Source organism: Sander lucioperca, chromosome 8, assembly GCF_008315115.2.
Source record: "Sander lucioperca isolate FBNREF2018 chromosome 8, SLUC_FBN_1.2, whole genome shotgun sequence".
NCBI classification, from domain to species: domain Eukaryota; kingdom Metazoa; phylum Chordata; class Actinopteri; order Perciformes; family Percidae; genus Sander; species Sander lucioperca.
In genome coordinates this window covers 31,666,985-31,737,834 of record NC_050180.1, presented here as the reverse complement: position 1 = coordinate 31,737,834, position 70,850 = coordinate 31,666,985, and the positions used below count along the sequence as shown (strand labels likewise).

At 40.3% G+C, this 70,850-nt stretch overlaps 7 protein-coding genes and 1 long non-coding RNA gene across 8 annotated transcripts; 5 read left to right on the top strand and 3 right to left on the bottom strand.

Moving 5' to 3' along the window:
• Window positions 1–15,870: 15,870 nt before the first annotated feature.
• Window positions 15,871–17,434, bottom strand: LOC118495615. The gene is made up of 2 exons (XR_004898102.1): window positions 16,376–17,434; window positions 15,871–16,263 (listed from the first exon to the last, which is right to left on the bottom strand). It is a non-coding gene; the product is annotated as an uncharacterized LOC118495615 (long non-coding RNA).
• A 1,327-nt stretch (window positions 17,435–18,761) lies between these two features.
• Window positions 18,762–22,881, bottom strand: LOC116054572 (DNA ligase 1-like). The gene is made up of 4 exons (XM_031306218.2): window positions 22,818–22,881; window positions 20,059–20,949; window positions 19,568–19,800; window positions 18,762–19,216 (listed from the first exon to the last, which is right to left on the bottom strand). The coding sequence occupies exons 2-4, from the start codon at window positions 20,907–20,909 to the stop codon at window positions 18,825–18,827; spliced, it is 1,476 nt and encodes a 491-aa protein (XP_031162078.1). The 5' UTR covers window positions 20,910–20,949; window positions 22,818–22,881; the 3' UTR covers window positions 18,762–18,824.
• Window positions 22,882–28,539: 5,658 nt separating this feature from the next.
• Window positions 28,540–29,632, bottom strand: LOC118495662. Its single transcript, XM_036004624.1, has 2 exons — window positions 29,526–29,632; window positions 28,540–29,414 (listed from the first exon to the last, which is right to left on the bottom strand). The coding sequence occupies exons 1-2, from the start codon at window positions 29,598–29,600 to the stop codon at window positions 28,656–28,658; spliced, it is 834 nt and encodes a 277-aa protein (XP_035860517.1). The 5' UTR covers window positions 29,601–29,632; the 3' UTR covers window positions 28,540–28,655.
• Window positions 29,633–39,046: 9,414 nt separating this feature from the next.
• LOC116050368 (trace amine-associated receptor 4-like) lies at window positions 39,047–40,142 on the top strand. The gene is made up of 2 exons (XM_031300374.1): window positions 39,047–39,219; window positions 39,332–40,142. Exons 1-2 carry the CDS (start codon window positions 39,047–39,049, stop codon window positions 40,140–40,142), a joined length of 984 nt encoding a protein of 327 aa, XP_031156234.1.
• Window positions 40,143–43,720: 3,578 nt separating this feature from the next.
• Window positions 43,721–44,844, top strand: LOC116050375 (trace amine-associated receptor 13c-like). The gene is made up of 2 exons (XM_031300389.2): window positions 43,721–43,910; window positions 44,031–44,844. The coding sequence occupies exons 1-2, from the start codon at window positions 43,735–43,737 to the stop codon at window positions 44,842–44,844; spliced, it is 990 nt and encodes a 329-aa protein (XP_031156249.2). The 5' UTR covers window positions 43,721–43,734.
• A 5,693-nt stretch (window positions 44,845–50,537) lies between these two features.
• LOC116050379 (trace amine-associated receptor 13c-like) lies at window positions 50,538–51,651 on the top strand. The gene is made up of 2 exons (XM_031300401.1): window positions 50,538–50,710; window positions 50,841–51,651. Exons 1-2 carry the CDS (start codon window positions 50,538–50,540, stop codon window positions 51,649–51,651), a joined length of 984 nt encoding a protein of 327 aa, XP_031156261.1.
• Window positions 51,652–59,195: 7,544 nt separating this feature from the next.
• On the top strand, window positions 59,196–60,455 carry LOC116050388 (trace amine-associated receptor 13c-like). The gene is made up of 2 exons (XM_031300412.2): window positions 59,196–59,368; window positions 59,489–60,455. Exons 1-2 carry the CDS (start codon window positions 59,196–59,198, stop codon window positions 60,300–60,302), a joined length of 987 nt encoding a protein of 328 aa, XP_031156272.1. The 3' UTR covers window positions 60,303–60,455.
• Window positions 60,456–66,235: 5,780 nt separating this feature from the next.
• LOC116050394 (trace amine-associated receptor 13c-like) lies at window positions 66,236–67,461 on the top strand. Its single transcript, XM_031300416.1, has 2 exons — window positions 66,236–66,408; window positions 66,542–67,461. The coding sequence occupies exons 1-2, from the start codon at window positions 66,236–66,238 to the stop codon at window positions 67,353–67,355; spliced, it is 987 nt and encodes a 328-aa protein (XP_031156276.1). The 3' UTR covers window positions 67,356–67,461.
• The last annotated feature ends 3,389 nt before the right edge of the window (window positions 67,462–70,850 follow it).

Here is a 70,850-nt window from a genome sequence, read left to right as displayed (position 1 = left end):
TAGCCCCTGTGTTTCCTTTGTCTCTTGTCAGATCGTTTTGTGTCTGTTTGTGTGCTTGTCCTGTCAGTTGTGTGTGTTTGTATCCTGTCAGTGTGTTTTAGCCTTGTGTTGCCTTTGTTTTGGATTCTTCCCTGCGTTATTTTGTAAGTTTTCCCTCTGAGTTTTTCCGTGTGTTTTTTCCAGTCTCTGTGCTGCTATTTTTTGTTATTAATAAATCCTCGAGCTCAAACCTTCTCCTCCACCTTTTTTTTTCTCCAGCTCAGGCAACTACATTACATTTTAGGATGCCATGTCAGTGAGTGGTAGGGCGAGAAAATTTACGAGAAATTTATAAATACTTTTTTCGCTGCTATTCCTAATCCCAATGATCATAATATCATTCTTGGTGGTGACTTCAATCAGGTTCACTGAACTTAACAAATCATCCACCACACGACTTGCTCTGTCAAAATCGGCTAATTCATTAAAGTGCCATGCGGCACAACTGGGCCTAGTAGATCCTTGGAGGACCAAATTCCCTAGCGGGAAATTGTTTTCGTTCTCACACGTCCATTACAATTCGCGAATAGACTATTTTTTACTTGACAAAAGGCTTCTGCACAACATCATTTCCTGCGATTACCACAGCATAGTGATATCTGACCACGCACCTACTTTCATAGAAATCCATTTTCCTCACAGCAGCCAGCCTTCTAAATTCTGGAGATTCAACCCTCATTTGCTATGCGATCCCAAATTCTCTGATTTTCTTTCTTCACAAATTCAGTTTTTCTTTGGTGTTGATGACACGCCAGACATCAGTAACAACACAATGTGGGAGACCTTTAAGGCTTATATACGGGGACAAATTATGTATTTTGTATCCTACTTTAATAAGTCCAAGCAAGCAACATTAAGAGAAATATAAGACAATATCCAAAGACTTGACATCCAATATTCTGCCAATCCCTCTGCTTTGGTTTATAAAAAGCGGCTCCAGCTTCAATCTGAATATAAATTATTATCAATGGGTAAGGTCGAGAGGCAACTTTTGCAGACGAAACAGCAATTTCTTTGAGCAGGGGGACAAGGCGGGAAACTGCTTGCACATCAGGCTTGAGCAGCTGGTGCTTCTAGACTAGTCCCTAGCATTAAATCTCCTTCAGGGGACATTTCAACAGATCCTACAGTAATTGGCAACGCGTTTTCTGATTATTTTGCCAACCTTTACTCTTCTGAGTCCTCCTCTCACAACTGGTAAGGTCCTAACCCCCTTGATCATCTAATATATATCCAGGTAAATGAAGAGCTTGCTGCTACTATTGGTGCACCCTTAACTGTTTCTGAAATAAAAGAAGCTATTAAGGTCCAGTGTGTAACGTTTTTAGTTATTAATTATCAAAATCTGTGTTGCCCGTTCACAAACTTGTCCTTTTTCATGAATATTTACCACCACCATCAATTCCAAGTATTCCTTTTGGCTTGAAATTTTACATTTGCATTCGCATGAACTGGGGTAGACGCTCCATATTCATGCTCCATCTTGAAATACGGCCATACAGGCCAGAGCTTTAAATAAAATCTTGAAATCTACATTCAATAGTGAAATAGGCCTGTAAGTGCTACAAAGAAGAGGGTCTTTGTCCTTTTTTAATAATAAAGTAATATAGGCCTCTGACAACGTGGGGGGTAGGTGACCCTTCAATACCGCTTCATTGAAAACTCTGACCAAGTACGGGGCAAGTACAGAAGAAAAAGCATTGTAAAATTCTGTAGTGTAGCCATCGGCCCGAGTGACTTGTTACTTTGTAAGGATTTAGGAATTTCTCCCATTTAGCGTTGAGATCATATATCGCAATCAACTCTCTCGCACCACGCAGTTCAAAGTACGTATTACAGCTACGGTAGCCTTCACGCTTCAAAAAGCCGGTCTCTTGCTCTTTTCAATATCCTTTTTCTGGGCCAAGAAGAAGACTCCATGTTTCCCTCTTCAAAGTTGCCGGGGCCGGGAAGCTACGATACCCATTAGCAGCATTAGCAGCACCTGTGAGTTTATCATGTGACAGCGAAAATGCAAAAGGCGGAGCAGTATGTCCTGTATGTCCCTTACCGGCTAGGTAAGGGACATACAGGACATACTGCGAAAACGCAAAAGGCGGAAACATGGAGTCTTCTTCTTGGCCCAGAAAAAGGATATTGAAAAGAGCAAGAGACCGGCTTTTTGAAGCGTGAAGGCTACCGTAGCTGTAATACGTACTTTGAACTGCGTGGTGCGAGAGAGTTGATTGCGATATATGATCTCAACGCTAAATGGGAGAAATTCCTAAATCCTTACAAAGTAACAAGTCACTCGGGCCGATGGCTACACTACAGAATTTTACAATGCTTTTTCTTCTGTACTTGCCCCGTACTTGGTCAGAGTTTTCAATGAAGCGGTATTGAAGGGTCACCTACCCACCACGTTGTCGGAGGCCTATATTACTTTATTATTAAAAAAGGACAAAGACCCTCTTCTTTGTAGCACTTACAGGCCTATTTCACTATTGAATGTAGATTTCAAGATTTTATTTAAAGCTCTGGCCTGTCGCCTTGAAAAAAATCATGCCAGCTCTGATAGACCCTGATCAGACCGGCTTTATTTCAGGAAGGCCTAAAGATCTAACTCTTCGTAGAGGCGGAGAAATGTGATTTTCACATCTTATATGTCTCTTTCCTGGGGTTCATTGTTAATGCTGTATACATCCAGATAGACCTTGTCAAGGCAGTTCAAGACTGGCCCCCTCTAGCACGTCATTAGGAACTACAGCTTCCCTCCCTTCTTGTATTATTTTATTTTATTTATTTTTTTGGATTTGTCTATTCTGTCTCTTCTGTCCTGGTGTGTGTGTGTGTGTTTGTGTGTGTGTGTGTGTGTGTGTGTGTGTGTGTGTGTGTGTGTGTGTGTGTGTGCGTGTGTGTGTGTGTGTGTGTGTGTGTGTGTGTGTGTGTGTGTGTGTGCGTTTGCGAGTATGAGTGCTGGGTTTTTGCTTTCCTTTTGTTATCACTTATCTGTACAACACTTTGTTTATGCAAATGTGACTAACTTGGAAAAAACAACAAAGAGAGTGAAGAAAAAAAAAAAAAAAGAAAAAAAAAATACTCCCAAGGAACACGCATTTCCTGGGTGAAACTCTTTACTTTCCCCCGGTAAGGCTGAATAGAAATATCTTCTATGCGTTAACAGATTTCATAATTGTGGTTTCCTAGTAGAATAAGCTATGGCTTATACAAGGAGTTTGCAGATTCTTCTAAGGCAAAGAGTAGCTTTCTGAAACACTGACAGTGCTGAAAAGACTCACCATGAAGCATGTGATACAAGTAAAATGGTGACATCTGTTGGCCATTCCTTGGTATTGCATTTGTATGGAAGGACTCAGAGTAAACTACAAGTCAAGTCACCACTGTCATCTTTTGATATATTGTTTTCATGATCAATAAGCGACAGTAGTGCTGTAAAGATTTTATGTAATAACTGACCTTGAACGCATGTTTTAAATGCATTCTATTTTTTACATAGCTTGTTAAATTAATGCATTTACAGAGTACTGTACAAAAACAAAGCATGTTTACATGTTTGTACTTGTGCACCTGGAAAGAGTGTTTGGAGGAAATGTTTGCGCAACCAATTAAGTGTGATTATTAGGCAAAAGTAGCACAGTACATGTATGTGGTTTTACATTTGTGAAACACTTTAGAAGACAGAGGGCAAAGGGGGAAATGTATAGGGTGATTTGTGTGTATGTGCGGGTGGTTTATACTTTTAAAAACAAGATAATTTTAACTGACGCACTATTGATGCTTTCTGCTCACTCCTCCATCTTTGATTTCACTGGGCCAGAAAGGTTGGCGTGCATCTTGATGTGATGATCTGGTCTGTTTGTGAAGATCCAGCACATTCTGCAAGGATCTTGGCAATGGAATACCAATAAATTAAGATGTTATAATAATAATATACAAATCCATGTAATGTTTTCTGGTTGTGGGGGTAGGTAAAATTGTTGGTGGTTTAGTTTAATAATTTGAGTGACGCATAACGACCTCGTGAAAGTTAAAGAGCATGCAAGAGTGACGAAGAGTCAGAAGTGGTTTACAGATTTGATAGTGAGTGACGATGGGTCAGTGACAGTGAGCAGTATGTTCAATGTGTCTGGTCTCATATGTTCATGAGACATTCTCAAAGTCAACTCTTTTACGGCTACATTCGTAGAGGTTGGTTCTTGTGGCATTGACCTTCAACTTCTGGGTAAAATTGTATTCAGTGGACACAAGAACATTAGTCTGGAAACTTGCACTGATGTCATTAAGAATCTCTATTTTGTTTTACAGTTTTTCTAAATTGTTTACACACAAATACTGGTACTTGAGACACAATGACCACAACATGTAACTCATGCACCAACCCCCTGAACTAATTCTGCTAAACTACAAGCACAATTCCTGCTTTACACTCAAATTGCAGTTCTAAAACACACTTTTTTCAAAACACTACACACACTTCTCTGCATTTGGCACAATTTTCATGAAGAAAATCTCTTGTTTTCACAAGGAACACACTGCCATTCAAATCTGCACACTGACTCATCACATGGGCAAACACCTGTCACACAGTTTTACAATTAGCAATCAGAGCTTTAGCATAAAGGGGCACCAGGTGAGCTCTTCTGTTTTGGAGAATTTGTTTCTGCCTGGAGATGGAAAGTGTATGACCGAAATCCTCAAACGCGTATACCCCTTCTCCAAGCTATGGAAGATGCATGTGGAGATATAGCAGTTGATTTTCATGGCTGGATTCGCATTGCTAGGCGATATTTCCCCCGCTGCTTGGCCAGGGAAAACATTGCTTGTGATGTGGATGAGGTGCTGTAGCCAGACCCAAACAGAAGAGAGGATGCAGCATAGTTTTTTTTAGTTTTTTTTTTTACTGTAACTGTATACAGTAAATTCTTCTGTTTTGTATGTAGACCACTGTATGTGCAACTTTGTGTTGGTTGGGATGTACATTGTGTACATTGTTTCTGTGGGAAAATAAAATATATTTATTACCGTGTATTTGTGTGTTCTGAGTATAAAAACAATATTCTCAAATATTTTACATGTACTGTCTGTAGTAGGTGTAACACTGAACACAAAAAAGGCCTAAGTCATTATGATGAATGGTGTTTTCCATTCATCATAGTGTTTTACATTGAGCACATCAGTGTTCAACTGGTTCTTCTAAATGTCTAATCATATGATGGTTTGTGTGTGTCATTTGAAAACAAAATACCATTTTGAGAAGAAATAACATTGTTTTGAATGTAAAGTTTCATTGTGCAGGAGAATTGAGAGGTTCTGCCCATTCAATTCAATTCAATTTTATTTATAGTATCAAATCATAACAAGAGTTATCTCGAGACACTTTACAGATAGAGTAGGTCTAGACCAAACTCTGTACTTTACGAAGCCCCAACTATTACAGTGGTTACCTCAAGAGCAAGCATTAGCAGTAGCTATTGCGACAGTGGCAAGGAAAAACTCCCTTTTTTGTTAGGAAGAAACCTCGGACAGACCCAGACTATTGGTAGGCGGTGTCTGACGGCACCAGTTGGGGGTGTGGTGAATGGTGGCAATAATAGTCATAATAAAGATAGTGAAACAGTGATCACAATGGTAGTCGTAGTAGTTCATGTCATAGTAGGGCACAGCAGGGCGTTACGGGGTGTAGTGTGGCACAGCAGCCTGGGTGGACGCGGTTGGACGCGGCAGGACGCAGTCGGACACTGCGGGGAATCGCAGAGCGTAGCAGGGTGTAGTAAGTCCATAGCGTCAGCTGCACCCAGGACCCCGGTGTGGGTGCCACCCAATTCCAAGGCGATGTTCTGGGTGAAGAAGAAGCAAAGGGACTCCGGGGAGAAAACTCCCCAGAGCTAGGTTAGTAACAAGCATTTCTGGGACTAAGATGCACACAAAAGGAGACAAGTGAAAAGAGAGAAGAGGGAGCAGCTCATTGTGTCCTTGGAAGGAAGGAACTTCCGACAGCAGTCTAGAGTTATAATAGCATAACTAAGAGAGGCAGGCTAAAGAGAGGGGCCCTGGACCGGGCTCGTACTCTCCCCTGCCGGAACGGGCTTGTACTTCCTGCCTCCCTCTACTCTACTCTACTATGCTGCAACTCCTCACTCCCTAACTATAAGCTTTATCAAAGATGATGGTTTTCAGTTTATTCTTCCATTGTGTGTATGTTTTTGATTTGTGTGTAGAGTTCTGAGAGTATGAGGATTGCTTTCAGAAAATGTGTGTAAACAATCGAGAAAAACTAACTTCCTCTGACAAGTATTTTCTTTTTCTTTTGTCCCTTCGTGTTGTGTGTGGTGTACACAGTGATGCAATGAAAGAACTCTTCTCTCTTTAAACAGGTTGACTGATTTTTAGATTGCACACACCTGCCACTCAATACAGGTGAGTTTAATTACAACATTAAAGGAACACGCCGACTTATTGGGACTTTAGCTTATTCAGCGTATCCCCCAGCGTTAGATAAGTCCATACATACCCTTCTCATCTCCGTGCGTGTGGTACCTCTGTCTGACACACCCACCGCTAGCCTCGCTTAGCACAGATCCTGGAGGTAACCGGCTCCATCTAGCCTACTGCTCCCAATAAGTGACAAAATAACGCCAACATTTTTCTATTTACATGTTGTGATTTGTATAGTCACAGCGTCTACAAATAACAAAGTCACATGAGATACAGCCATCTTCTAACTGTATACATACTGGGAACTATATTCTCAGAAAGGCGAAGCACTGCAACTCTCTGCTACTTGGGCGGAGTGATTTGCTTTCAGCACCTGAGAAGCGCCATGGTGAGGAGCAGAGAGTAGCAGTGCTTCGCCTTTCTGAGAATATAGTTCCCAGTATGTATACGATTAGAAGATGGCTGTGTCTCATGTGACTTTGTTATTTGTACACGCTGTGACTATACAAATCACAACATGTAAATAGGAAAATGTTGGCATTATTTTGTCACTCTCCGTAACATTGCCAAAATCAGGAACAAGTGCCAAAATCAGGAACATCCTCTCGCAAAACGATGCTGAAAAACTAGTCCATGCATTCGTAACTTCCCGGCTGGACTACTGTAATTCTTTACTATCAGGCTGCTCAAATAAGTCCCTCAAGACCCTCCAGCTGATCCAGAATGCTGCAGCACGTGTTCTGACAAGAACTAACAAAAGAGATCACATTTCTCCTGTATTAGCTTCTCTGCATTGGCTTCCTGTAAAATCCAGGATTGAATTTAAAATCCTTCTCCTGACCTACAAAGCACTAAATGGTCAAGCACCATCATACATAGAAGAGCTCTTAGTACCTTATTGTCCCACTAGAGCACTGCGCTCCCAGAACTCAGAGCTACTTGTGGTTCCTAGAGTCTCTAAAAGTAGAATGGGAGCCAGAGCCTTCAGCTACCAGGCTCCTCTCCTGTGGAACCAGCTCCCAACTTGGGTTCGGGGGGCTGACACCGTCGCCACATTTAAGAATAAACTGAAAACCATCATCTTTGATAAAGCTTATAATTAGGGAGTGAGGAGTTGCAGCGTAGTAGAGGGAGGCAGGAAGTACAAGCCTGTTCCGGCAGGGGAGAGTACGAGCCCGGTCCAGGGCCCCTCTCTTTAGCCTGCCTCTCTTAGTTATGCTATTATAACTCTAGACTGCTGTCGGAAGTTCCTTCCTTCCAAGGACACAATGAGCTGCTCCCTCTTCTCTCTTTTCACTTGTCTCCTTTTGTGTGCATCTTAGTCCCAGAAATGCTTGTTACTAACCTAGCTCTGGGGAGTTTTCTCCCCGGAGTCCCTTTGCTTCTTCTTCGCTATGGACTTACTACACCCTGCTACGCTCTGCGATTCCCCGCAGTGTCCGACTGCGTCCTGCTGCGTCCAACCGCGTCCACCCAGGCTGCTGTGCCACACCACACCCTGTAACGCCCTGCTGTGCCCTACTATGACATGAACTACTACGACTACCATTGTGGTCACTGTTTCACTATCTTTATTATGACTATTATTGCCACCATTCACCACACCCCCAACTGGTGCCGTCAGACACCGCCTACCAAGAGTCTGGGTCTGTCCGAGGTTTCTTCCTAACAAAAAAGAAAAGAGTTTTTCCTTGCCACTGTCGCAATAGCTACTGCTAATGCTTGCTCTTGAGGCAACCACTGTAATAGTTGGGGCTTCGTAAACTACAGAGTGTGGTCTAGACCTACTCTATCTGTAAAGTGTCTCGAGATAACTCTTGTTATGATTTGATACTATAAATAAAATTGAATTGAATTGAATTGAATTGAATTGAATTTAACTTATTGGGAGCAGTAGGCTAGTAGGAGCCGGTTACCTTCAGGATCTGTGCCAAGCGAGGCTAGCGGTGGGGGCGTCAGAGTTACAACGCACACGGAGATGAGAAGGGTATGTATGGACTTATCTAACTCTGGGGGTTACGGTGAATAAGCTAAAGTCCCATTAAGTCGGCGTGTTCCTTTAAGGGAAATCACCTGCTTGCAATCCCAATGTTTCTTAAAACCTCTAAAATGTGACAATAATGTTGTCCAGTACATTGTAAGACTTCTGTCTGCCTTGTATTTGTCTTTTATTGTGAAGGACTTTGTGACATCTGCTCTTGAAAGATGATATATAAATAAACATATTACTTTTGTATTGTTCCACTGCAAACCAAATAAATACATATGCTGATACCAAACTATGTCCTAATGTTCTGGAATCATTATTTAGTTTTGCCAACACTCTACACATTGAGCCAGAGGAGAGGATGAACCAAGTAGAAAATGTCAGATCCTTCTCCTCAGGCTGCTCCTACATTACAGACTAATCAGTCACAGTCACATACCTCCTCAGAACATGTGATGATACAGAAATCTGTGACAAAAATACACACTAGACATAGTATGTGTTTCATTTAAAATTACATTATTTTGTACAGTAATCAGGGACACATGAGCAGGAAGAAGATCGACTTATTGCTGTGGATTGAAACCAGCAACATTGTGTCACAGAATATGATCAATGTTACACCAGAGAAGGAGTTGGCAAGAGAGGTGCTATTTCTTGTCAGTCTATTAATATTGATCTTTTGAATTGTTAGAAAACAACTCTGGCATGAACAGCAGTTTCCGTAGTAGATTATTGTGAAATGACTGATTGTGCAGACACCAAATAAGGTGTTGAGAAGGATAAGCACTGCAAAATTCAATAATACTGCAATATTACACGAATGTTCATATGCATACAGCAACTTTCTTTTCTATTTGACTGGGTCTAATTACATATAATGTCTGTGGAAATAGACACTGGACAACTGGATATTCCTAGATATTCAACTGTAGCTTTAGAAAAAGTAGAAAAAGCCTTTTTGTTATAAATATAAAATAATTCTGTCTCTGTTAAGTTACTGAAAAGCTCACCTGCTCTCATTTTACATTATTACATGTCATTTAGCTGACGCTTTTATCCAAAGCGACTTATAATTGCTATATGTCAGAGGTCACACGCCTCTGGAGCAACCAGGGGTTAAGTGTCTTGCTCAGGGACACATTGGTTGATGTATCACAGTGGGAATCAAACCCGGGTCACCCACACCAAAGGCATGTGTCATATCCACTGCACCATCACCACCCCTCATTTCATACACCTCTAGTGTGATACTAATTACTGCCAGCAGATAGCAGTATCTACTGGGAAATATAATTCATGGGTACTGTAAGCAGCCAAATGCTGTTATTCATCTCTTAATATGAAATTCCAATTTTTTTTTTTTTTTAATATTTCCGGTGGGATATTAGTGTTGGAAACAAAGCAGCAAGTTAAGTTAACTTGCTCAGCTTTTTTTCTGGGTAAGTCTGCCATCCTGTTTTTGTTACCTATACACTGTAAGAAATGATTCTGTGGTCATGTAGATTTGAATTAATGTATTAGGTAAAATATATTCAATATGATTGTGTTGTTGATTTTGAGGCAAATATTTAATTAAATTTCAAATAAAAATGTTTGGAATAAAATCCAACCATTGTAGTTAAATAAAACATAAGCATTATATTTATCTAATCCCAAATAGAGAGAATATTGAGTTAATTCAAATCATTGGAATCAGGCTAATTTAAATTGAAAAGCACTTCCTGTCAACCTAGCTAGCTAGCAGCCATAATGTTACCCAGCATGCTGTTCGGCTCTGTAAATTTGTAGGCTAAATGTAAAATTATTAGTGTTAGAAATTTTTAAAGTCACAAATAGTTGTGTGCTATGGTGTTTTATCCTATTACAGAGTTGTTGTGGGTTATTAATTGTCATTGTAAATTTACAACCATGAGTGAGAAGGGTACAAAGTTAACACGGCTCCCGTTCTGAAGTCACTCGCAGATCAATTCGGCCGTAGCGTTCTCTGCGGCATTATGCCAGTATTACGGTATATGAAAAATTCATATCATATGGGAAATTAATACCCATATACCGGTATACTGCCCAGCACTACTACAATGAGTCGAAAGCACAAAAGTGAATTGCTAATAAAATTCTTATGAGTATTTGTTAAGTTCTGTACTTTCTGGGCCATTGACTAGTTATTCCTAAGAAAGACTATTTAGATTTAATTCATTGCATTGATTAAATTCAAATTGATGTGCAGATTAATGTAGATGATTATTACTCAATTATATATCATTGATATGTAGAATTAAATTATTTTTTATTAGTACTATTTACACATTAGGGAGTTTATCTTTTTCAAATCAACTCAATATTTTTGTTTAGGTTATAATTCTGTACTGTTTTCTGTTCGAATATACTCATTAAATGGATAACTATTAAGGGTCTCATTTAATTCATATTTACTCAATACCAAACCATGTGAAATTTAATTAATAATCTGTTGCCTCATTTTTATTGAGTAGATATGGTGTATCTTTTCTTACAGTGTAGATGGGATGCTGATCCTGCTGCCCTAACAGAGCATCTCGCATGTGATTGAGGAAAATGAGGAGCTGGTGAGTGTTGTAGGGCCCCAGGCTGGCATGATGGTGGACAACCCCATGATTGCTGATGGCAGCACATAATGTGACATTGCCACCACGCTGCCCAGGAACACCAACAATGGCCCGATGGTCAATCACATTACGGCCTCTCCTTCTCCTTTTGGTGAGATTAAACCCAACTTCATCCATGTAGATGTATTCATGGGGTCTTTCCATTGCATCCAGTTGAAAAACCCTCTGTAGAAATAGATATAGTTTTGTAAGTGACACAGAAAAAGCGATTTAGGCCACTACAGTAAATCACTACTTAGAGTAATCAACATTGAATGTGTCTGGATATATGCCAACCTGTACATACTGGAATCTTTGCTCTTTGACTCTGTCTGAGTTGCGATCAAAGGGCACTCTGTATAGCTGTTTCATGTGCAGTCTGTTGCACTTGAGGACATGATCAACAGTAGAGAGGCTACAGTATATAGTATGTCATACAGTAATTGCTGTTAACATTTACATACTGTACTATAATGTCAAAAAAAGGTAATTACCTGTTCTCTTCTCTAAATCTTCGGATTATGGTGGACACAGTGAATCTACTGATGTTTGGTTGTACCCTTTGTCCAGCCTCCCTCATGCTCATACCATGGACAAGAACATGGTCAATCACAGTAGCTCTGATTTCATCAGATATTACTGTTCTTTGTCTTTGCTGACCACCTCGACCACCTCAACCTCCTCTCACACTAACTCTTCCTCTCAGATTTCTATCCATTGTAGGGCCTCACAAACCAGTGCTCTCTGAACTGGCTTATATGTTCCCTCACATCATTAGCCACAAGTGTGATCAATTTTGAGTTGTTGTGTTCAAGTGGTGACACCTGTGCTTTAATTGTGTTTGACTTTTGTCACCTGTGCTCACCATTATGCAGCACGGGTGCATCACAATGAAAATGTGTTGGTAAGTTGTGTCTAAACAGGTGAAAAGTGCTTATGGTTTTGCCAAAAGAGTGATTGATTCAATCAGTGGGTTCAGGCAACTGAGCATTTGGTTCAGACAATAGGGTTTAGTGTTTTAGCAATTGAGAAAAACTGTAATAGAACCAAACACATCTTGGGGTGTGATGAACAGTGGCAATAACAGAAACTATAAAGGTAAAAGAACTATGACTAGTAGTAGTAGTTGTAGTAGTTCATTGCATAGCATGGCACTGCAGGGCATCGCAGAGCGTAGCAGGGTGTAGCAGGACCATGGCGACAGCTGCAACCATGATGTTGGTGCCACCCTAATCCAAGGAAACATGCTGGGCGAAAAAAAAAAAAACATAAGGACTCCGGGGAATAAGCTCCCCAGAGCTAGGTTAGTAACAAGCATTTCTGGGACATGGATGCATACAAATTGAAAGAGAGAGGAGAGAGGAGCTCAGTGTGTCAAAGTCCCCTGGCAGTCTAAAACTATAACAGCATAGCTAAGAGCTGCAGAGAAGCAGAGACAGGGAGGGGGCTCGCCGTGACTGTGGCTACACACCCTCCCCCGCCGGTCTAGGCGAACGCTGCAACTCCTCACTCCCTAACTATAAGCTTTATGAAAGAGGAGAGTTTTAAGATTACTCTTAAATGTGGAGACGGTGTCTGCCCCCCGAACCCAGATTGGGAGCTGGTTCCACAGGAGAGGAGCCTGATAGCTGAAGGCTCTGGTTCCCATTTTACTTTTAGAGACTCTAGGAACCACAAGTAACTCTGCATTCTGGGAGCGCAGTGCTCTAGTGCAGTGGTTCCCAACCTTTTTTCCTTGACGCCCCCCCTACTTATGTATAAGAAAAGCTGAGCCCCCCCTCCGAAACCGAAGTTGAGGTAACTGTCCCTTACTTTCTTTTTTGATACAGAGGAGTTATCAGCACTTTTACGTTTCTCCGCCATGTTTCATTCATAAAATAGTGATGCCGTGGCGGCAGGAAAAACAAGGATGATAGCAGCTAGCAGCTAGCAGCTGCCCTGATGACAGCAAGGGTCCCAGGTCAAGAGGTCCCAGAGGTTTGGCCTACTAAGTAGCCTGCCTACAAGTTTAAGTGAGAACAAAAATATATAGTTTTTATACAGACTTTTGTATACATTATATATTCTAGTGTATTATCATAATTTCTTTAACATGTGCAAATATTTTTTTTTTACCTCAACCTCAAACCAGATAAAGACTCGCGCCCCCCCCTGTGATCTTTGCCGCCCCCCTTAGGGGTCCCCGGACCCCAGGTTGGGAACCACTGCTCTAGTGGGACAATAAGGTACCATGAGCTCTTCAATATATGATGGAGCTTGACCATTTAGCGCTTTGTAGGTCAGGAGAAGGATTTTAAATTCAATCCTGGATTTTACAGGAAGCCAATGCAGAGAAGCTAATAAAGGAGAAATATGATCTCTTTTCTTAGTTCTTGTCAGAACATGCGCTGCAGCATTCTGGATCAGCTGGAGAGTCTTAAGGGACTTATTTGGGCAACCTGATAGTAAGGAATTACAATAGTCCAGCCGGGAAGTAACGAATGCATGGACTAGTTTTTCAGCATCGTTTTGAGACAGGATGTGCCTAATTTTGCCAATGTTACGAAGATGAGAAAAGGCTGTTCTTGAGATTTGTTTTAAGTGGGCGTTAAAGGATATATCCTGATCAAAAATAACTCCTAGAGTTACTCTACTAGTATGGTAGTGTTAATTTATGACCCTACACCTGCAATAACATAAAAGTTCTGCTTACAGGTCAATATATTAAAATGTATTGACTCTCAAAGGGACTATTGTATTGGGTATAATTTTGAATGCAGGGCTTGTACTTTTTTTTACTTTAAAGGGATAGTTCAGGTCTTTTGAAGATTGGTTGGATGAAGTACTTCTCCATAGTCAGTGTATTAGCTCCAGTAGATGGCAGACAGCACACCCCCAGTTTGGAGAAGCAGGCAGGAGTACCGACATGGAAGATAAGCAACGTACTGCTGTAGACGGGAGCAGCAGCTAAACATATTTTAGACACCTAAAAAAGGACCACCCCCCCCAAAAAAATCTGTTTATTTAGAATATTTTCAGCCCTTTATGACGGGGAACTGAAGCCATTTTCTATGCTTTCTTCAAAGCCACAAGACTCCTTTGACGAAAACAGTAATTTTACCTTGAAGAACATAGGAGTTGCTTGTTTATCGCTGCCTCGATCGGTTAATTAGTTTATGTTATTGTGTGATTTTGGTGTTTTAAAAGATTAGTTTAGATCCACCAAAGTCACATAAGACAAACTAACCGATCGAGACAGCGGTAGATCCGTGTGCTGTAAGGGACAATGAGAGACATATTCTACGTGGGGAGGACGTCACTTAAGATGTTTAGTTATTTAAAGACAAAATGAGAACATATTTTTGTGACTAAAAACACACAGCATTGCACAGAAGATGTAGTAGTCTTACTCACGGGTGTTGGACTGGGGGTGGAAATGTACTAGTAAGAACTGGGGCGTAGCACAAAATTCTGGTCCCACATCAACAGCTATTCATTCTAGCATCTTTTTGGTCCTCCTCACATGAGGGCCCTGGGTACTCAGTACTATTTCCACCACCAGTCCGACACCATTGAGTAAGAGTACTACATCTTCTGTGCAATGCTTTGTGTTTTTAGTAAAAAAAAAAAGATGTTCTCATATTATCTTTAAACAACTAAACATCTTATAGTGGCCATATTATGCTCATTTTCAGATTATATCCAGATTAATGTATTGTTTATAGATGTTTATATGAAATTTTGTGTGGGACTTTTGGGGTATTTAGCTTATGACATACAAATATTTTTGTGTTTACTTCTTTCATTCTCAATCTAAAGGGAACGTTGCAGTTAACCACCACTGTTGATTAATGGGTACATAAAGCACTCAACATATGTATATCATTGTTAAAAATGTCTCCAAATAGTGTTAAAGGCCAGTTTGTTGACAAGTGGACGCAGATATAGGAAACTCCGAAGGCAGTCGTATTATTTACCTGGAAGTCTAGGCTAATGCTGTTGCGCTAACGTTAGCAAACGTCGGCGTAGCTAGCTGTCTAAACTTGTGAAAAGCCGAACAGCATCCCCGTCCAAGCTGTGTTTCACTTTGCCTCCAATATTATTATACACATAATAAAGACACATGGACTCAGTCGAGACCAAAAGCCGTATTTTGCAACACCAGTGGCACAGACCGAGACCATAGACAGTGAACCGAGACCATAGACAGTGAACCGAGACGGGGGCTTTCGTTACCAACAAGCAAATTACGCAAATTCGTTAGAAAATAAACCCTGCAAGATGGGCCTTAACTTTTTCGGTCAGAATAAACTTGCTTTGGTTTGTCACTACTTGAAACGTAATGATTTATTGTTCGTTTATCATTTTTGAACATGTGTGTTTAAATTGTATAATTTACAATTACCCAGAACCCAAACTGACACTATGCAATGTCTTTTCTGTCAAACCACCCGTTTAAACCTCAAAATCATTCCAAATAGACGAAGATTATTAAAAATAGTCTAATTAAAAGCTGGAAAGCTGGAACCATGACATGTTGACATGGCATTTTTATGCCTAAAAAATGACTTCAACAACAATCAAAATAGTTGTTTTCAAAATTTATGACACTTTGTTCCTCCATTACATTGCATTTCAAAGTGACATATTGTCCTTTTTTTTTACTCAACTACAGCTTTAGTTATTAGTTACTCTCAGATTAATCATACAAAACAGGATAATTTTATAAAACATGATGCATTGTTGTAAATTAACACAATGAGCTGTCAGGAAGGAGGATCAGAACTCAGGCGCAGTCTGGAGTAGGTGGTAAAGAATCTTATTTTATTGAAGCTGTGAGTGTGGGCTGGCAGTGGGGGTGCTGGGTCCGAAGATGGCTGGACTGGCAGAGGGGGTGCTGGGTCCGAAGATGGCTTGACTGGCAGAGGGGGTGCTGGGTCCGAAGTTGGCCAGACTGGCAGAGGGGGTGCTGGGTCCGAAGATGGCCAGACTGGCAGAGGGGGTGCTGGGTCCGAAGATGGTTGGACTGGCAGAGAGGGTGCTGGGTCCGAAGATGGCTAGACTGGCAGAGAGGGTGCTGTGTCTGAAGATGGCTGGACTGTCAGAGAGGGTGCTGGGCTGTGTTCCTCAGTGGGGCTGCAGACTTGATGTTCCAGTGCGCTATTGGCAGCAGAGGATTCCAAAGGTGGGTTATTTCTGAGAACAGAGATCTTCCAGTTAGTAACATCAGGGAGCAGAGTAGACAGGTAGGTACAAAAACAAGAAACTAGACTAGATACAAATCTCAAAGGCTGGTGAAAAAGCATACTCAGTGGTAAGCAACAATCCGGCAGGGAGAGGAAAGTCCGACTGGCATTTGAAGGCAGATGATGGAGCAGGATGAGTAGCAGGTGCGCTGATTGGAGTTGGTACCAGGTGTGGGGAGAATCAACAGGGGGGGCGTGTCCTCACTCTGTGGAAAATGTAGGCGGGAACAGAAACACAGACAGACAGACAAAAAAAACACACACACACACACACACACACACACACACACACACACACACACACACACACACACACACACCAAACACACGGCAGGCATAACAAAATGACACACACACACTAGACTGTCACCGTGCAGAAGTCACGGCAGGCGGGGGTGTGACATGAGCTGCCTCTCGACTAGCTACAACAATACAATGCTGCTTACTCACCATCTGCAATAATAATTCACTTTCATAATGTATCATATATTGTCAACTTTTTATGAGTACTTTTACTTTTAATGGAGTATTTTTACACTGTGGTATTGCTACTTTAAAGGCATACTATGTAACTTTTCCCTCTTCGGTCCTCCTACAGGTTGTCTCATTAGAACTACAGCTCACTCGGCTGTAGTTCTAATGAGACAACCTGTAGGAGGACTGAAGAGGGAGAAGTTACATAGTATGCCTTTAACTTAAAAGATAAGTATAAAAAGGTCCTTATGATAAAAAAACAACAACTTCTAAACAAAAGATACAATCTACATCTGAATCAATGCAATGAAACAATGAAATGGGTTAGGCTGTTTACCTGTTATCATCATCATCATGAAGCATGAACCAAAAAAAGGAACATTCAGCAGCAGCAGGTGGGCTGGAACAGAGGCTCCTGTAGCGCCTCTTGGAGGGCACTCACCTTAGCAGATGCTGAAAAACTGGTCCATGCCTTTGTCTCCTCCAGACTGGATTACTGTAACGCACTTCTCATCGGGATCCCTAACAAAAGCCTGCAGAGACTGCACTATGTTCAGAATAGTGCTGCAAGGATCTAGCCTGGTCCTACCAGACTCTCTCAAGTGTTAACTTCCTTGAAGGCAGGTACTCTGTTGAAGTTTAAAACTATTGGATCTGCCCAGAGCCACTCTGGTAGCCTGGCCCCGCCCTCCTACGTACTGTCTGGGACCAGGCTAACAAGAGGGGAGACGACAACAACAATCGGCTTAGCATCGCTAGCGTTAGCCTTAGCCAACTCCTTCACCACTAACAGAGCGAGCTGGAAAATCAAACATTTCCCGAAACCCCGTGCAGAGGAGGGCCACAACGTCATGGCCACCAACAAAACTCAGCAAAGATTATTCTTGCTCGGGCTTTAACTTCTGGATATTCGGCAGCATTGCCACAACAAACTCGCCAAAGGTTACTGAACCTCAACGTCATCGTTCTCAGCCACTCCCTCTGTTCGCTGATTGGACCTGTTAAAATTTGATCGGAGAAAACCCAAAAATATACTGCAAACCCAGACGTAGTACTGAAGGAAAATGAAAATTGAGCGGAAGTCGTAGGAGGGCGGAGCCAGGCTAGCAAGGATCCTGGTGAGAGTGTGAAAATAAGACCACATCACACCCATTCTCCAGTCACTTCACTGGCTTCCTGGTTCTGCCAGGATTGAATATAATCCTTACCCTCCAGTGCATCTATGGAAATGCCCCCCCCCCATCTGAAAGAACTACTCACCCCTCTAAATACAACTCGATCCCTCCGTTCAACAAACTCAAACCGCCTCCTTCTCCCCAAGACTGAGCTCAGCACCGTGGGTGATCGGGCTTTCTGTTCTGCCGCTCCTCGGATTTGGAACGCCCTCCCCGACCATCTGAGAGCACCTCAAACTATTGAGACTTTTAAAAAACGACTAAAAACATTTCTATTTAGCAGAACTTTTGAGTTTTAATTAACCCTGCAAGACGCTGCGCTGTCTATTTGTATTTTATATTGATGTTTTTACCATGCTTTTATGATCTTAACTGTAGCACTTTGAGATTTGCTCCAAAAGTAAAGTGTATTACAAATAAAATATATTATTAAATCTATTATTAAGTCTCCTCGGGACTCAGGACCCAGTCCACCTGTGATCCACTACTCTAATCCAGTGTTTCTCAAACGGGGGTACTTTGGAGAACTGCAGGGGGCACGTGACATTTTTTGCAAAATGTTTTTCAGTTACAAGACTGTAGTTACTTCTACTGTCTTTTTTTTTTACAAGTTTGTCGCTTTTTTCTAAGTTTTTGTCGCTGTTTCTGAAGTTTGTCACCTTTTTTTTGAAGGTTTTGTCGCTTGTTTTGACCTATTCTTGCCTTTCTTCCTTTACTTTTTTCTACTGTCTTTTTTTCTTTGAAGTTATTTTTTAAAGATTATTTTTGGGTCATTTTCAGCCTTTATTTCTACAGGACAGCTGAAGACATGAAAGGGGAGAGAGAGGGGGAATGACATGCAGCAAAGGGCTGCAGGTCGGAGTCAAACCCAGGCCTGCCGCCTCTTTACTTCAGTTTTGTCAAATCTGAAATGTTTGCCGTCTCCCTCAATTACCTCTCTCTGTTTGATGCCATTTTTTTGATTGCTCTCATATTCTCTTAAATGATATATGTTAACAAATCTGAGTTTGGGTGACCTGACTGGCATTGGCCCGTAGCCAAGATTTAACATATCTGGGCTATCTGAGTTGCAGCATAACTCAGAGATATTCTCCATCTTCTTCACATCTATTTCCTTCCTCTCTACCTTCAGTCTTTGCTTCCTCACTTCCTTCTCCACCTTAAATTCTTGTCTGCGTTTGTACAAGATCAGGTCCCTCCTTTGGTCAAGCAGCTGTTCTTTTTCTGCCATTTCCTTTGGATTTATGAGGGGACCTGTAACCAACAGCATATGAAAGGTTAAGTCTGGAGTCCAGTTGTACACTCGCACCCCTCCCAAAAGGAAATAGGCAACATATTTGTTTTGTTGCAAGTTGTTAAAAATATATGTTGGCCTGGCGCCATAAGTGAGATAAGAGCTATCTTAGCTTAACTGAGTATGTTTCCTTTGTCCTCTGATGATAATTAAATAAGATAAATAAATTAGTTTTTACATAGTGGTGTTGGACCTTTTACTAGTGAAGAAATTCAATACTTGTTCCACCACTGATCTACTATGATCAAAAGGAGGCTATACATATACCTGTATGACATTTTATGTGACAAAACGTAAGTTTACTTTCTTACCATGACGCAGGAGGTAGCACTCATCCACATGGGTTGATTGGATTTTCCTGGCAATGCGATCTATCTTGCGATTGAGCCTCCAAATGTATATTCTTGAAAGCAGACCAAACGTTTTCTTCTCCTTCTCCTGGTTCTTTCTCTTCATCTTTTCACATCTCTCTCTTTCTCTTTTTAAACCATCCTTCTCCAAACGCTGCTTTTCTCTTTCAATGATCTTCCTCTCCTTTCTCACACTCAGATTGATAGATAAAGGGCTCTCAGCCCTTCTTTCTTGCTGCCGCCTTGGAGTAGAATGATGCTTGTCTTCAGAGGATGAAGACGGAGGGCTCTCAAACCTTCGTACTCGCTGTCTGGTGGAAGAAGGCTGGTCTTCTTCAGAAGATGAAGACGGAGGGCTCTCACCTCTCCATGCTTGCTTCCGCCTTGGAGTAGAAGGCTGCTTGTCTTCAGAGGATGAAGAGGAAGGGCTCTCACCCCTTTGTATTTGCTGCCTGGTGGTAGAGGGCTTGTTTTCTGCACAAGACAAAGGGCTCTCACCCTTTCGCCTGTGCTCCTTCATGATGGTGCCTACGTAGAACAAAGAGCTCACATCCTTTCGCCTGTGCTCCTTCCTGTTGGTGCCTACGTAGAACAAAGAGCTCACATCCTTTCGTTCTTGCTGCCTGGTGGAAGAAGGCTGGTCGTCTTCAGAAGATGAAGACGGGAGGCTCTCACCTCTCCATGCTTGCTTCCGCCTTGGAGTAGAAGGCTGCTTGTCTTCAGAGGATGAAGAGGAAGGGCTCTCAAACCTTCGTACTCGCTGTCTGGTGGAAGAAGGCTGGTCATCTTCAGAAGATGACGACGGAGGGCTCTCACCTCTCCATGCTTGCTTCCGCCTTGGAGTAGAAGGCTGCTTGTCTTCAGAGGATGAAGAGGAAGGGCTCTCACCCCTTCGTATTTGCTGCCTGGTGATAGAGGGCTTGTTTTCTGCACAAGACAAAGGGCTCTCACCCTTTTGCCTGTGCTCCTTCATGATGGTAGAAGGGTTGGTGCCCACGCTGAACAAAGAGCTCACATCCCTTCGTTCTTGCTGCCTGGTGATAGAGGGCTTGTTTTCTGCACAAGACAAAGGGCCCTCACCCCTTTGCCTGCGCTCCTTCATGATGGTAGAAGGGTTGGTGCCTCCACTAGACGAAGGTCTCTCACCCCTTCGTCCGTGCTCCCTCAAGATGGTGGGAGGGTTGAGGTCTTCAGGAGACGAAGGTCTCTCACTCCTTCGTTTGGACTTCTTCTTCGAAGAGTCCATATCTCCTGAAGACCGAGGTCTTGCAAAGAATTTTAGTCCAAAAATGGATCTAAACATTTTCTCGATGATTTCTCGTTTGTATACTGGCGTTGTGAAACTGCAAGTACAAACACACAAACACACACAGCAGTTACTTCACTGATCACATTATTGTTTCAAGCAGCACACTAAGCAGGTTATTTCACTTAACTAAACCTTCTAACTGAACTTAAATAAACTGAGAAATATGTATCTGGTCACACATCATTATTGCACTGTGCTTGATAAAAGAAATTGCAAAAAGTCTGCCACAAATATCACTTAGAATAATAATAATAATAATAATAATAATAATAATAATAATAATAATTATATAGACTTCAGACTACAGTAATGTACTTTCAAATAAATCAATCAAGTATTAATGTATGTCTGACACATATACAGTACATATATCCATTGACATACTATAGCTGCAGCTAGCAGGCTACAGCAGTGACGGACTGGGATCAAAAAGCGGGCCTGGCATTTGCAACACACAGCCCTCTTTTCAAACCACACCAACCCATAGAAATAAAAATGGATAGAAAGGCCATTTCTAATCAAATCAACGTAGCAGAAAGGTGTACCATTAAAATAGTAACGTATAAACTTCAATAAACAGTGGAGTCGTAACGTTACGAGGCAGAGAGCCAGCCGCTAAATGAGTCAAATTAACTTCATGCCATTTTATTTCTATGCACCAACGTCACACAAATGTCATAAAACATACCAAAAAACCCCATAAAAAGCAAAAATGTGCCGACAACAGTTTAACATCTTAAAGCATCTGCAGACCACTAGGTGGCGGTGCTACGACATGGCCCGCTCCACTAAAGGCACAGCCACCACAAATACACCGGCTCGACGTTAAAGCACAGTAGCTAGCTAGCTAACTAGCGACATCATACAACAGCTCCACCAAAACACGGAAAGAGCAATGCACGGCCACAGTTCAACAGTTTCACCAAAATATGCAGCTGCTAACGTTAATATTAGCTAGCTGAAGCAACACACTCTTTTTGTTTGGAAAATAAATCACTTAATTTAACATATTTTTCACAGGAAGCCAACCGTGCTATCTTTGTTTTCTCTCTCATTTTCTTTTATCTTGCTGGTGGTCAGTGATAATGGATTCGGCGCTAAAAAAAACATTTTGAAACTATCATAGACTTTTATTGTAGTTGCTCGCTCTCGCCGTTCACGGGTACATGGTACTGTAAACATTTCCATGGCAACAGCGACTTGGACCAAACAATGACGTCGTTGTAACGCTTAGGATTGTGGGTAGTGTCGTTTTTCTCCATATGATCGCGAATAAATATAACTTTTTGAAAAATAACAAGACAAATTATTGTTATTATTTGATTCAAATAATAACAATTATATATATATATATATATATATATATATATATATATATATACATACATACATATATTCATCAGTAGCGGACCATAGTGGCCCATAGAGACAATATTTCTACTATTAGTAAGAATAATACAAATAATAAAAACACTACAGTGAAAGCTGTGTTTTCTACGACTAGCTCAAAACACACCTTCACTGTAACACAACAAGACATTTCTGTTTTACATCAACAACCCACAGATAATTTTAAAACAGGACGTATTTAGTCATACCTTTGAGAAATAATCTTTAATTCACATGTGATCTGTGAGAGAAGCTGCAGAATGTCACAAGTGCTGGGACTGCAAACCTCTTAGTCAATTTAAAGTGTCCTCGAGGGCAAGGAAACACTACACATGCAGTCAATCTTGTGCACATGCAATTTAGGCAACACGTAATGCAACATTTAATAATTAAAATTGTTTCGTGCAAGAGACAAAGTGCATTTGCAGCTTCTGATCACAGACAGCACATCTGATAGCGGGAATATAACTGATAAAAAAAGATATTTATTTGACAGAAACATGTGCGACTTACCTTTCCAAAGGGTTGTGTGGAAAAGGACTGGAACTCTGTGTGCTGCTGTAGAATAGACTAGGCGTTCTAGTTCTGTTGTTTTGTTTTTGTTTTTAAATAAAAGCAGAGGTTGAGTCTACCGTTGCGCAAAGTCTACGTTCAGTTACGCGTTCTGATTCGTCGACTGACCGTAGATTCCCCCAATTAAATCGCTCCGTTTGTCTGTAGACTACCAATTGGAAACGTAGGATTGCCGACCGCAAACTACCAATCACACGCCGACATTCAAAGCTGAACCTGCCGCTGCGGTCAACGGAGGTCTCCGGTGAACGAACATAGCCTTCAGTAGATCTGGTAAGTGTGAATGAAATAATTCTTAATAACTCTCACGGCTTATATTTTTACTAAGCCTGAAATAATTAATTCTTCATTACACTCACTGTTTGTACTGCCCAGTTGATTTTTTTGATCGTTTGGGAAAGCTAATGGTATCAACTAAAGCTAGCTATAAGTTAACTAAAGGTCCCGTTGACAAGGTAACGTTAACGTTAAAGTTACCGCTAATCGTTAATTAAAATATTCTCAGCTGAGTCATTTTAAGTAATACATTCAGTTGTATTTGTTGTGTATCCACTACGGAATAATAGCGTACGCCGGTTACCTTAACGGTACTGCTAACGTTAGTTAGCTAGCTAAATGTCAGTGTCTCGGTCAAATCTCTGTCCTCGGCCTACGTTAACGTAACTCGGAGGCCTTTTAAATTAGGCTAGTGTATTTGTTAAACACTAACGTTACGACAATATTTCTATCGAATAACGTTACAGTAGACCGGGGGCGACCCTCCTCAGATACCTTCAGATTTCATTCATCATTCATTACCGTTACAGTAACGTTAACGTTACTAACTTGTCATGACAGACAAACCATAGTGGAAAAATCATGTTGTAGAGTAAAGTTGTTGTTGCTGTCACAACACTATTTACTAAAGAAAGAATCCCTCATTATACACTACACTACACAAAGCTGTAGTCAGCCTAGTTGTCATTAAATTCCATAACTACTGGTTGAAAAATCATGTTGTAGAGTAAAGTTATTGTTGCTGTAATTATTTGAGTTATTGTTGCTTTCACAAAACATTAACTTTTTACATATTACTAACCTAATTCATGTTTCATGCTGTAACAGCATGTGCCATCTCAGGAATGCATTTCATCAAATAGAAATTGTCAGATAGACATGTTTTACTGGCAACTTTTGGGGCAAAGGATTTTTTTAACTGATTTTGAGTGTAAATATGGCATACAAACTTTTGCCAGAGGGAAATGGGCTGAAAAGTGGATAACATGTATTGTAATAACATTCAGAAGTTATATGAACTCTACCTCAAAGTTATCTTGATCTGAAGAGCTGTAATCAGGGTTGAGCAGTTGTCATCCTGCTCTGACACTTCCTCCTCGCTGTGTGATAAAAGGGTATCAATGACCTTTTGTACACTAACATGCATTGTCATATTAGAAACTGAATACATAATATAAAATAATGTTAAAATAAAACTAATAGTGTTGTGCTGTTACTGTGTCTAAGTGTATTTCAGCATCTGTAAGTGAAGATGGCAACCCCAGTAATCCGCGTCGTCAACCCAGAGGCCCCTGCACACCGTCAACAGGCCGTACTGATGGCGACTATCTTCCAGGACAGCGCCCTGACACACGCAGAGAAGCTCCTTCGAGCAGAGGGCATCCCTGCACCGTGGCGTCAGCTGTGCCGTGGAAAGCTGCTAGTCCCTTTTGGCCTGTATGACAATGCACCCTTCCACTGGCTTGTCGCAAATTATGTGGGATACATGAAGTAGTAAGCATATTATATTCAATACCATTGTTGGCTGTGCATTTTTTTGATTGCATGTTTAAAATAAATATCTGTTTAACACAAAACTACTTTATTCAGTGTTTATTATATATAAGTAGGGTATAAGTACCATACAAACCCACAACAAACTATTCATTCTACTATTCAAATACCGTTTTTTACTGTGTGATGTTTAACCTACTTGTCACGTAAGTAGAACTTTTTAATGTAAGCCAATCAGATTTGTCAATATGAAGTTGTTGAAGCACATGTATGACATGTGCCTGCTGATCCCAAGGTGCAATAAAACTGAAGATATATCTTAAAATATTACTTAAGAACTACTTTTTCTTTTGAAATCAAACTGAGTTTCAGCATGCGAGCAAACAGGCCACATGCTCTATCATTACAGTCGCTGCACAGTGTGGTTCATACGTGTTTACAGGGAGGGAACAATGTGAAATCTCTCATTTCTGCAATGTTCACACACTACAAATGAGTGAGCACAACAGCAATTAATTACATAAATATATATATATAACAGACAATACAATTTCAAATCACGCCACGATTATACCAACAACAAAAAGAAGACTCAGGTATTTGTATAGATCACACAGCGGCAAATAGCTCAGTCAAAGCATTTACAACCTGATGTACCCTTCTGCAACACCTTCAACGTACTTTTGAAAACATTTAAAGAGAAGTCCCAGCAGCAGCAAACATAGAAGCCTTTCTTTTGCATTTCAAGACGGACATTGAGGACAGAGAGATAGAGTAAGTCTTGCGAATATGTCACAGAGTGGAGACAGGAGCCTCCAGCATTTTTCAGATGGATAAATGTACATAGATATGAAGGAAGCAAGAATTGCCTTTTAAATAAGGCAAGGCCAGCGATTAAGTTTCCTGATTGACAAAGCCGGCCGACCAGCACCAGCACACAGGGAGCAATGGTGAGTTAGGGCCTGAGATTTAAGATAAACCTTAGTGCTCCATGGTATCTAAGGAGTGAAGCCATTAATAAGATGCATACATATGTTAAAACATCGCCGTAGTCAATCACAGACAAAAAGTAGCAGCAACAAGCTTAGAAAGAAAAGCATGACTATTTCTGCAATAAAAACCAAGCCTCGCATTACAAGGCATGTTGGAAGTTTACCTTTTTTATGCATTAATAACAAAGCAAAAAAGCTGGTCACTTTTTCAAATGCCATTTATGAAATGAATGTTAAAACAGACGTAAATTAGTTATAAACACCGAGACATTAGACTTTAATTATACCTAAAATGTTCTCACTTTACAGTTTTTCTCGATTGTTTACACACATTTTCTGAAAGCAATCCTCATACTCTCAGAACTCTACACACAAATCAAAAACATACACACAATGGGCAGAACCTCTCAATTCTCCTGCACAATGAAACTTTACATTCAAAACAATGTTATTTCTTCTCAAAATGGTATTTTGTTTTCAAATGACACACATAAACCATCATATGAATAGACATTTAGAAGAACCAGTTGAACACTGATGTGCTCAATGTAAAACACTATGATGAATGGAAAACACCATTCATCATAATGACTTAGGCCGTTTTTGTGTTCAGTGTTACACATACTACAGACAGTACATAAGTGTGTTGTAAAATATTTGAGAATATTGTTTTTATACTCAGAACACACAAATACACGGTAAGAAATATATTTTATTTTTCCGACAAAAACAATGTACATCCCAACCAACGCAAAGTTGCCCATACAGTGGTCTACATACAACACAGAAGAATTTACTGTATACAGTTACAGTAAAAAAAAACTATGCTGCATCCTCTCTTCTGTTTGGGTCTGGCCACAGCACCTCATCCACATCACAAGCAATGTTTTCCCTGGCCAAGCAGCGGGGGAAATATCGCCTAGCATGGCGAATCCAGCCATGAAAATCAACTGCTATATCTCCACATGCATCTTCCATAGTTTGGAGAAGGGGTATACGCGTTTGTGGATTTTGGTCATACACTTTCCATCTCCAGGCCAGAGCATATGAGCGGAGTGGAGCGGTGAGAATCTCAGCTCACGGAACTGTTCACCCCTCCGCTCCCCCGCTCAAAGCTACATCAGGCCGCTCCGCTCATTATCCCTCAGAGCTCAACGCAGTTTGCTTCGCGCTCCACTCAACATCGCCCCCCGCTCGCTCCAAAAAAGGAAAACATCAACTCCATTATTGAGCCGAGGTTTTAATGAAAATAGTCTGTTGATGACAGTGCAAGACAGATGGATTCTGGGTCAGGCTTGACTGAGCATGCTTCAGACTCGTGGTGTGAGCGGAGCGAAATTGGAGCGGGAAATAGAGCGACGCTCCGTCCTTTTACAGTTTTTCTTGATTGCTAAGACACATTTCTTGAAAGCTGCTCTCCTTTTCTCTAAACTGTGAACACAAAACCCAATTTTCAAGCTACATTCACAAAACCTCAGACTCTTCTTGCAAAACCAAACTTTCACCTCAAAACAGTTCAATCTGTGCTCAAAACTGAACTGTTGTCAAATCGTGCCCCGAGTCAATCAAAAACAGTGTTGGGCAAGTTACTTCCAAAATGTAATATATTATAGATTACTAGTTACTGTCATTTGAGAGTAATTAGTTATATTACAATATTACTGTCTCTGAATTGTAATGCGTTACACTACTTTTGCACTACTTTTGAGTTACTTTCACCAAAATAACAGGGGAAGTTTGATTTGGCAGCTAGCTTGTGAATTTCACCACCGGATCAATAAAGTCTCGTCTTTATCCACTTTAATACATCGATTATTCATATTTTGTATAATTAATATAAATATGGAAAGTAACTAAAGCTATACAAAATAGATAAGTAAAATGTATAATAGGGAAGTAGGAGAAAATGAAAATACTCAAAAGTATGGCATTGTTGTAAAATGTTTGTTTATAGCACTTCAATAAGAAATTCATGTTGTTTAGGTTAAAACACTCTAAATGAAATGTTCAATTATAGTGTGATTAAAACTCACTATTAACGTTATTTACAGTACTTGATTTACAGCTGATTTGTGAAAAGGTAGCCTACACAACCTTATTTAACAGTAATATAGTTTTACTGCGAACCGTCACAGGAAGTGCTTTTATTTTGAAGTAGGCCACACGGAAGTTGTCTGTTGTGTAGCTACTCTTGCTAGCTTACTGAGATGCAACATGTCCACTTTCTTGTTTGTAAAACTGCAACATATTGAACAGTAAATGGTCACGGTAAAAGACAAGCGTTTTTGGCCGTCATTCGAAGCCATTCCACTACAGGCATAGTTACTCTCTACTGCTGATAAAATGCAATGATATTTACGTGTAGCAAGCCTCAACATTAATTCCCGACATGTTTATATCTGTCAGCCGCTGACGTACCGTCACCTGTTGGGACATACATGCTGTCCGTACGGTCTCTGGTTCTGACCACGGGAACAGAAACAGGACAGCTCACTTCAACGCAGCGTAATAACTCCTGAAAATAATATCCATCTCGCCAATGTATCTGTCTCTGCAGTCATCTCAACCATCGAATACAGCGACAGGAAAATAATACGGCTTTTTTTTCCTGTGAAGAAATGTGTCGCGGTGTTGGTGAATTCTTTAAAAAAAAACAATGCAACACTAAATGTTGCGTTAAAATGCGTTGTAACTCGCGTTACTGAGATTGTAACGAGTATAATATTACCGAAATTTAATTAGTAATGCGTTATATTACTGCGTTACAGCAAAAAGGAATACATTACTGTAATTGCGTTACTTTTGTAACGCGTTACTCCCAACACTGATCAAAATTAAAAACACTGCTGAACAGTCACTAAACACTACGTAGAAAAATAGAAAACACAATGCTCAGGACATGAAGCTGGAGAAATAAATGTTTATTGTTCACTGTAGGCTAAATGCATGTTGCAAAACAAAAAAAACCTGTGCATTTAGCACTTGTACAAAAAGACAAAACAGAAATCTTGTGCATTTACACGTAGCACTTGTAAAAACAAACAAATCTTATGCGTTTGCCACTTGTGTACAGTAAGCCCATGTAAAAATAAAAGTACAAAAATATACAAATAAGTGCATTACTCAGCCACAGCATCATGTCTCTGTACTGGGTCAGGCCACAGGACTTCATCCACATCACAGGCCACATTTTGTCTGGCCAGGCAACGGGGGGGAAAAAAACCCTGACATGCCGTATCCAGGCTTGGCATGCCTCCACACCTATGTCACCACAGGCAAGTCCCATGGCTTGCAGGAGATTTACCCTGGTGTAAGGTTGGCGTTCATATACCTTCCACTGCCATGAGGAGAAGAATTCCTCAATGGGGTTTAGGAAAGGGGAGTACGGTGGAAGGCAAAGATTGATAAAACCTTGGTTCATATTGAACCACTCTCTAACCTGGAGGGCTCTGTGAAAACTCACATTGTCCCAAACAACAACATAGATGGGATGCTCATCCTGCTGCCCTAACAGAGCATCTCGCATGTGATTGAGGAAAATGAGGAGCTGGTGAGTGTTGTAGGGCCCCAGGCTGGCATGATGGTGGACAACCCCATGATTGCTGATGGCAGCACATAATGTGACATTGCCACCACGCTGCCCAGGAACACCAACAATGGCCCGATGGCCAATCACATTACGGCCTCTCCTTCTCCTTTTGGTGAGATTAAACCCAGCTTCATCCATGTAGATGTATTCATGGGGTCTTTCCATTGCATCCAGTTGAAAAACCCTCTGTAGAAATAGATATAGTTTTGTAAGTGACACAGAAAAAGCGATTTAGGCCACTACAGTAAATCACTACTTAGAGTAATCAACATTGAATGTGTCTGGATATATGCCAACCTGTACATACTGGAATCTTTGCTCTTTGACTCTGTCTGAGTTGCGATCAAAGGGCACTCTGTATAGCTGTTTCATGTGCAGTCTGTTGCACTTGAGGACACGATCAACAGTAGAGAGGCTACAGTATATAGTATGTCATACAGTAATTGCTGTTAACATTTACATACTGTACTATAATGTCAAAAAAAGGTAATTACCTGTTCTCTTCTCTAAATCTTCGGATTATGGTGGACACAGTGAATCTACTGATGTTTGGTTGTACCCTTTGTCCAGCCTCCCTCATGCTCATACCATGGACAAGAACATGGTCAATCACAGTAGCTCTGATTTCATTAGATGTTCTTTGTCTTCGCTGACCACCTCAACCTCCTCTCACACTAACTCTTCCTCTCAGATTTCTATCCATTGTAGGGCCTCACAAACCAGTGCTCTCTGAACTGGCTTATATGTTCCCTCACATCATTAGCCACAAGTGTGATCAATTTTGAGTTGTTGTGTTCAAGTGGTGACACCTGTGCTTTAATTGTGTTTGACTTTTGTCACCTGTGCTCACCATTATGCAGCACGGGTGCATCACAATGAAAATGTCTTGGCAAGTTGTGTCTAAACAGGTGAAAAGTGCAAAAGGGTTTAGTGTTTTAGCAATTGAGAAAAACTGTAAAAATGCCGCTCTGCGCTCTGTCTAAGACCCGCCCGCTCTCCCCGCTCGCTCCTGCTCCATTCCGCTCACATGCTCTGCTCCAGGCAGAAAAAAAATTCCAAAACAGAAGAGCTCACCTGTTGCCCCTTTATGCTAAAGCTCTGATTGCTAATTGTAAAACTGTGTGACAGGTGTTTGCCCATGTGATGAGTCAGTGTGCATATTTGAATGGCAGTGTGTTCCTTGTGAAAACAAGAGATTTTCTTCATGAAAGTTGTGCCAAATGCAGAGAATTGTGTGTAGGGTTTTGAAAAAAGTGTGTTTTAGAACTGCAATTTGAGTGTAAAGCAGGAATTGTGCTTGTAGTTTAGCAGAATTGGTTCAGGGGATTGGTGCATGAGTTACATGTTGTGGTCATTGTGTCTCAAGTACCAGTATTTGTGTGTAAACAATTGAGAAAAACTAATTGTTGAGGAATGATTAATTTTATTAACTCTGTGCTGATAAAGGAAGTGTTTTGTCAGTCAATATTCATGTTTTGATTACATTCATTACATGTATGATATTTTTGGTTACATGCAGTGCATTCAGAAAGTATTCTGACAGGGAATTGGTATTTGCAGAAAAACGGCTTTCACCTGCAATGACTACCCTTTACTATGAAACTTGAAATTTAGCTCAGGTGCCTCCCATTTTTCTTGATCATCTTTGAGCACAGCTGACAATACATATCAGAGCAAAAAACAGTCATGACGTCAATAGCTCAGAGACTGAGATGTGTCGAGGGACAGATCTTGCGGAGGCTGCAAAAACATTTCTGCTTCATTAAAGGAGAATTCTGGCCAATTTTACGTTAATCTTGTACAAGCTTCCAGTGAGCTGAAACGGCAGTTGTCTGGGCAAGTTTTAGAGTGCCTTTGTGCCTCTTAACAGACACAAAATGCAATTAAAATGTCTGTGCAACATGAACAGGGCCCTTACGTGACAACAAGATGCGTTTTTAACTCAGACATTGTTTTATTCCACCTACCCTGTCTCGTATTGTATTGGTAGCTAGCTCGCCCTGTTAGCTGCTAGCTGTTAGCTGCTAGCTGCTGTCCGTGATAAGTGTGTTCAGTCAAAATATCATGCAGCAGTTCCATGTGTATTTGTACCTCATCCATTTTGTGTGTGATCGATCTGGTGTTGGTGAGTAGGAGGCTTGGCTGTGTCAATTTGTGTGGTAGTTTTGGCCGCGCTAGCAGGCCCGATCGGCTGGCATCCTTGCTTCTGATTTCTCCCCGCCTTCGTCGCCTCCCGCTCCCGAAAACAATCCAGTGAGCGCCCAGCGGTCTGGCTATGTCCTTCAGAGGACAGGTCATGCCTTTGCAATGAAAACTTGAAGTTTATTCCCCCTCAATATCTGTAGTCTCGCGCTGAAGTTCCGGTGTAGCAGGAAAAGGTAAACAGTGTGCAGATCGCTCTGAGAAGCAAGGTTGTGCCTGCTAGGGCGGCTAAGGGAACTACTACACTGATCGACACTGCCAAGCCTCCTACTCACCAACACCAGATCGATCACACACAAAATGGATGAGGTACAAATACACACGGAACTGCTGCGTGATATTTTGGCTGAACACACTTATCACCGACGGAAGCTAGCAGCTAACAGCTAGCAGCTAACAGGGCGAGCTAGCTACCAGCAGAATCGAGACAGGGTAGGTGGAATAAAACAATGTCTGAGTTGAAAACGCATCTTGTTGTCATGTAAGGGCCCTGTTCATGTTGCACAGACATTTTAATTGCATTTTGTGTCTGTTAAGAGGCACAAAGGCACTCTAAGACTTGCCCGGACAACTGCCGTTTTAGCTCAGTGGAAGCTTGTACACGTAGCTGCAGCTACTCCGTGTTGCCTGCACCGATTCGGGTCAGGTTTTTTTCAAACGAAAGTACAGGCATATTTATAGTGCCAAAAATTGGCCGAAATTCTCCTTTAAGGGTTCCCAATAGCACAGTGGATTTTTGTAAATAATTCTTAAATGTAAGAAGTTTGGAACAAACTGGACCAAACCTAGAGCTGGCCGCCTGGCAAAACTGAGCAATGCAAGAAGATCTTTGGTAAGAGAGGGGACCAAGAACCTAGTGGTCACTCTTCTGAGCTCTGAGCTACAGAGATCCTGTATGGAGATTGAAGACATTTTCAGAAGGACAACTATCACTGCAACACTCCACCAATCTGGGCTTCCTGACAGAGTGGCCAGACAGAAGCCTCTCCTCAGTAAAAGACACCTCTCCTCAATAAAGCACTTAAAGGACTCTCAGACTGTGGCAAACAAGATTCTCTAGTCTGATAAAACCAATATTAAACAGTTTGGCCTCAATTCTTAGCATCATGTCTGGACGAAACCAGGCACCTGCGCAACACAATCCCAATGGTGGGCATGGTGGTGGCAGCTGCTGTGGGGGTGTTTTGCAGCAGCAGTGACTGATTAGGGTTGAGGGAAAGTTGAACAGAGCAAAGTACAGAGATATCCTTAATGAAAACCTGGCCCAGAGCTTTCAGGACCTCTGACTGGGCCAAAGGTTCACCTGTCAACAGGACTATGACCCAAAGCTAAAGCAGCAAGTGAGTCCGTTTGTTGAGTCTGATGGTCAATGACTAATAACCCTCAACCCGGTAGTCATTTTGGTTTAATCTCTTTCTATGTTTATATGTTACCCTAAATGAATTGAAACAAGCGCTGAGCTGTGAACAGTCAGTGTACGGTTGGCGATATGCAAGAGGACACCCAGTTTAAACAAAGCGACGCCTCAGAAGGCGAGTCAGACTCACTGGGGTTCAAATAGTTCTGCATCCTTTCAGCAACAGATGATGGAACTCAGTACATGGTGTGGCCTGTTAGTAGCTGGTATAGCCGCAAGGCTTAGTGTTAATTAATTCCCCTAGACATGAGAACAAAAACAGAATTTGTTCAGAGCTTCCTGTGCCATGATATCTAGTGGTTATCAAATATTTTTTGTAATCTTACAGATGGCTACTGTCTGCCTGGAATCATAACATTTTGCCCAGGGGGAAACCAACCTTTTAAATCCAAAATTCCCACAGACTGCGCTGACCAGAGGGAAATGGCATGACCTGGTTACTTGTCTTCTTACTACTCACACCTTTACTGAATTGAACACAACCCAGGTGATATTTAAGTGTATTAGTGAAAAAAATGATCATCGAATAGTGTTTGAAAACGATTGGTCCAATAATTGTAACTTTCCCAAACCATCAACCCAACACCCTTATTTGCACAATATGCAGAGGTATTGGGGAGGCAAAGGAATGCAGCCAGCAGGAGGCTATGATGGCTGTCTTTTGTTGTGCCTCCAAGTGTGGCTATATGGAAAAGAACACTTGCCTTAAGATGTGGCCAGATGTTCATTTGAAGCATACTGAGGCTTTGAACATCCTGAATCAATATCTCTACTGACCACTGCCTTACAAAAAAATGTTTTGCCAAATGTTGGATAATTCAAATAAATCGTAAATAGCTAGTAAAAAAAGATTGATTTCCCTATACGTATTTGCTTTTTGTGACAGTGTATTAAGGACATTTTCATTGACAATGATGAATAAGTTATGTATCATTTCATCTTAACTTACATTATTTAGATACTGTCATTTTAATAGCAACAACAACAAGCCCAGAGGTGATGTATGCCTACTGTAATGAGTGTCATTAGGTCCTCGACTGTGACCTCCCCAGTGTGCCAACTCTACAGGGGTAAACAGGCCTCACGGAACAGGGTTGGCTATAGCAACACTTTATCAGCTAATTACTGTATGAACCAACGGCTACTGTCTGTTGGCCTCATGAGATGTTCCACTAAGCAAATAATTCACAACGCAGGAAAATTATCGAAAAAAAGATTCAATATATCATATTTAGTGTCTTTTTGTGTAAGAAGTGAAGAGTAATTGCTGACACTGAAAAGTCAGAAGCAAAATACGGTCATTAGAGTCTCAATGGTCAACATGTTGTTATCTTCATTAACCCTTGAGACCAATTAAACTGCACCACTGTGGACAGCCAGCCTGGGCATCCACTCAAACAAACATGCAGCAGGTTTCCACTAATAAGCAGAGGTGTCAAGTAACGAAGTACAAATACTTCGTTACCTTACTTAAGTAGAAATTTGTTATCTATACTTTGCTATAATAATTATTTTACAGCAGACTTTTTACTTCTACTCCTTACATTTTCACGCAATTATCTGTACTTTCTACTCCTTACATTTTAAAAATAGCCTGGTTACTCCTATTTCAGTTCGGCTTGTTTTCATTCCGGCTTGTCCTCGTTCAAAAAAACACACAAAAAAAAAAAACCTATCCAGATAAATCGCGCCATCCGGATAGAGTGAATTTGATTGTGGTTGGATGAGAAGTATAAACATATACAATTCTGACACCCTATTGGTTTGTACACGATCCATCGCACCTGCATATGACACAAATCACGTCACACTCCAGCAAGGAAATAGAAGATGTATGTAGCCTAGTGCGAAGATGTCCGTGGCAGAGACTCAAGAGAACTCGAGCGATATGTCCCAACCAAGCACCAGCGAGGAGGTTGGTAGCCAGGAAGACCAGCCAACCCTTCTACATCCCTGGCCATACCTGGAAGAATTTTTCAAAATGGTTGGATTAAAAAACAACTCCTTTCCAATGCGCTGCAAGCCATGCACACCCAAGTACCACAAGCTAATTGTTTCCAAAACCCGCCGTCTAATTTGAAAAAGCATATTGATAATTTTTTTCCCCCTTACATTACTTTTACTTTTATACTTTAAGTAGTTTTGAAACCAGTATGTTTACACTTTTACTTGAGTAAAAAGCTTGAGTTGATACTTCAACTTCTACAGAAGTCTTTTTAAACCCTAGTATATATATATTTCGACCTGAGTAATGAATGTGAATACTTTTGACACCTCTGCTAACAAGTAAAACAACAGGGTCACTAATGTATTCTAGAAAGGCCACTCATTTTCCATCAAATCCTCTGCACTGATTGATAGAGTAGTTGTGGTGTAAGTGTAAGTGCACCACTTTGGTTGAGGCACAAAATCATCTTGGATAAGTTTGAGAAAAGATTGTGGTCATGATTAAAAAAGACCATTGTTGACTGTTGATAATAAATAAAAAATGTGAACCGTGGTCACCTGTGTCAAACGTCACATCCCAGAGGCACTGTCATCCTACTAAACAATAAAGGTCAGAAGGTCAAATTCACAATAGTATTATTACCATAAATATCCACTAACAATGTCAATCTAATGAGAAAAAAAACCTAATGGAGTGGGTTTAGAAAGAATTCATCGTCTGGTGTCCATAAATGTGCTCAGTATCAATTGGAGATCAAAATTGTTTGATTCCAGTCCGGGACCTTTGTTACATTGTTTCTGTCATAACAGAGCCAAATTTCATTGTTGACTGTTTGAAAAAGGTGAGGGGGAGTGTTCTCTTCTATTGGCCTCCAAGACACATGAGCCTCATCATTTTTTGTTAATATTTACCAGTGTAATCAAGATTTTAATGTTTTTACCTTGTGAGTCTGTGTGAGCAGATAGTCCTCACCCAGAAAACGACCATATGGGTCGATTGTTCAAGCAGCTCATATCGACCCATATTTACGTTTGTTGTTAGGCTGCGACCTCTCGTGGCTGTACTAAAGTCACAACTGTGCAGGATGTAGTCAAAAAAGCTTACAGGTGTGTAATTGATCAAAATAAAGGCCAAGTTGGCAAATGGGTGTGGTCTGAGCAAGGGCGCTGGAAGTAAGGGGGTAGGAAGTAGACTGGGCATTTGAAAGTGTTACAGAGATGTCTACACCCATAGACTGTAAAAATAATGGACAAAGCTTCCGGGCCTGAAAAGTGAAGCCAATGCGGAAGCACCTTAAACCTACATTCAATCTAACTTCCACTGGTTGCAAAAATAAGTCAGGTTCTATAGAAGTCTATGGGAAAATTATCCTAATTGTTATTTGATTTATTACTACAATAAACATCTTCATAATTAGTTTATGGTCACAATCACTAATTTCAAGTCTTCTTCAACACACTTGTTCATTTTGTAAATTATGGTCCCATTTATTTTAAAATAGAAAACAAAGCAGGGGATGCTTCAGGTCGTGGCTACACACCAACCTGTCAATCAGGACAGAGGCTTAGCAATGCTAACCATGGCACTGTGAACGATTCAAAACTTGTTTTCTTCTTAAATAGTGACTCTCTCTCACTGTGCGTTTTTATTTCATCAAAGTTAATTGGAACATTGGTCGCCTAAAATGTCTTGTTCAGAGTTCTGCCAACCAAGCTAGCTAGCTAATACTAGCGTTAGCTTAAGAAAGTTTGCAGATTTTCTGTGTACTCTCATATATCTTGTAAATCTCCACCCTAGGCCAAAGGTCGACGGTCTATTTTCTGAATGTATTGTCTGATTTGAGACTGCATGTTTTGGACACTCAAGTAAAGAGAGGGGCAGAGCGCTCAAGTAATTACCATCTGGTGATGAATTAGGTCAGGGGGAGGGGGACGTCTATGGACAGACCTGGTAAGCCCAAACGGGTAGGGCGGGTGAACTGGGAATGTCTGGTCGAGGCCCCTGTCTGAGAGATCTTCCACTCACACCTGTTATGGGAAATTACTGTGGATGGCTTCCTTATCGCCATGTGAATAAGAGCTACTGTGTGAATGTTTTGTATTGAACCCATGGGAAAAAAATTGTAGCGAGAACATGGACTCATGGCTCATGGGAAGGGTGTGATAGGCAACACATCTATCTTTTTCTTGTGCGACTGTGGAGGTTGAGGGGTTGTTTGGGTTTGTTGTATTTGTTGTATAAATTATACCCCTTCGAGACTCTTTTCATTGCACTCTGTACTCTGTGCCTGTGAAACCAGCTCTCCTGTTTGCAAACATAAAGGACAAAACCAATTTGGATTCCTGCTCTGAGATTCTTTATTTCAACTTTATAAAGATTCATTTGATTTAGTTTCTTCTCCGGGTCAATTTGAAATCCATTACGCACCTCCTGCTGGGCTTTTTTCGGTATCCTTGTGGAGGTTGGGGGCATTGAACCCGAGTGGGCAATGTTCAAAGCTTCCATTGGTGAAGCTGCGGCGGGGAGCTGTGGTGTCAAGGTCTTAGGTCCCTCAAGGGGTGGTAACCCTTGAACACCGTGGGGAACACCGGTGGTCAGGGAAGCCATGCGTCTAAAGAAGGAGTCTTTCTGGGATATGTTATGTCAGAGGACAATGGAGGCGGCAAAGTAATGAAAGGCCTCTGCCGTGAAAGAGGCAAAGTAGGCGAAGTTTCTAAATGGGGAACCATCCAAGCTGTGTACAGTAAGGATGGGATGCTGTTGACCTCAACTGAGGAAGTAATCAGGCAGTGGAAGGTGAACTTTAAAGGAACTCCTGAATCCAATTAACACCAACTATGGTAGAGGCAGAGCTGGAGGCTGATAAGGGATATTTGTCAATTTCCTTGGTAGAAGTCATTGAGGTAGTCAAAAAACTCCACAGTGGCAAAGCCCTGGGGATTGTTAAGATCTGTCCAGAACTGCTGAAAGCTTTGGGTGTGGAGGGGCTTGGATGACACACATCTTCAACATTGTATAAAAGACAGGGACAGTACCCAAAGAGTGGCAGGCCGGGGTGGTGATTCTCCTTTAAAAAAAAAAGGGAGACCAAAGAGTGTTGGTCAGTTACAGGGTTTTTACACTACTCAGCCTCCCTGGTAAAGTCTATTCCAAGGTGCTGGAAAGGAGGGTTCGGCTGATAGTTGAACCTCACATTGAAAAGGAACAATGAAGATTCTGTCCTGGTCATGGAACAAAGGACCATCTCTTCACTCTCACTCTTTTATTGCTGCTTTTGGCAGATAATGTGGTCTTAATTGGCATTATCGGTCTGTGACGTTTAGCACTTTCTGGATCGGTTCACACCACTAAATCTGACGCCATGGTTCTCAGTAGGAAACCAATGGAGTACCTACTCTGGGTAGGGAATGAGTCCTTTCCCCAAGTGAGGGAGTTCAAGTACCTCAGGATCTTCTACGTGAGTGAGGGGACAATGGAGCAGGAGATTGGCAGTTTATTGCAGTGGTTCCCAGCCTCTTGACTGATGACCTTTAATAACCAAAAATGTCTACTTACATTCCCATGGTTCAGGTTGGGAGTGGTTTTCCAAACTTAGATTATTCCAACTAAACGGTTGAGGCCTGATGAAGTAAAGAAAATGCAGTTAAATGAGGATGTATAATAACAAAAAAATACTTTATTTCTTATTTGCTAATAACTTTGTATTCTCACAATTGGCCTTTTCACAAAACACATTTTGACATGTCACAGTAGAAAAAGCACAGGTGTAAATGATAAAATGAATGATGGGCTTTTTTAAATTTTGAGAGGTCCACATGCACACCTACGTAATTGCAAAGTCCAGTGTAAGAAGCATGCAACAGGTCTTTAAGGCTAATTGGAGATAACCATCTGTGATTTGGAATTTTTTTTAATATATATTGCTAAATTCATGAAATCTTTCTACACATTATTTTGGTATATTAAGAGTATTTAAATTTGTATACATTGACTGATGTTGGTAACCAATTGTTATGTCCATTTATCCAAAACCTTCATCCCATTTTACTATATGACTGCAGTCAGAGAAGTTATTCCAGTCCCAGGAGAGGATGACTGCAAGAAGTGAGGGTGGGATGAAAGATGTAATTCTCAGCTACAGAGGAATAAAATGCAGCAGAGGACAGGGGAAGGAGGGCAGCTATAAATTGGCTGTATTACATAGAGCTTTGCTCAAAGAGTCGGCAGAGCTACTCTTCTCTCTCTGTGACGATGGAGATCCTGGAAGAAGTTGAACTCTGCTTCCCACAACTCCTCAATTCCTCCTGCAAGAAGCCAATGCGTACACACGTTGAGTTCATACTGTCTTACATCACACTGTCCTCCATCACTCTGCTCACCACAACTCTCAACATGCTGGTCATCATCTCAATTGCCCACTTCAAGTATGGGAGACTTAGTGCATGGAATGGAAGAGTTTGGTGGAATATGTCATGTTATTTATTGTGTGCTATAGATATAATGAATCACAATTTTGTTGCTGGTCTTCCTCTCCAGGCAGCTCCACAGCCCCACCAACCTCCTCCTCCTTTCTCTGGCTGTCTCAGATTTCTTCGTGGGCCTCCTCATGTTCTTTCAAATTATACTCATAGACGGCTGCTGGTTCCTTGGTGACCTCATGTGTACTCTGTATTATGTTTTAGACTATATCATTAGTTCTGCCTCAGTAGGAACCATGGTGCTCATATCTATTGACCGCTATGTGGCTATTTGTGATCCTCTGCATTACTCCACTAAAGTCACAGAAAAAAGAGTTCAAGTCTGTGTTTGTCTGTGTTGGATATGTTCTGTAATTTTTCAAATGCTGGTGCTAAGTGATAACTTGACACAACCAGGCAGGTATATTTCCTGCTCTGGGGAGTGTGTGGTTGTCAGTAGCTACATTGCAGGATTTGTTGATCTGGTTGTGTCCTTTATTATTCCTGTCACTGTCATCATAGTTCTGTATATGAGAGTGTTTGTGGTGGCTGTGTCTCAGGCTCGTGCCATGCGCTCTCATATTGCAGCTGTCACACTTCAGGGTTCAGTGAAAGTACCTGCTAAGAAATCTGAAATGAAAGCAGCCAGGACTCTCGGTGTTGTTGTAGTTGTGTTTCTAATATGTCTCTGCCCATATTTCTGTGTTGCTCTTACAGATACCTTGCTCAATCCTTCATCTGATGCCTTTGTAATGTGTCTGTATTATTTTAACTCCTGTCTAAATCCTCTGATTTATGCCTTTTTCTACCCCTGGTTCAGAAAATGTCTTAAACTCGTTGTAACGCTTCAGATACTGCAGCCTGGCTCCAGTGAGACTAACATACTGTAGAGAGAGTGTGTAGTGACTAAAAACTACTTTTACTATCCATACATAAATATACTTGTCCATATTGCAAGGACTTAAAAAATGTAGGTCTGCTTCAATTAAAAACATGCTACTCTTTGCAAAAGAGACCTGTGGAACTAGTAAGCATTGGACAATCTTATATCTGATGTACATTGTTAGTTTTACATCTAGAATATATATATATATATATATATATATATATATATATATATACATATATCTGTATATGTTACAGAATGGAATTTTCGTCAGTGCTGTTGGGATTTAAGCAAGCAGTAAGTCAGTCATACACCTTGATCATTTATTTAGGGGAAGAAGAAAATGACACAGCATGCTGATGTTTGTAGGGGCCTCTTCAGTCAAATGCACAGTAATGTACTAAGTTATACGCAGTGCTGGGGAGGAGTGAACTACATGTAATTACCATAAACTAGTTTTTTACCTTAATTTTGCAGTAGATTGCTTTTTGTCACTATTTACACACTTATCTACTGAAACTACAAACTACTTTGTGAGCACAGGAGGGAAGGAATGATTTTTTTTTTCAATTGCTTCTCTACTGTAAGTAAACCCTCCTTTTGACCGCAGTGAAGTCATTCCCAGGCAATGCATTCGTCAGGCAGCCACTTTTTTTTAGGACAGGTTTAGGTCTCACACTTATATTCAACACTCTTGAAAAAGGCATCTGCTAAATGGCCAGCGTTATTGTCATCTGAAAGAACTAGTGCATCCCTTTGGCCTAACGGTTCACTTCCCCCATTTGCATTTCAAATGCCTGTTTACTGCAGTCAATCAATGGACGTATTGACTGACAGAAATCACCCAGCATGCACCGCAAAGATATCCTGATTGGCTACTTCAAATTTATGTGGGAAATTAGCAGAGCTCTTCTATTTAATGTAGGGGAGTTAAGGTGAAACCCATATCGAGGCTACTAAATGTCTAAAATGTGATAATATCAGTTTGTATACAATGTATTTTTGTATTTTAAATAAATAACCCACATTTTCTCAGCAGTATTTTGTGTTTTATTTTGTTACATTTGATGAGGACGTATTTGTAATTTGTAACAAGATACAGTTTGATGTATTTGTGCCCTTCTCTGTTCTCAGAGAAGGGCACATTTTTTACACAACATTGGAGGTGGGGCAGAAAGAATAGATTCAGCAATACATACTTATACTTCTCTGATGCATTACCAATGTACTATCAATATAAAATTGTGATAATGTATTGATTTTAATATTCTCTTATTGTAAATTTTGTTTTGTTTTTCTCATCTTATAAATACACAAAACTGTTGATAATAAATAAAACTTAATTGTGATATCTTGTGATTTGCGTAAGCAAGATGTAAATATCTTTTATAATAGAGATGGAAATAAATTTGTTTAAATGTAAGTACAGTATTGTGTGTATTTCCTTTTCATATGTTATTATCTGTCCTAATCATTTTATTTACCATGTTTTTTTAAAACAAGGTCGAATTATGGTTTACGGGACAATTTATGTGAAGTGTAAGCTTATTATCTTATATCATCAGAAATATAGTCACTCCAAATCAAACATTTGAGTGATTGAATTTTGGTCGCTTATTCAATATTTTGTACAGAGCATTTGGAGCATACAGCATGCATTTGATCAGGTGGAGTGGCCCTATATGTTCATGACACTCAAGAAATCTGGATTTGGACCAACCTTTTATGAAGTGGATTGAGATCATTTTTTCGCACCCAATTGCCTCAGTTATTACCCATCCAAATATTTTGCGCCCTTTTGCAATCAGCCGTCAGACCCGTCAAGGTTTCCCCCTCTCCCCTTTTGTGTTCTTGATTATTATTGATCCGGTAGCTACCAGTGTCAGACAAAACCAGTTAATATCCCCTATTGACATGTATGGACAAGAGCATCATATCTCGCTATACGCTGACGACATTCTTTGGTTTATAACTCGTCCTCAAACATCAATACCTCACCTCTTGACACTAATTAGCAACTTCGGCAACCTCTCTGGATTCCCTGTCAACTCAGACAAAAGTTAGCTAATGCCAGTCCTTTAAGGAGATCAATATGACATATTTAAATATTTACTCCTTTAAAACTACTTTAAAAAAAGCTTTTGAGTATTTTTTATATCTTGGTGTAATTGTTTAGAAAAATCCTGAGGAACTCTTAGGAAGAACTTGCACAACAAAATTGAACAGCTTAAGACCCTTTCTATTTCTCTACGTGGAAGGATACATGCACATGTGTAAAGTCCAGCGTAAGAAGCATGCAACAGCTATGGCTAATCAGGGCTAATCATCTGAGGTTTGGGAGTTTCTAAAAATATGCTGCTGAGTTCATGAAAGGTTTTGAAGTTTATTTGGTTTATTATGATATTTAAATCCTAATACATTAAAGTTGTAGTCCGTAACATTTGAGTTAGGTTGCGGCCAGCTTTGGCAGTAAGATGTAATTTCAGACATCCAAGTGAGGTGTCGACTAACTGACATTGGTAGATTGCAGTTCTTACCAGCGTGATGCCTCCACATGCCCCAGTCCACACTGATAGCATCTTAGCCTAAGATGAGCTAAGAGCTAATACATCCATGAAGATGCGAGCCGTGTGGGGACATGAGCATCAGTGGAGATGATAGAGCCGGGGAGGCAGCGGCTAGCTTACCTGGCTAACACGGTCAACAGTGCTAACGGGATGTGTCACCAATGTGACACAAACACCCTACTAGCCACTGAGGCAGAATGTGAAATAACCTTAGCTGGTAAAGTAATGGCCAAGGAAGAGGGGGCCGCACCGCCTTCCCCATTTTACCCGAGGGAGGAGCCTCACATTGCTAAAATTATTGGCTGACACAGCATGGCTAACAGTGCTAACATCGTTTTCTGTCTATTGGTCTGACATTGTGAGTCAGTAGTAATGAAATGTAGGCGCCCGGCCTAATAAACGTGCTGTTTCTTTGCATCTTTTCTTGTCAGAAGTTCCCAACTTCCGAGTACAATGGGACCCAGCATACCCGGCACTGTCAAGCTCCAACTGGGCAGATGGGTAGAGACCCACATGTGCTGACTGACAAAAAAAACATCACTTAATCTGCGCACACATTTGAATTTAGGGCGTGAAAGTCGCCACAGACACTCAGATCCTTTTACTTGACAAAACAGCAAATACGAGCGCTTTCATCAGTGGGTCATATGCTTAATCACCATTGGTTTAACTCCTTCTTTGATAGGAACTTAACAGACCTTTAACTAGATGAAAATCTTACAGAAAACAACTTTAACTGACTTTGGAAACCACTCAATATGTCCATTTATCCAAAACCGTTATGCCATTTTACTATATGACAGTAGTCAGAGAAGTGATTCAAGTCCCATAGGAATCCCGTGTGCAGTAGAGGGTAGTAGAGCAAAATGAAGAGGATGACTGCAAGAAGTGAAGGTGGGATAAAATATGTCGTTCTCAGCTACAGAGGAATACAATGCAGCAGGGGAGGGAGGGCAGCTATAAATTGGCTGAATCACAGAGAGCTTTTGTCAGAGAGTTGACAGAGATACTCTTCTCTCTCTCTCTTTGATGATGGAGATCCTGGAAGAAGTTGAACTCTGCTTCCCACAACTCCTCAATGCCTCCTGCAAGAAGCCAATGCGTACTCACTTTGAATTCATCTCGTCTTACATTATACTGTCCTCCATCACTCTGCTCACCACAACTCTCAACCTGCTAATCATCATCTCCATCGGCCACTTCAAGTATGGTGCATGGAATTGAAAACAAAATGTTATAGATGTCAGAGTTTGGTGGAAGATTTAATGTTATTTCTTGTGTCCTATATATTGTATCACAGTTTTGTTGCTGGTCTTTTTCTCCAGGCAGCTCCAAACCCCCACCAACCTCCTCCTCCTCTCTCTGGCTGTCTCAGATTTCTTCGTGGGCCTCCTCATGTTCTTTCAAATTATACTCATAGACGGCTGCTGGTTCCTTGGTGACCTCATGTGTACTCTGTATTATGTTTTGGACTATACCATTACTTCTGCATCAATAGGAACCATGGTGCTCATATCTATTGACCGCTATGTGGCTATTTGTGATCCTCTGCATTACTCCACTAAAGTCACAGAAAAAAGAGTTCAAGTCTGTGTTTGTCTGTGTTGGATATGTTCCGTAATTTTTCAAATTTTGATTCTGAAGGATAACTTGAAACAACCAGGCAGGTATAACTCGTGCTCTGGAGAGTGTGTAGTTGTCAACAACTACATCGCAGGACTTGTTGATCTGGTGGTAACCTTTATCGGTCCTGTCACTGTCATCATAGTTCTGTATATGAGAGTGTTTGTGGTGGCTGTGTCTCAGGCTCGTGCCATGCGCTCTCATATTGCAGCTGTCACACTTCAGGGTTCAGTGAAAGTACCTGCTAAGAAATCTGAAATGAAAGCAGCCAGGACTCTCGGTGTTGTTATAGTTGTGTTTCTAATATGTCTCTGCCCATATTACTGTGTAGCTTATACAGGCGATAACTTGCTCAATGCTTCATCTGATGCCTTTGTAATGTGTCTTTTCTATTTTAACTCCTGTTTAAACCCTCTGATTTATGCCTTTTTCTACCCCTGGTTCAGAAAGTGTCTTAAACTTGTTGTAACGCTTCAGATACTGCAGCCTGGCTCCAGTGAGACTAACATACTATAAGAGAGAGAGGCTGGAGTGACTAAAACTATAACTTTGTTATGGAAACATAAACATACATGTCTATACTGCAATGCCTGAAATAATGTTGGTCTGCTTAAAGTGAAAACATGCTAGTCTTTGCATATATTGCATGCACCTTCATCATTTATTTAGGGAAGGAGAAAAGGACACAGCATGCTGGTGCTTCTCAGGGGCCTCTTCAGTCAAATCCACAGTAATGTTATAAGTTATATGCAGTGCTGGGGAGTAGGGAGCTAGCTAGTAATTACTGTATACTAGTAGTTTATGTACATTTTGCAGCAGATTGCTGGTACTTCACTACATTCACACTTGCATAGTGATTCAGGTAATTATATAACTTTTTGGGGGGCATAAAAGGAAAGGAATGATTTTTTATTTTTATTTTTCAATTGCTTCTCCACTGTAATGTAACTCCTTTTGTCATGCCCAGGCAATACATTCATCAGGCAGCCACTTTTGTTTAGGACAGGTCTCACACTTACAGTTATCACTCTTGAAAAAGCATCTGAAAAATGCCCAGTCTTGTTGTCATCTGAAATAACTAGTACATCGCTGTGGCCTAACTGTTCAGTTCTTCCTGTTGCATTTCAAATGGCTGTTCACTCAGTCAGTCAATGGTCATATTAAGGTCAAACCCATATTGAAGCTACTAAATGCCTAAATTGTGACAATATCAGTTTTGTATATAATGTATTTTTATATACAAATTACTTGAATTTAATTAAATAGCCAACATTTCTCATAGCAGTATTTTAAAAAAAAAATAATAATTACATTTGATGAGCAAGTATTTGTAATTTGTAACAACATAAGCTATAAAACTAAACTTGAATATATTAGGTGTCAGAAAAGTAATTATTAGAAATAGCAATAGCTATAAACTCTCTGTGCAGAACATCTGTTTAATGCTCTATAATGGAACTATGTTAAATTGCATTGGCCCTATCAAATAAAATAAGTCATGAGTATTAATCATTGCTATTTACTAACAAATGTTCAGAGAGGTTTCTGCATGTCATTTTTCCTTACATTGGTAACTGAGTAATCTTGCTTGATGCAGTACCCCCACCTGGACCCTAGTTTCTGACAGTGGACATTGTATACAAACCAAACAAAAGCTGACATTATAGCACTTTCCATTAATAGTGGGTTACTATTTTTTGGTTTAAGTCTGGCCTATGAACAAGTGGGCTCTTTTTGCAATAAATTTAATTGAGGGTCATTTTTTGCTGGCATGTGCCTTTTTATTTTACATTGTGTTGTTGTTTGTTGCTGTTTTTTCTAAGTAGCTTTAGTTAACCAAACTAGAGTATAATTGACACTATGTATTACACTTTCTCTATACTTTCTCTGATGTATTACCAATGTACTATCAATACAAACATTGTGATAATTTATTGATTTCAATATTGTCTTATTGTCACAGTTAATTTTGTTTTTCTCATACTGATAAATAGACAAAACTGTTGATAATGAATTAAACTATCAATCGTGAAATCTTGTGATTTGCTTTTGTAAAGTGTAAATATATTTTTGTTAAATAATAGCAATGAAAATAAATATGTTTAAATATAAGTACAGCGTTGTGTGAATTTCCTCTTCAGATATTATTAAGCTGCTTAAATTCTTTATTTCCCATCTTTTCAACCCAACGTCAGATTATGGTTTATGGGACACTTTATGGGATGTGTAGGCTTACTATCATATATCATCATGAATAAAGTCATTCCAAGTCAAACATCTGAGTGATTGTATTGATTATGATATAGGTATTTACTGAGTTTGTTTGTTGGTTGTCCTTGTCTATAATAAGTCCTAGTTTAATAACAATAACAAAGACATGCCTCTCTGGGAACCATCACGTTATCATTGTGGAGTGGTTTGTGTCCCTATGTACCTGAGTGCTGTGTGGTCTGGAGCCTGGTGCTCCTGGTAAGGTCTCCCATGGCAAAGTGGTCTCAGGCAAGGGGCCAGACTAAAAATGTTTCAAAAAGGCCTTATGAATAAACGAGGAATAGGAGTAATGACCCTGCTTGGAGGAAGCCTGGGGCCCCTGTCTGGAACCAGGCCCAGATGGAAGGCTCATCAGTGAGCATCTGATGGCCGAGTTTGCCAGGGAACATGGCCGGGCACAGACCAAAGAAGCAAAGTGGCACCCTTGGTGGAAGATAGTGTCGTGTTATTTATTGTGTCCTATAGATATAACAAATCACAGTGTTGCTAGTTTTGCTTTACAGGCAGCTCCAAACCCCCACCAACCTCCTCCTCCTCTCTCTGGCTGTCTCAGATTTCTTCGTGGGCCTCCTCATGTTCTTTCAAATTATACTCATAGACGGCTGCTGGTTCCTCGGTGACCTCATGTGTACTCTGTATTATGTTTTGGACTATACCATTACTTCTACTTCTACTCTCTCTGTGACGATGGAGATCCTGGAAGAAGTTGAACTCTGCTTCCCACAACTCCTCAATGCCTCCTGCAAGATGCCAATGCGTACTCACTTTGAGATCATACTGTCTTACATTATACTGTCCTCCATCACTCTGCTCACCACAACTCTCAACCTGCTGGTCATCATCTCCATCTCCCACTTCAAGTATGGGAGACTTAGTGCATGGAATTGAAAACAAAATGTTATACTTGTTTGGTGGAAGATAGTCTCATGTTATTTTCTGTGTCCTCTAAATATATTGAATCACAAATTTGTTGCTGGTCTTCCTCTCCAGGCAGCTCTACAACCCCACCAACCTCCTCCTCCTCTCTCTGGCTGTCTCAGATTTCTTCGTGGGCCTCCTCATGTTCTTTCATATTATGCTCATAGACGGCTGCTGGTTCCTCGGTGACCTCATGTGTACTCTGTATTATCTTTTTTCCTACATCATTACTTCTGCTTCAGTGGGAAGCATGGTGCTCATATCTATTGACCGCTATGTGGCTATTTGCGATCCTATGCATTACTCCACTAAAGTCACAGAAAAAAGAGTTCAAATCTGTGTTTGTCTGTGTTGGATATGTTCTGTAATCTTTCAAATTCTGGTGCTGAGGGCTAACTTCAAACAACCAGGCAGGTATATTTCCTGCTCTGGGGAGTGTGTGGTTGTCTATGACTACACCGCAGGACTTGCTGATCTGGTGGTATCCTTCATTGGTCCTGTCACTGTCATCATAGTTCTGTATATGAGAGTGTTTGTGGTGGCTGTGTCTCAGGCTCGTGCCATAGGGATGCTCATAAGTGTACTTGGTATCAGAGCACCCTAGGCCAAAGGTCAATGATCTATTTTATAATCGTTTCATCTGATCTGAGGCCGTATGTTTTGTACTCTCGGGTGAAGAGAGGGGCAGAGATGTCAACCGATCAGCATCTGGTGGTGAGTTGGGTCAGGGGGTGGGGGAAGACTCTGGACAGACCTGGTAAGCCCAAACGGGTAGTGCGGGTAAATTGGGAACATCTGGAGGAGGCCCCTGTCCAACAGACTTTAAACTCACGCCTCCGGCGGAGCTTTTCTTGCATCCCTGTGGAGGCTGTGGGCATTGAATCCGATTGGACGATGTTCAAAGTTTCCATTGCTGAAGCTGCGGTGAGGAGCTGTGGTTTTAGGGTCTTAGGTGCCTCAAGGGGCTGTAACCCACAAACACCGTGGTGGACACCGGTGGTCAGGGAAGCCGTCCGACTGAAGAAGGAGTCTTTCCGGGATATGTTATCCTGGAGGACTTCGGCGGCAGTTGCAGGTTACCGAAGGGCCCGAAGAGCTGCAGCCTCTGCCGTGAAAGAGGTAAAGCAGCGGATGTGGGAAAAGTTCGGAGAAGACATGGAGAAGGATTTTCGGTCGGCACCAAGGTGCTTCTGGAAAACCGTTCGCCACCTCAGGAGGGGGAAGCGGGGAACCATCCAAGCTGTGTACAGTAAGGATGGGACGCTGTTGACCTCGACTGAGGAGGTAATAGGGCGGTGGATGAAGCACCTTGAAGAACTCCTGAATCCAACAATGCCTCCTGTATACCTCTATCGTAAAGACAGTAGAGTAGAGGCAGAGCTAGAGGCTCATGGGGGGTTGTCGTCAATTTCCCTAGTGGAAGTCACTGAGGTGGTCAAACCACTCCACAGTGGCAAAGCCCCGGGGATTGATAAGGTCCATCCAGAAATGCTGAAAGCTTTGGAGCTGTCTTGGATGACGCCTCTTCAACATTGCGTGGAAGTCTAGGACAGGGCAGACCGGGTGGTGGTTCCCCTGTTCAAAAAGAGGGGCCAAAGAACCAGAGACAGGAGTATCACACTTCTCAACCTCCCTCGTAAAGTCTACTCCAAGTTGCTGGAAAGGAGGGTTCAGATAGTCAAACCTTAGCTTGAAGAGGAACAATGCAGAATTCATCCTGGTGATGGAACAACTGACAAGTTCTTCACTCTTACAAGGATCCTGGAGCAAGCCTGGAAGTATGCTCCATTTGTTATGTGAAACTGGTGTTTGTTTCACCTGGTTCAGGACAGAGCTCCCCCCATTTATTATGAAATAATAATTCATTGAGTTGATTTGTTGGTAGTCTACGTCTATAATGCTTTATGCCACACTATGCAAACACCACACATACATTTTACATCTTGTCAACAACACCTGTATACAGTTTCAGACCTCTAGGCTCTGGGAGGCCCGAGTTGGTCTCGGTTAACTTGTTAAGTCTTTTGGAAGGCCCAGTTTAGAACTGGTAAAGCCCACTGGGAGGCCAGGTTTGGAACCTGAGTTGCAACAGAAAACATAAGTCCTCTGGGAGGCCCGAGTTGGACTCTGTTAACTTGTTCTTATACTGCAATGTAAAATTTATTCTCGTCTTTTATCTGTTTTTAATTTTTTTAATCGTTTTTAACTGCTCATTAATGTTTTATGTAAAGCACTTTGAATTGCCCTGTTGATGAAATGTGCTATACAAATAAAGCTGTCTTGCCTTGACTTGCCTAGGCTTAATTGCTTTTTTCTTTCTAATCTTGCAATTGCAATTAATTCAAATTTTGTTTTTAATTTCATGAGGTCCACATGCACACATTTTTTCAAGATTATATTTTGGCCATTTTTGGCCTTTATTTTTGACAGGACAGATGAAGATGATGAAAGGGGAGAGAGAGGGGGAATGACATGCAGCAAAGGGCCGCAGGTCGGAGTTGAACCCAGGACCGCTGGGTCGAGGAGTAAACCTCTATATATGGGAGCCCTCTCTACCAACTGAGCTATCTGGGTGCCCCATGCACACATTCTTGATTGAGAAGCACGAGCATGCAACGGGCCTTAATGGCTAATTAGGGCTAATCATCTGTGTTTGGAAGTTTCTGAAAATTGGCTGCTTCATGATTTTTTTTTTTGCATTGTTTGTGTATATAAGGGAATTTTAATCTGTATACATGGACTAACTTTGGAAAGCACTTGATATGTCCATTTATCAAGAATCTTGTATTCCATTTAACTATATGACTGCAGTCACAGAAATGATTCCAGTCCCACAGGAAATCCTGTGTGCAGCAGAGGGTAGTACATCAAAATGGAGAGGATGACTGCAAGAGGTGATGGGATGAAAGATGTAATTCTCAGCTACAGAGGATAGGGGAGGGAGGGCAGCTATAAATTGGCTGTATTACATAGAGCTTTGCTCAGAGAGTCGGCAGAGCTACTCTTCTCTCTCTGTGACGATGGAGATCCTGCAGGAAGTTGAACTCTGCTTCCCACAACTCCTCAATACCTCCTGCAAGAAGCCAATGCGTACTCACTTTGAGATCGTACTGTCTTACATTATACTGTCCTCCATCACTCTGCTCACCACAACTCTCAACCTGCTGGTCATCATCTCCATCTCCCACTTCAAGTATGGGAGACTTAGTGCATGGAATTGAAAACAAAATGTTATACTTGTTTGGTGGAAGATAGTCTCATGTTATTTTCTGTGTCCTCTAAATATATTGAATCACAAATTTGTTGCTGGTCTTCCTCTCCAGGCAGCTCTACACCCCCACCAACCTCCTCCTCCTCTCTCTGGCTGTCTCAGATTTCTTCGTGGGCCTCCTCATGTTCTTTCAAATTATACTCATAGACGGTTGCTGGTTCCTCGGTGACCTCATGTGTACTCTGTATTATCTTTTGGACTACATCATTACTTCTGCTTCAGTGGGAAGCATGGTGCTCATATCTATTGACCGCTATGTGGCTATTTGTGATCCTCTGCATTACTCCGCTAAAGTCACAGAAAAAAGAGTTCAAGTCTGTGTTTGTCTGTGTTGGATATGTTCTGTAATCTTTCAAATTCTTGTGCTAAGTGATAACTTCAAACAACCAGGCAGGTATAACTCGTGCTCTGGGGAGTGTGTGGTTGTCAGTGACTATATCGCAGGACTTGTTGATCTGGTGGTATCCTTTATCGGTCCTGTCACTGTCATCATAGTTCTGTATATGAGAGTGTTTGTGGTGGCTGTGTCTCAGGCTCGTGCCATGCGCTCTCATATTGCAGCTGTCACACTTCAGGGTTCAGTGAAAGTGACTGCTAAAAGTTCTGAAATGAAAGCAGCCAGGACTCTCGGTGTTGTTGTAGTTGTGTTTCTAATATGTCTCTGCCCATATTACTTTGTTGCTCTAACTGATAACTTGCTCAATCCTGTATCTGCTGCATTTGTAATATGTCTGTATTATTTTAACTCCTGTCTAAATCCTCTGATCTATGCCTTTTTCTACCCCTGGTTCAGAAAATGTCTTAAACTTGTTGTAACCCTTCAGATACTGCAGCCTGGCTCCAGTGAGAGCAACATACTATAGAGAGAAGGATTAAAATTACTTTTGCCATGAAAAGAAAAATATACTTGTCCATATTGCAAGGAACTAAAAAAACATAGGTCTGCGTAAAGTGAAAACATGCTACTCTGCATTTATTGCATAGACTGTATGTGACATAAACCTGTGGAACTAGTGAGCATTAAAAGGCAATCTCCCCTCTGCTGTATATTGTTAGTTTCACATCTAGAATATGTACCTGCATATGTTACAGCATGGAATTTACGTCAAGGTTCTAGGCATTTAATCAAGCAGTAGTCATAACCATGAACATGCACCTTTATCATTTATTTAGGGAAGGAGAAAATGACACAGCATGCTGGTGCATCTCACAGGCCTCTTCAGTCAAATGCACAATAATGTACTAAGTTATATGCAGTGCTGGGGAGTAGAGAACTAGCCTGTGATTACTGTAAACTAGTAGTTTAACTACATTTTGCAGTAGCTTGCTGGCACTGTAAATACTTCCATATTTGCATAGTGAATCAAGTAGTTATATTAGTTTTTTTTGCAAGTATTTGTGCAGTACACTACTGAAACTACACTAATGTTTTGGGGTGATAAAAGGAAAGACAATTCCTTCTCTAGTGTCATTGAACCCCCTCTACCACAGTGAAGGTGTTCCCAGGCAATGCATTCATCAGGCATCCACTTTTTTTAGGACAGGTTTAGGTCTCACACTTGTATTTATTGCTCTTGAAATAGGCATCTAACAAATGCCCAGTCTTATTGTCATCTGAAAGAACTAGTGCATCAACAAGGCAAAACTGTTCAGGTCCTTCAGTTGCATTTCAAATTGCTGTTTACTCTGTCAGTCAATTGTTGCTTTGACTGACAGAAACCACCCAGCATGCACCACTGAATTTGCAGCCTACCACCTCCAATATATCCTGATTGGCCACGTAAAATCCATGATGTGGGGAATTAGCAGAGCTCTTCTTTTCAATGTAGGGGGGGTTCAGGCCAAATCCATATTGAGGCTACTAAATGTCTAAAATGTGATAATGATAGTATAGAATGTATTTTTGTATTTTAAAATGACAAATTAACTCTTTATCTTTAATAAATTAGCCCACATTTACTCATAGCAGTATTTTATATTTTACTTATGATGTATTTTTGCCCTTCTCTGGTCTCATGGGTTTTCCAGAAAGCTGTAAAACTAAACTTAAATATACTAGGTTTTAATAAAGAGTTGAAAATTAGCATTATCTATAAATCTGTGCAGCACATCAGTTTCATGTTCTGATTGGAGCTATGTTAACTTGCATCTTCTCTATCAAATGAAATTCAAATTAGTCATGATTATTACTATTCATAAACACATGTTTAGTGAGGTTGCTGCATACTATTTTGCTAACTGAGTAATCATGCTAGGTGCAATACTAGCATGTGTCTTTTTCATTTTGTTTTAGTTTACTAGTTTGAACTACATTTTCTAAGTAGCTTCAAGTAACCAAACTAGATTTCTCCCTAGTGTGTGTATATATATATATATATATATATATATATATATATATATATATATATATATATATATACATATATATATACTAAAATTCTGATAATTCATTGATCATTGCCACAGAGATTTTTTGTTTTTCTTATACTCATACATACACAAAACTGTAAATAAAACTGCTAATCATGAAATCTTGTGATCTGTGATCTCTTTTTTGGTAAATAATAGAAATGGAAAAAAATTGCAATATGTTTAAATGTGAATACAGTATTGTGTGTATTTCATATGTTATTCATCTGCTTAATCTGTTGATTTGCAATTGTTTTCAGCACAATGTCCAATTATGTTTTACAGGACACTTTATGGGAAGTGTAAGCTTATTGTTCTGTATCCTCATGATTAAACTAACTCTAAGTCAAACATTATTTGGTACTATGGGATATAAATAAGCTTTGCTTAACCGTGTTATCTTTAAAGGGGTGATAGAATGATTATATAGGGTATTTCACACTGTTCCTTAAGGTCTCCTAATAGGGTATGTAACATTGATTGGGCTGAAAATTGCCCGGTTGCTATTTTATGGGCCCTTATGCATCCCTGTGTTTTGGCCCTATTTGGAACGAGAGCTTTTCTTCCAAATGTGGTATGCTCATGAATATTTAGATGAACTGCGCGCTGATTGGTTGAGGAACCACATACACATACATTGGAGACGATACAGCAGGTCTCATATTTCCGACACTGCAATGTTTCTTTACCAAATTCACTTCTGAGACTTTTTTATCCGAGAAATCAACTATATAAAGCTCAAATATGGGCCGCTTTACAAAAATTGATGGCTAATTGCAAATTTGGTAAGACGTGTCGGACTTCAGGAGGTCCACACAGTCTGACGAGACAGCGGCAGCCCCGTTGCGCTACATACCCAGGAGAAAGTCACCGTTTCTGGGTTACTGGACAACCGGGGCTCGGGGCTCCACGGAGCTAGCCGGCTGCCAGCATAACTATAGTATATTTACAGTTTGAATTTCGTCACGGCACTTACATTACAGCTACCCTAAGGGCTTACAAAGCTACAGCTTGTGTCCGATTTCAATTTAATGCATTTTTGTGAATGTGAGGGGTTTCGTTAGCTGCTAGTGTCCATTCAATCCTATGGGTAAAGATTGCGGCTAGCTGCAGGCCCTGGAGCTCCGTCTGGCCCTTGGCATTTGTTAGTCCAGGAACCCAGAAATGGTGACTTTGCCCAGGTATGGAGCGCTGCGGGCTTCCTGTCGTGACGGAGATCCATCTAGCTCACAGCAAGCCGGGGTCTATGAAGGAGGACACGCCGGGCAGCGAGGCAGCACCGGCCGCTGTTACGTTAGCCTTCTGAGCTCCTGCTGAACTGCAACACACAGTCAGACAAAATTTGCAATTAGCTATCAATTTTCGTAAAACAGCCCATATTTGACCTCTACATAGTTGATTTCTCGCATAAAAAAGTCTCAGAAGTGAATTTAGTAATTAAACAGCGGATGAACAAATTATAACATTTCTGAGATCTGTGTGACCTAGCTAGATTCAGAAGACTAAGCTGACCTCAGGTCAGTGGTGTAGCCTATGTAAATGTTGGGGCGTGACAAAGATAGAGACTAGAGCCAAATAAGGAGGAGCGTTGACGTCAACTCGTTGGTTTGTTGAGATTTGCCCGTTTTCAGAGGCAGTTTCAAATTGTGAGATTTGCAGAGGAAAGAGGTGTCAATGGGATTTTGAGGTTTTATGTATGTCCTAGTTACCCACTAAACTGTCGTTTTTCAACTATGACAAGGTAAAATTGGTTCTGCATTCTATCACCCCTTTAACATTTTTGTAGTTGTGTATGATTTAATGTTCTCCCTCTCATATCAAATAAACTAACCAAACATACTCCAACCTGTTAAATATCATTTACCCTGCCTGTGTTGATGACTTATCATAAGATGGTAAACTCATTTAAATTTTGGATTTGAATCAACTACTTGTATGTTGTTACATTTAAAAGGGGATTTCTGTTTTCTGTGGCTCAATAAAGAAAATTTTCAGGTTTCATTCAGCAGGTCAAATATTTTTTGTCAAGGGGCAACATCCACCCCACATCTCAGTATTTGCTTGCCCCTACTTTAGATCTTCATTTGTGTTTGATAAAAATTGATGTACTTTAAAGTGCTCATATTATATTATATTATTATTTTTCCCTTTCCTTTATTGTGTTATTTATCTTTTTTGAGCATGTAATAGGTTTACAAAGTGAAAAGCCCAAAGTCCACCCCAAAGGAACTTATACCATCTTCCAGAGAAAACACTGTTCACAAACTTCTCCCAACAGCTATATTGTAGTCCAGCCTTTACTTCCGTGACAAACCTGCGTCACTTTGTAACACATGTTATAATGCTCGCCTAGCTGCTAGCGTGGCATGCACTCATACTCTGCTTCTGAATGGGTAGTAGTGCTGACCTACTGTAGGTACTCCCAACAAAGATGGAATAGAAGTGTGATGCCTCACTTGGTAGCTAAAACGGAGAGCTCAACACACAGGGTGAAATAAAAGAGCTGCAGCAATGTTTAGTACGAAAAAAATATGTTTTTTTTTTTTTTTAAATTAAACAATGTAAACCTATTCTGATATATCCTCTAAATACAATTATGAACCTGAAAATGAGCATAATATGAGCACTTTAACCATTTATTTATTTGTGGGTACACATAGTACTCCATCAATACTCCATCAAGTAATTATATAAAAAAATAATATATTGCATTTTCACCATTGCAAACACAACATTCCTTGCCCTTCTCTGTTCTCAGGGGTTTTCAAAGAAGCTGTTAAACTAAACTTGAATATATTAGGTGTGAGAAAAGAGTTGATAATTAGAAACGGCTATAAACTCTCTGTGCAGCACATCAGTTTCATGCTCTATATTGGAATTATGTTAAATGACATTGTCCCTCTCAACATCAGTATCCTATTTTCCCTAGAATGTAACACAGTATGTAACACATTTTTTACATTGGAGGTGGGGCAAAAAGAATAGATTCAGCAATACATACTTATACTTCTCTGATGCATTACCAATGTACTATCAATATATAATTGTGATCATTTATTGATTTTAATATTCTCTTATTGTCACACATGTTTTTGTTTTTCTCATACTTATAAATACACAAAACTGTTGATAATAAATAAAACTATTAATTGTGATATCTTGTGATTTGCGTTTACAAGATGTAAATATCTTTTATAATATAATAATAATAATAATTATAATAATAAATAATAATTAAATAAATGTGTTTAAATGTAAGTACAGTATTGTGTGTATTTCATTTTCACATGTTATTAATCTGTCCTAATCTTTTTATTTGCCATGTTTTTTTTAACACAAGGTCGAATTATGGTTTATGGGACACTTTATGAAGTGTAAGCTTATTATCTTATATCATCATAAATATAGTCACTCCAAATCAAACATTTGAGTGATTGAATTTGCGTCGCTTATTCAATATTTTGTACAGAGCATTTGGAGCATACAGCATGCATTTGATCAGGTGGAGTGGCCCTATATGTTCATGACACTCAAGAAATCTGGATTTGGACCAACCTTTATGAAGAGGATTGAGATTATTTATTTGCACCGTATTGCCTCAGTTAATACCAATCCAAATATTTTGCGCCCTTTTGAAATCAGACGTCGGACCTGTCAAGGTAGCCCCCTCTCCGCTTTTGTGTTCTTGATTATTATTGATCCGGTAGCTACCAGTGTCAGACAAAACCAGTTAATATCCCCTATTGACATATATGGACAAGAGCATCATATCGCGCTATACGCTGACGACATACTTTGGTTTATAACTCGTCCTCAAACATCAATACCTCACCTCTTGACACTAATTAGCAACTTCGGCAACCTCTCTGGATTCTCTGTCAACTCAGACAAAAGTTAGCTAATGCCAGTCCTTTAATATGACATATTTACTGTTGACTCCTTTAAAAAACTCATGAGTATTTTTTATATCTTGGTGTAATTGTTTCGAAAAATCCTGAAGAACTCTTAGGAAGAACTTGCACAACAAAATTTAACAGCTTGAGGAGGGTATTGACTCCTGGAAGACCCTCTGTATTTCTCAACGTTGACAGATACATGCACATGTGCGTGATTGTAAAGTCCAGTGCAAGAAGCATGCAACAGGCCTTTTTGGCTAATCAGGGCTAATCATCTGAGGTTTAGGAGTTTCTAAAAATATGCTGCTGAGTTCATGAAAGGTTTCGACACTTTATTTGTGTTTATTATGGTACATAAATCTTACAGTTTTTCTTGATTGCTTTGATGCAGCAGTCAACTCAAACTCCACATTTTCAAAACAGTTAACACACCGAAACAGTGGCACTCATGGTCTAAATGACACATTTTGTTTGCAAAAGGCTCTAACCGTGCCAAACCATTTAAAATATGCAACAAAAGCTAATTTTGCCTTCAAACAACACAACTTGCAAACAAGTGTATGAGCTCTTCCAATCAACCATTGCACAGTGGACAACAAAATACAAAATACAGCACTCAGTGCGAATCAGTGCACCATTGCTTGTCACTGTAGCCTATTACTGTGCATAGCTTTCATGCCAGTGACATTTGTTGTCAAATGTGCCTTCTTGCAGAGAATTGGATCCAGAATCAGAAATGCTTTGATGCAAATTTTATTGATTCCATTGATTCTTATTTTCAAAATGTGGCTGAAATACTGTAAATATTACACATAATACATGTAAACCAAAAAAATATATATATTAGAGTATAAGAAATTAAGAAAATAAAAATAAAATCTATTACAGTAAAGTATAAACATCTATTATTGTAGAGTATAAGAAATAGCCACTATTGATACTCAGTCTCCTCTGTCTTGACGATGGGGCCACATGGCCTAACCCTGCAGACTGATTAATTAATTGAAGATTTGTGTGAACGAGTGTCAAACAGGTGCTTCAGTGATTTCATACTGATGGAGGTAGTTTCTAATAGTTAGGAACAGATGGTTTCTGTTTGGTTACCAAAGCTAAAACAATGGAGTTTGGACTGCTTGAATGACATCCGTGTTAACTGTTCTGTAAAAGGGTGGGGGAAATGTGTCAATCCAATGAGAAAGGGTTAACACATTTGCAAGAGGTGTCTTCTGCTCTGCTGAGACAGTGATGATGAAAACCGAGTGGATCCCACTTTCTTCAAGCAGGTCAAAGCAATCAAGAAAAACTGTAATACATTAAAGTTGGAGTCTGTAAGATTTGAGTTAGGTTGTTTCTAGCGGCACCTTTGGCAGTTAGATGTAATTTCAGACGCGACCCTGGGACTTCCAAGTGGGGTCTCGACTAAATGACGTCGGTAGAATCAGTTCTAAGAGCTAATACATCCATGAAGATGCGAGCCATGTGGGGACACGCGCATCAGTGGAGATGATAGAGCCGGGGAGGCAGCGGCTAGCTTACCTGGCTAACACAGTCAACAGTGCTAATGCAGCTATCGGGATGTGTCACCAATGTGCCACAAACACCCTACTAGCCACTGAGGCAGAATGTGAAATAACCTTAGTCGCCACAGACACTCAGATCCTATTACTTGACAAAGCAGAAAATACGAGCGCTTCCATCAGTGCGTCATATGCTCAATCACCATTGGTTTGACTCCCTCTTTGATAGACAGGAACTTAACAGACATTTAACTAGATAAAAAATCTTACAGAAAACAACTTTAACTGACTTTGGAAACCACTCAATATGTCCATTTATCCAAAACCGTTATGCCATTTTACTATATGACAGCAGTCAGAGAAGTAGAGAACTGATTCAAGTCCCATAGGAATCCCGTGTGCAGTAGAGGGTAGTAGAGCAAAATGAAGAGGATGACTGCAAGAAGTGAAGGTGGGATGAAATATGTCGTTCTCAGCTACAGAGGAATAAAATGCAGCAGGGGAGGGAGGGCAGCTATAAATTGGCTGAATCACAGAGAGCTTTTGAGAGTTGACAGAGATACTCTTCTCTCTCTCTCTTTGATGATGGAGATCCTGGAAGAAGTTGAACTCTGCTTCCCACAACTCCTCAATGCCTCCTGCAAGAAGCCAATGCGTACTCACTTTGAGTTCATACTGTCTTACATTATACTGTCCTCCATCACTCTGCTCACCACAACTCTCAACCTGCTAATCATCATCTCCATCGGCCACTTCAAGTATGGTGCATGGAATTGAAAACAAAATGTTATAGATGTCAGAGTTTGGTGGAAGATTTAATGTTATTTCTTGTGTCCTATATATTGAATCACAGTTTTGTTGCTGGTCTTCCTCTCCAGGCAGCTCCACAGCCCCACCAACCTCCTCCTCCTCTCTCTGGCTGTCTCAGATTTCTTCGTGGGCCTCCTCATGTTCTTTCAAATTATACTCATAGACGGCTGCTGGTTCCTTGGTGACCTCATGTGTACTCTGTATTATGTTTTGGACTATACCATTACTTCTGCATCAATAGGAACCATGGTGCTCATATCTATTGACCGCTATGTGGCTATTTGTGATCCTCTGCATTACTCCACTAAAGTCACACAAAAAAGAGTTCAAGTCTGTGTTTGTCTGTGTTGGATATGTTCCATAATTTTCCAAATTCTGATTCTGAAGGATAACTTGAAACAACCAGGCAGGTATAACTCCTGCTCTGGAGAGTGTGTGGTTGTCAGTGACTACATCGCAGGACTTGTTGATCTGGTGGTATCCTTTATCGGTCCTGTCACTGTCATCATAGTTCTGTATTTGAGAGTATTTGTGGTGGCTGTGTCTCAGGCTCGTGCCATGCGCTCTCATATTGCAGCTGTCACACTTCAGGGTTCAGTGAAAGTACCTGCTAAGAAATCTGAAATGAAAGCAGCCAGGACTCTCGGTGTTGTTATAGTTGTGTTTCTAATATGTCTCTGCCCATATTTCTGTGTTGCTTATACAGGCGATAACTTGCTCAATGCTTCATCTGATGCCTTTGTAATGTGTCTTTTCTATTTTAACTCCTGTCTAAATCCTCTGATTTATGCCTTTTTCTACCCCTGGTTCAGAAAGTGTCTTAAACTTGTTGTAACGCTTCAGATACTGCAGCCTGGCTCCAGTGAAATCAACATACTATAAGAGAGAGAGGCTGGAGTGACTAAAACTACTTTTGCTATGGAAACATAAACATAAACATCCATATTGCAATGCCTTAAATAATGTTGGTCTGCTTAAAGTGAAAACATGCTAGTCTTTGCATATATTGTATGCATCTTCATAATTTATTTAGGGAAGTAGAAAAGGACACAGCATGCTGGTGCTTCTCAGGGGCCTCTTCAGTCAAATCCACAGTAATGTTATAAGTTATATGCAGTGCTGGGGAGTAGGGAACTAGCCTACATATAATTACTGTATACTAGTAGTTTATGTACATTTTGCAGTAGCTTGCTGGTACTTTACTACATTTACACTTGTATAGTGATTCAGGTAATTAAATAACTTTTTTGGGGGCATAAAAGGAAAGGAATATTTTTTTAATTTTATTTTTCAATTGCTTCTCCACTGTAATTTAACCCATTTTGTTATGCCCAGGCAATACATTCATCAGGCAGCCACTTTTGTTTAGGACAGGTTTAGGTGTCACACTTTTAAAAAAGCATCTGAAAAATGCCCAGTCTTGTTGTCATCTGAAATAACTAGTACATCGCTGTGGCCTAACTGTTCAGTTCTTCCTGTTGCATTTCAAATGGCTGTTCACTCAGTCAGTCAATGGTCATATTAAGGTCAAACCCATATTGAAGCTACTAAATGCCTAAAATTTGACAATATCAGTTTCGTATATAATGTATTTTCATATACAAATTACTTGAATTTAATTAAATAATCAAAACATTTCTTATAGCAGTATTTTTTTTTTTACATTTGATGAGCAAGTATTTGTAATTTGTAACAACATAAGCTGTAAAACTAAACTTGAATATACTAGGTTTCAGAAAAGTAATTATTAGAAATAGCAATAGCTATAAACTCTCTGTGCAGAACATCCGTTTAATGCTCTATAATGGAACTATGTTAAATTGCATCGTCCTTATCAAATAAAATGAAATTCAATTTGAATAAGTCATGAGTATTAATCATTGCAATTTACTAAAAAATGTTCAGAGAGGTTTCTGCATGTTATTTGTACCTTGTTAACTGAGTAATCTTGCTTGATGCAGTACCCCCACCTGGATTTTAGTTTCTGACAGTGGACATTGTATACAAACCAAACAAAAGCTGACGTTACAGCACTTTCCCATTAATGGTGGGTTACTATTTTTTGGTTTAAGTCTGGCCTATGAACAAGTGGGCACTTTTTGCAATAAATGTAATTGAGGGGCAATTTTTGCTGGCATGTGCCTTTTTATTTTACATTGTGTTGTTGTTTGTTGTTTTTATTTTTTTGCCAAAGTAGTTTGAACTACTTATTCTAAGTAGCTTTAGTTAACCAAACTAGATTTCTCCCGAGTATAATTAACACTATGTATTACACTTTCTATATACTTTCTCTGATGAATTACCAATGTACTATCAGCACAAAACTGTGAACAAGACTATTGATTTCAATATTGTCTTATTGTCACAGATAATTTTGTTTTTCTCATACTGATAAATAGACAAAACTGTTGATAATAAATTAAACTATTAATCGTAAAATCTTGTGATTTGCTTTTGTAAAATGTAAATATATATTTTGTTAAATAATAGTGATGAAAACAAATGTGTGTTTAAATATAAGTACAGCGTTGTGTGAATTTCTTCTTCAGATATTATTAATCTGCTTAAAGCTCCATTTGAGTTGATTCTTAGCAAAAACCCCTTTGTTCTTTCACAAATATGTGCTCATTCATGTGTAATTATTTCCACCAACTAATCAAAGTATTCTAGAGAATACATACCAGCGACTCGCTCAAATGCTGGCTGCCATGCTGCGCCTCCATCTTTAAAATATATTAGCCAACGAGGGACATACCTCCGCCTTTCGCGCTTTTCACTTAGTGGCACTGACAGTGACGAATGCCAGGGATATTCAGTTGGTTGTCATATGAAATTTCACCGCTAGATGGGAGAAATTCTTACACAATGTAGCTTTAAATTTCAACCCAAGGTCAGATTATGGTTTATGGGACACTTTATGGGAAGTGTAAGCTTATTATGAGGGGCTGTCAGGGACATTATTCAGAATTACCTCTCACAAACACATGTGAAATGCTCTTACATACACTACTGAAACACTTTCACATAAACAACTGGAAGATTATTTGTTCTTATATATACTACTGAAAAGCTCTCATACATATAAGTAAAACGCTCTTATATAGATAGATAGATAGATAGATAGATAGATAGATAGATAGCACTTTATTCTCCGTGTACACGGAAATTTGTCTTGCAATACAAGCTCCAACAATCACAACACAACAACCTAAAAACAAGAGCTAAAAACATAGAGGCATCAATAAAACATAAATAGATACTTAATTAATATGAGGGGGGCCCTGCCCTGCAAGAGTGGTCTTAAATAGCCATACATATATAGATAAAAGTAAACATAGATACAAGTAAAAATAGGGGGGAACTATCACTTCTTTGCCCTCCTGTGTTGATTCATCAGAGATATTGACAGAGGAACAAATAAGTGTTTATATTTGTTCTTTTTGCAGTCTGGGCTCCTATAGCACCTCCCGGAGGGCAGGAGTTGGTACTCTCCATGCAACACATGGGAAGAGTCCTGGGAGATTTTGCCAGCCAGTCTGACGGTGTGCAATATGTGGCTTTCAGTGAACACGTTCTCCACTGAACGTCCCACCAATTTGGAACAAATCCTCAGGAGCCGTAGAATCCTGGCCTTCAGATGAACTGAGAGGCCCCCAAACCACACTGCGCCTCCATATTGCAGGATGCTTTGAATTGTTGACACAAAGAAAAGAAACAGGATTTTGCTGCTCGCTCCGAATGACCTGAGTCTCCTTAAAAAGTAGATTCTCTGCTGTACTTTGCTGCAGATATAGTCTAAATGATAGGTCCAGGAAAGGTCACTGTCCACGTGCACTCCAAGGTATTTGAAGGATGAATTTTGTTTTATGGTTTGATTGTGAATGGTTATTGGTGTAATGTGGCAGTCATGAGAGGTGTCGAAGATAATCTCCTCAGTTTTCTGTGTATAAATATACACTACTGAAACACTCTCACACATACAAGTGAAACACTCTTATAAACACTACTGAAACGCTCGCACTCGCAACACTGAAACGCTCTTGTAAACGCTACTGAAATCCGTTTCAGTATTGCGTGTGAGATGATTTCAGTTGAACAGGAAGGCATTTCAATTGAACAGGAAGGTGATTCGGTGTAACAGTAAGGTGGCTGGGAAAATTACACTGAATCGCCTTCCTGTTCTGGATTTCAGTAGCATTTATGAGAGCGTTTTAGTGTTGCGTGTGAGAGCGTTTCACTTGTATGTGTGACAGCCTTTCACTTGTATGTGTGAGAGCTTTTCAGTAGTGTGTGCGAGCGAATAATCTTCCTATGTGATAGTGTTTCAGTAGTGTATGTAAGAGCATTTCATATGTGTTTGTGAGAGGTAATTCTGAATAATGTCCCTGAAGGCCCCTCATAGCTTATTATCCTATATCATCATGAATAAAGTCACCCCAAGTCAAACATTTGAGTGATTGTATTGCGTATGATATAGGTATTTATTGAGTTAGTTTATTGGTAGTCCTTGTCTATAAAAAAGTCCTAGTTTAATAACAATAACAAAGACATGCCTCTCCGGGAACAATCACATTATCATTGTGGAGTGGTTTGTGTCCCTATGTACCTGAGTGCTGTGTGGTCTGGAGCCTGGTGCTCCTGGTAAGGTCTCCCATGGCAAAGTGGTCTCAGGCGAGGGGCCAGACTAAAAATGTTTCAAAAAGACCTTATGAATAAACGAGAAAGAGGAGTAATGACCCTGCCTGGAGGAAGCCTGGGGCCCCTGTCTGGAGCCAGGCCCAGATGGAAGGCTCGTCAGCGAGCACCTGATGGCTGGGTTTGCCAGGGAACATGGCCGGGCACAGACCAAAGAAGCAAAGTGGCACCCTCCTCTCCAATTGGCCTACCACCTATGGAAAGAACCACTGGGGTCAGGTGCGCTACCGTGCGCAGTGTTGGTCTGGGCCGCAGAGGCTGGCTCTGGGGATGTGGAACACCACCTCTCTGTGGGGGAAGGACCCAGAACTTTTGTGGGAGTTGGAGCGCAATCAGCTGCTATGTTGGAGTTTACTCTGATGAGCAAGAGGGTTTGCCCCCTATGCCTACGGAGTGTGGGGGGAGAAAACTCTGACTATCGTCTGTGCATATGCACTGAACAGCAGCTTAGAACCTAAATTGATTTGTGTATGGGGCTCCAGTAGGGGACTCCATAGTGCTGGGAGACTTTGACACGAAGGTGGGCAATGATGGAGACACCTGGAGAAGTGTGTTTGGGAGAAAAGTCATACCCTGATCTTAAGCTAAGCGGTGTAAGTGGTTAGACTTCTGTGCTAGTCATGGATTGTCTATAACAAACAACATAAGGAAGCTCATATGTGTACGTGGTACCAGAGCACCCTAGGCTAAAGGATTCATGATCGATTTTGTGATTGTATCGTCTGATCTATGGCCACGTGTTTTGGTACACCAGGGTGAAGAGAGCTGCAGAAATGTCAACCGATAACCATCTGGTGGCAAGTTGGGTCAGTGGGTGGAGGAAGACTCCAGACAGACCAGGTAAGCCCAAACGGGCTGGTTCGGTTTAGGAAAACAATAAACGATTGGGTTTAGGAAAACATCAAAGGGACACGGGACAACAACGGGATGGTTGGGTTTAGGAAAAGAAGAACGGGACGGTTACGGTTGGGTTTAGGAAACGTGACATGCAGGACCTCCCTATGCGGATTTTCGGGCTTTCATACTACTCACTACCATAGTCGCTCCTAATGCTACGTCATCTTCTCTTTGACTTTACATTGGCATTGTTTTCCGTGGTGGCCACACAGACCTTTCACACATTCCGTGCCACCACCATGTAATGCGGTGTTAACAGTTTGTGACCATTTCACAGAATTCTGTGAGACCAGTCTGTGTGTACAGTAAGGATGGGACGCTGTTGACCTCAAATGAGAAGGTAATTGGGCGGTGGAAAGAGCACTTTGAAGTACTCCTAAATCAAACAAACGCATCCTCTATGGTAGAGGCAGAGCTGGAGACTAATGAAGGATCTTGGTTAATTTCACTGGTGAAAGTCACTGAGGTAGTCATACCACACCACAGCAGCAAAGCCCCGAGGATTGATAAGGTCCGTCCAGAAATGCTGAAAGCTTTGAGTGTGAAGGGGTGTCTTGACACACGCCTCTTCAACATGGTGTGGTCTGGGACAGTGCCCAAAGAGTGGCAGACCGGGTGATGGTTTCCACAATTACCACCCCAATCAGCCTCCTTATGAGGAACTTGTCGCTCTTACACCTTGTCAATTTACTTTGTGCTTTATTCCTGTAATTACTATGGACACTAAAGAGAGCTACCGCTATAAATACTAATTAGAGTTGCAATTTCTGCTTGAACAAACAACCCATAGGAGCGTTTTCTGGGGGAGGACAGTCTCTTAATTTGTGTTTTGACCATTGTGAACTGTGTTACACTCTATCTTGTTTACCATGCTTTGTGGGTGTAACTTTTTGCCGTGTCATGTCCAAGGTCCCCCCACCCCTCTAATGTTAGGGTTCCCGCACTTGCCAAAATCCATTTTATTCCCAGTATATGACTGCAGTCGGAGAAGTGATTCAAGTCCCACAGGATTACTGGGTTCAGCAGAGTGATGATGATTGAAATGAAGAGCATGACTTCATGGAGTGAGGGTGGGATGAAATATGTCTTTCTCAGCTGCAAAGGAATACGATGCAGCAGAAGACAGGGGAGGGAGGGCAGCTATAAATTGGCTGTATTAAAGAGAGCTTTGCTCAGAGAGTCGACAGAGCTGCTCTCCTCACTCTCTATTTCTGTCCTTGATGATGGAGATCCTGGAAGAAGTTGAACTCTGCTTCCCTAAACTCCTCAATGCCTCCTGCAAGAAGCAAATGCGTACTCACTTTGAGTTCATACTGTCTTACGTTACACTTTCCTCCATAACTGTGATCACCACAACTCTCAACCTGCTGGTCATCATCTCTATCGCCCACTTCAAGTATGGGAGACGTAATGCATGGAATTGAAAACAAAATGTTATAGATGTTAGAGTTTGGTGGAAGATAGTGTCGTGTTATTTATTGTGTCCTATAGATATAACGAATCACAGTGTTGCTGGTTTTGCTTTACAGGCAGCTCCAAACCCCCACCAACCTCCTCCTCCTCTCTCTGGCTGTCTCAGATTTCTTCGTGGGCCTCCTCATGTTCTTTCAAATTATACTCATAGACGGCTGCTGGTTCCTCGGTGACCTCATGTGTACTCTGTATTATGTTTTGGACTATACCATTACTTCTGCATCAGTAGGAAGCATGGTGCTCATATCTATTGACCGCTATATGGCTATTTGTGATCCTCTGCATTACTCCACTAAAGTCACAGAAAAAAGAGTTCAAGTCTGTGTTTGTCTGTGTTGGATATGTTCTGTAATCTTTCAAATTCTGGTGCTAAGTGATAACTTAAAACAACCAGGCAGGTATAACTCGTGCTCTGGAGAGTGTGTGGTTGTCAATAACTACATTGCTGGACTTGTTGATCTGGTGGTATCCTTTATCGGTCCTGTCACTGTCATCATAGTTCTGTATATGAAAGTGTTTGTGGTGGCTGTGTCTCAGGCTCGTGCCATGCGCTCTCATATTGCAGCTGTCACACTTCAGGGTTCAGTGAAAGTAACTGCTAAGAAATCTGAAATGAAAGCAGCCAGGACTCTCGGCGTTGTTGTAGTTGTGTTTCTAATATGTTTCTCCCCATATTACTGTGTTGCTCTTCCAGGCGATAACTTGCTCAATGCTTCATCCGATGCATTTGTATTGTGTCTTTTCTATTTTAACTCCTGTTTAAATCCTCTGATCTATGCTCTTTTTTACCCCTGGTTCAGAAAATGTCTTAAACTCGTTGTAACGCTTCAGATACTGCAGCCTGGCTCCAGTGAGACCAACATACTATAGAGAGAGAGATTGTGGACTTAAAATACTTTTCTAGGAAAACAACAATGTACTTGTCCATATTGCAAAAAAGTCTGGTCTGCGTAAAGTAAAAACATGCTAATCTTTACATTAATTGCACGAACTGTATGTCACATAAATCTGTGGAACTAGTGAGCATTACAAGACATATCACTGCCAAATCTACTCTCTGCTGTATATTGTTAGTTTAACATATACATATATGTTTATTTTACAGAATTGATTTTACATCAACATTTTTGGCATTCAAGCCAAAAGTAATCATAACCATGCTCCAGTCATGCCATGTCATGTCATCTTCATAATTTATTTAGGGAAGGAGAAAATGACAGCATGCTGGGGCTTCTCAGGGGCTTCTTCAGTCAAATGTAGTAATAAGTTATATGCATTGCTGGGGAGTAGGGAAATAGCCTACATGTCATCACTGTAAACTAGTAGTTAACTATACATTTTGCAGTAGCTTGCTGGAAATTCAACTACTTTCATATTTGCAAAGTGGCAAGTAGTTAAATTACTTTTCTTGCCATTATTTGTGCAGGTAACCACTGAAAAAAATGTAACTATTTTTGGGCCATTACAGGAAATACATTTTTTTTATTTTTATGTTCCCTCTGCTTCTCTGCTGGAATTTAACCCTCATTTGATGGCTGTGGTGATGAATTCGTCAGACAGCCCCTTCTTTTTAGGGCAGGTTTAGGTCTTAGGCAGAGATGGGCAGTATTTCAATTAAATGCATTTAAAATACACATTATGTAATTTGCATTTTGCCGGATAGAAAAAGACATGTAATTTGAAGAAAAAAAAATTCTGAGCTTGTATTTGAAAAACATTGTTTAATGTAATTTCATGTTCCATTTTTATCCCCAGATTATCCCCACAATCTGTACAACAATTTTCTTAATCACAGTCTTTGACTTAAAAGTGAATCACGTGACATGTTCTGTCCTATTGTGAACTATTATATTTCACTTGCGTTCCCCTTGACTGCAGTGTTAGGGGGTACACATAGGAGAAATATTTTGTCTTGAGGTTGTTATTATCTGAAATGAGAGCATGGGTGCTTCTCTTCCACTTCTACTATTTTGCACTGTATCAGACTTTGCTGTAATTACTGTTTTGTTTCTTTTGCACTCGTTCAATTGGTTGCTTGTAAAGTTGGAGAAATGTACTTTCTCCACTGCACTTATGTATTGATCTTGAAAAAGGCATCTGCTAAATGCCTAGTTTTATTATCATCTAAATGAACTAGTGCATCGCCGTGGCCTTAATGTTCAGTTCCCCCAGTTGCATTTTATTTGGCTGTTCACTCTGTCAGTCAGTGGCCGCATTTACTAAGGTACTAAGGTCAATCCTTGGTATCCTTTATCGGTCCTGTCACTGTCATCATAGTTCTGTATATGAGAGTGTTTGTAGTGGCTGTGTCTCAGGCTCGTGCCATGCAGTCTCATATTGCAGCTGTCACACTTCAGGGTTCAGTGAAAGTGACTGCTATGAAATCTGAAATGAAAGCATCCAGGACTCTCGGTGTTGTTGTAGTTGTGTTTCTAATATGTTTCTCCCCATAGTACTGTGTTGCTCTTACTGATAACTTGCTCAATCCTGTATCTGCTGCATTTGTAATATGTCTGTATTATTTTAACTCCTGTCTAAATCCTCTGATCTATGCCTTTTTCTACCCCTGGTTCAGAAAATGTCTTAAACTTGTTGTAACCCTTCAGATACTGCAGCCTGGCTCCAGCGAGCGCAACATACTATAAGAGAGAGAGGCTGGAGTGACTAAAACTACTTTTGTTATGGAAACATAAACATACATGTCTATATTGCGAGAGAGAGAGAGAAGGATTAAAATTACTTTTGCTATGAAAAGAAGAATATACTTGTCCATATTGCAAGGACCTAAAAAAACATAGGTCTGCGTAAAGTGAAAACATGCTACTCTTTGCATTTATTGCATGGACTGTATGTGACATAAACCTGTGGAACTAGTGAGCATTAAAAGGCAATCTCCCCTCTGCTGTATATTGTTAGTTTCACATCTAGAATATGTACCTGCATATGTTACAGCATGGAATTTACGTCAAGGTTCTAGGAATTTAAGCAAGCAGTAGTCATAATGCTGGTGCATCTCACGGGCCTCTTCAGTCAAATGTACTGTATGTAAAAAGTTATATGCAGAGCTCTTCTTTTCAATGTAGTGGGGGTTAATTGTCAAATCCATATTGAGGCTACTAAATGTCTAAAATGTGATAATATAGTATGGAATGATAGTATAGAATGTATTTTTGTATTTTAAAATGACAAATTACTCATATTTTAATAAATTAGCCCACATTTACTCATAGCAGTATTTTATATTTTACTTATGATGTATTTTTGCCCTTCTCTGGTCTCATGGGTTTTCCAGAAAGCTGTAAAACTAAACTTAAATATACTAGGTTTTAATAAAGAGTTGAAAATTAGCATTATCTATAAATCTGTGCAGCACATCAGTTTCATGTTCTGATTGGAGCTATGTTAACTTGCATCTTCTCTATCAAATGAAATTCAAATTAGTCATATGATTATTACTATTCATAAAAACATGTTTAGTGAGGTTGCTGCATACTATTTTGCTAACTGAGTAATCATGCTAGGTGCAATACCTCCACCTGGACTCTAGTGTCTGAGTGATGAACATTGTATACAAAACCATATCATTCCTGCACTTTCCAATGAATAGTGAGGTATCTTGTTTTTTTGGTTTGTGTCTGACCTGTGAACAAGCGGGCACTTTGTGCTACAAACTCAATTGAGTGGCATTTTCTGCTAGCATGTGTTTTGTTTTAGTTTACTAGTTTGATATACATTTTCTAAGTAGCTTCAAGTAACCAAACTAGATTTCTCCCTGATATATATATATATATATATATATATATATATATATATATTGATATCAAATATCAATCAAATATAATTTTTACGTAAAATTAGTGGTAGGGCAAAAAAATAGATTCAGCAGTACATTCTGATACTTTCTCTGATGAATAATCAATGTATTAATAATACTAAAATTCTGATAATTCATTGATAATTGCCACGGAGATTTTTAGTTTTTCTTATACTCATACATACACAAAACTGTAAATAAAACTGCTAATCATGAAATCTTGTGATCTGTGTTTTAAATAATCTCTATTAAATAATAGAGATGGAAATAAATTGTAATCTGTTTAGATGTGAATACAGTATTGTGTGTATTTCATATGTTATTAATCTGCTTAATCTGTTTATTTGCAATTGTTTTCAGCACAATGTCCAATTATGTTTTACAGGACACTTTATGGGAAGTGTAAGCTTATTGTCCTGTATCCTCATGATTAAACTAACTCTAAGTCAAACATTATTTGGTACTATGAGATATAAATAAGCCTTGCTTAACTGTGTTATCCTTAACATTTTTGTAGTTGTGTATGATTCAATAGATGGTAAACTCATTTA

Excerpts from the sequence above, each read along its gene's own strand:
- LOC116054572 (XM_031306218.2), bottom strand. The coding sequence starts at position 20,909 with ATGTTTAGATCCATTTTTGGACTAAAATTCTTTGCAAGACCTCGGTCT. Across the intron at positions 19,801-20,058 it reads AACAAGCCCTCTACCACCAG|TGTGAGAAAGGAGAGGAAGA; the intron begins GCAGCAAATACA and ends TATCAATCTGAG. Across the intron at positions 19,217-19,567 it reads GTGCTACCTCCTGCGTCATG|GTCCCCTCATAAATCCAAAG; the intron begins GTAAGAAAGTAA and ends TGTTGGTTACAG.
- LOC118495662 (XM_036004624.1), bottom strand. The coding sequence starts at position 29,600 with ATGAAACAGCTATACAGAGTGCCCTTTGATCGCAACTCAGACAGAGTC. Across the intron at positions 29,415-29,525 it reads AAAGATTCCAGTATGTACAG|AGGGTTTTTCAACTGGATGC; the intron begins GTTGGCATATAT and ends CTATTTCTACAG.
- LOC116050368 (XM_031300374.1), top strand. The coding sequence starts at position 39,047 with ATGGAGATCCTGGAAGAAGTTGAACTCTGCTTCCCACAACTCCTCAAT. Across the intron at positions 39,220-39,331 it reads ATCTCAATTGCCCACTTCAA|GCAGCTCCACAGCCCCACCA; the intron begins GTATGGGAGACT and ends CTTCCTCTCCAG.
- LOC116050375 (XM_031300389.2), top strand. The coding sequence starts at position 43,735 with ATGATGGAGATCCTGGAAGAAGTTGAACTCTGCTTCCCACAACTCCTC. Across the intron at positions 43,911-44,030 it reads ATCTCCATCGGCCACTTCAA|GCAGCTCCAAACCCCCACCA; the intron begins GTATGGTGCATG and ends CTTTTTCTCCAG.
- LOC116050379 (XM_031300401.1), top strand. The coding sequence starts at position 50,538 with ATGGAGATCCTGCAGGAAGTTGAACTCTGCTTCCCACAACTCCTCAAT. Across the intron at positions 50,711-50,840 it reads ATCTCCATCTCCCACTTCAA|GCAGCTCTACACCCCCACCA; the intron begins GTATGGGAGACT and ends CTTCCTCTCCAG.
- LOC116050388 (XM_031300412.2), top strand. The coding sequence starts at position 59,196 with ATGGAGATCCTGGAAGAAGTTGAACTCTGCTTCCCACAACTCCTCAAT. Across the intron at positions 59,369-59,488 it reads ATCTCCATCGGCCACTTCAA|GCAGCTCCACAGCCCCACCA; the intron begins GTATGGTGCATG and ends CTTCCTCTCCAG.
- LOC116050394 (XM_031300416.1), top strand. The coding sequence starts at position 66,236 with ATGGAGATCCTGGAAGAAGTTGAACTCTGCTTCCCTAAACTCCTCAAT. Across the intron at positions 66,409-66,541 it reads ATCTCTATCGCCCACTTCAA|GCAGCTCCAAACCCCCACCA; the intron begins GTATGGGAGACG and ends TTTGCTTTACAG.